The 72,089-nt window shown below is 38.3% G+C and overlaps 5 protein-coding genes across 6 annotated transcripts in view; 3 read left to right on the top strand and 2 right to left on the bottom strand.

Annotated features, from left to right (window-relative positions):
- Positions 1-10,273, top strand: part of LOC129263045 (protein FAM199X-like) — a 13,011-nt gene extending 2,738 nt beyond the window's left edge. Inside the window, exons 2-8 of one of the 2 annotated variants that reach the window (XM_064100723.1) lie at positions 1,684-1,761; positions 3,126-3,385; positions 4,912-5,101; positions 6,040-6,182; positions 7,156-7,373; positions 8,413-8,514; positions 10,025-10,273. In XM_064100723.1, coding sequence (XP_063956793.1) covers positions 1,684-1,761; positions 3,126-3,385; positions 4,912-5,101; positions 6,040-6,182; positions 7,156-7,373; positions 8,413-8,514; positions 10,025-10,093 — 1,060 coding nt within the window. In that variant the 3' untranslated portion in view covers positions 10,094-10,273. Of the gene's footprint in view, positions 1-1,683; positions 1,762-3,125; positions 3,386-4,911; positions 5,102-6,039; positions 6,183-7,155; positions 7,374-8,409; positions 8,515-10,024 lie in introns of both variants that reach the window. The other variant, XM_064100722.1, reaches the window with a different exon arrangement.
- A 3,418-nt stretch (positions 10,274-13,691) lies between these two features.
- LOC129263904 (2-amino-3-ketobutyrate coenzyme A ligase, mitochondrial-like) lies at positions 13,692-33,355 on the bottom strand. Its single transcript, XM_064100721.1, has 10 exons — positions 33,290-33,355; positions 29,758-30,002; positions 28,783-28,872; positions 26,966-27,185; positions 25,542-25,638; positions 24,508-24,677; positions 23,362-23,471; positions 19,748-19,849; positions 19,263-19,386; positions 13,692-18,394 (listed from the first exon to the last, which is right to left on the bottom strand). The coding sequence occupies exons 1-10, from the start codon at positions 33,294-33,296 to the stop codon at positions 18,288-18,290; spliced, it is 1,272 nt and encodes a 423-aa protein (XP_063956791.1). The 5' UTR covers positions 33,297-33,355; the 3' UTR covers positions 13,692-18,287.
- A 9,717-nt stretch (positions 33,356-43,072) lies between these two features.
- On the top strand, positions 43,073-48,175 carry LOC135154499 (alpha-(1,3)-fucosyltransferase C-like). Its single transcript, XM_064100720.1, has 2 exons — positions 43,073-43,303; positions 46,084-48,175. Exon 2 carries the CDS (start codon positions 46,093-46,095, stop codon positions 47,551-47,553), a length of 1,461 nt encoding a protein of 486 aa, XP_063956790.1. The 5' UTR covers positions 43,073-43,303; positions 46,084-46,092; the 3' UTR covers positions 47,554-48,175.
- Positions 48,176-50,102: 1,927 nt separating this feature from the next.
- Positions 50,103-55,280, top strand: LOC129263047 (alpha-(1,3)-fucosyltransferase C-like). Its single transcript, XM_054900981.2, has 2 exons — positions 50,103-50,339; positions 53,198-55,280. Exon 2 carries the CDS (start codon positions 53,207-53,209, stop codon positions 54,665-54,667), a length of 1,461 nt encoding a protein of 486 aa, XP_054756956.2. The 5' UTR covers positions 50,103-50,339; positions 53,198-53,206; the 3' UTR covers positions 54,668-55,280.
- Positions 55,281-57,293: 2,013 nt separating this feature from the next.
- LOC135154472 (uncharacterized) lies at positions 57,294-59,105 on the bottom strand. The gene has a single exon (XM_064100633.1). The coding sequence runs from the start codon at positions 59,103-59,105 to the stop codon at positions 57,294-57,296; it is 1,812 nt and encodes a 603-aa protein (XP_063956703.1).
- Between the last annotated feature and the right edge of the window lie 12,984 nt (positions 59,106-72,089).

Genomic DNA, 72,089 nt, shown 5'->3' with positions numbered 1-72,089 from the left:
ATTTTTAGAGCAGACGGTGAAAAGGGGTAATTTTTTATGAGGAATCTGCTATCACATTTCCATTTGCCGCCAAGGTAATCCTTATGCAGCAAATGTAACCAAAGGAAATTGGTCTCCCAAACTGGAAACTGTCTCTGAAATTGGATACCCAAATTCTTTACAAAAGTCTCTGATCATGCTGATATTGGACTCTTTGTCAATCTCTCTCATGGGAGACAGTCTCCCATATTGGCTGTGCGTGCCTCTAAAAGTTACTGCCAAACTTGATGTGATGCAAAAGCACGACTGCCCCACTGATCCTTAACAGTATTTTGTGTATTTTCGAATTTTTTACACCCCAAAAAATGTTTGATTTTGATTTTTTTTTTATGATCACTTTTAAGGTTCATTTTGTGAAAGCGTTCATCTGCAAAAGTGGTTTCATTGGAAGTCAACGTCTCTCATGTCTGTTGAGAACATTGATAATACTAGAGGTCTATAGGGATTTATATAGCGCACATATCCACTGTGTCGATGTCAGGTGGTCAGCCTCAGGGCACTCCTATATTACCCTGGCCAATTACTGAACTAGGCTACCAATTCTGGGGTGGTATTCTGAAAATTGTCTTAACTTTTCTTGTAAGTCAGCAAAATAACAGCTCGCTAAAATTCTCTTAAATTGGTATTCTGAAAATTGTCTTATCTCTGTAAGGACGTCCCCTATTTTATCTCTGACACGCCTAATATTTCATCATCAACCAATCATTCAGCTTGTTATATGATAAGGTGAACCAATAGAATCGTCTCTTCTGAAAAATAATGAAGCGCATTGATGATATGAGGCGTAATTTCCTTGCGCCCCCGACGCTTATGCTAGTGCGCTTCTGTGCTGAAAATACACGTGGCTCTTTTCAAAGACACATTTTCTCTGAAAAGATTCATCGTCTCGAACACCAATTTTTTATTGCTGAAAAGTCTACCAATCCGTTGTTGTAATGTCTTTGGAATGTCTCCTTTTGTAAAACATGATGTGCTTGCGGGATGCAGCAAGAAATAATTATTGCAGACGGACAAATATCGCATGCAAAAGTTACAATAGCCCCGTACATGTACCTCTTGTAAATTTTCTTGCATTTTGCAAGGAAGTTAACAGAACGCAAAGATAAGAGAATTTTCAGAATACCTTTTATTTCGATATCTTATCTTGCGCAAAGGGATATTTATGCGCCGTTTTTATTTTTTTTTACGCATAATTCTAGCTCTGACATCATACGCGCTCAGCGAAAGTTACAAGAAAATCTACAAGAATTGATACAAGAATTTTCGGAATACGGATTATTTTGTAACTCTAAAGATACAAGAATATTTCTCTTTTAAAAGACAATTTTCAGAATACGGCCCCTGGTGCTCACAGCTTTTTGAGGAATGACTTCCTGCTGGCACTGGTACCCATACATGTAAATCATTAATCATCAGGCCAAGGTTCATGGGTTGGGTGCAGCAACTTGTTCAGAATATAAATTATAATATTGAACATGTTGCATAAAATTGATGAATAATCACCCTATTTTTCTTTTACTTCTGAGAGTTTTTTTTCTTTTTTAGAGAGAGAGAGAGAGAGATACTGTATGTATGTATGTGTGTATGTATGTACAGTATGTATGTATGTCTTATTAATCTTTAATCCAATTTTAATCCAAACAGCCCCCTCTTTGGCAAGGATGATAGTTTCCTCCCGTGTTACCATGGTGAAATTGAGAAGGAAGTGCCACTCAGCCATGGGTGAGTTATACGTGTAGATACTTGTACAGTAATGGTAATGCTATAATGACAGCAACAAAAATTGTTTTGATATAATTCCTAATGATAATAACAAGGATATTTACTTTAATTTGATAGTCTGGGAGTAATTTTCCTGTTTTATGCAATTTGCTCCACATTTTTCTAAAGACTGCTACATGTACCTAAAAGGTGTTTTGTGTAGCAGATTGATTACAGAGGACTGTTCAGATCTTTACTAGCTGAGAACTTTTCCATTGTGACCACAAATAAAGCAAATTTGGTCAGCAAATTTATTACCTGATACTGGTACATGTAATAAAGAACAAGGATAATTATGATGAAGAAATGAAAGGAGAAGGAAGTTAAAGGTCAAGTCCACCCCATTAAAATGTTGATTTGAATAAATAGAGAAAAAAATCAAACAAGCCTAACGCTGAAAATTTCGTCAAAATGGGATGTAAAATAAGAAAGTTATGACATTTCAAAGTTTCGCTTATTTTCACTCAATAGTGATATGCACTACTCAGTGACATGCAAATGAGACAGTCGATGATGTCCATCACTCACTATTTCTTTTGCTGTCTTTTGTTTGAATTATACAATATTTAATTTCTTGCAGATTTGACAATAAGGACCAACTTGACTGAACCATATAGTATTAAACAATGCTAATTCCATATGTTCATGGAGGAAATGCCCGTTGTTTCACTTGACGATGAGAATATTTTATATTGATATTTTATATAATAAAATACAAAAGAAATAGTGAGTGGATGACATCATCAGTCTCCTCATTTGCTTACCGACCAGGATGTGATAATGACTGTTTTGTTTAAATCAAGCGAAACTTTAAAATGTCGTAACTTTCTTATTTCACATCCGATTTTGATGAAATTTTCAGTGTTATGCTTGTTGGATTTTTCTCTTTTTATTCAATTCAAATTTTGTTGGGGTGAACTTGTCATTTAAGAAGGAAGGAAGGAAGGGGGGGTAGGATAGGGGGACAGGAGGAGGGTTAGGTCTTAGGAAAGGAAGGGGCAGGAGGTTAGGGAGGGGTCAAGGCCAGGGGAAGAGAAAGGGGTGAGGAGGGATGAAGAGGAGTACTAAGATTTGAAAGAAAGTGATTTTGCAAGATGAAGAGTTTTGTTATTATTTTTTGGGTAGTTTCTACTACTTACAATACGTCCACGTATATGTTCAGATGTGAAACATGAATTTTCAGATATTTTTTTTTGTCTCTTGACTTCCATACCATCAAGTGGCTGTTGATACATAGCAAACATGTATACCTTCAAGAATTGTTTGAATGTCGGCTAATTGTTTGCTGCAAATGCATTCTTTTTACTTTAAATTCGCCATGCTAGGTTGGATCCAACTTTTCTAAACGAGGATGAGGACGATGTGAGCTCCATCTCGGCCAGCATTCAATGCTCAGATACCCTGGAAGAAAATGAGGATCTCCCCTACCATCTCGTGGACTCTTCCTATCCAGACACTGTGATTGGGCCATCAACCAGCCAGGACTCTCCCATTCACGGCCAAGGGGTGGATGTAGATGATGAAATCGAGGGACTCTTTGGGAGTGTTGACTTTCTTAACAGCAGCTATCTGGATCTAGTGCAAGGTAAAGAAAAGAAAGTGATACGAGAGAGGCAGATTGGCAAAAGTTGGAACAAATTTAAACAATAAGAATTTCAAAGATTATATGGAAATTTGAATAAATTATGAAACACTCCCCTTTGTGTGTTCATACATTTCCGTGGGATTGACAGTGGATCAATATGTTCTTTTTTCTTCCATTGTTTTTGTCAGTACTTGTCAGTATCTTTATTGTATTTAGTGATTTGTGATGAGATATGAATGATAATCTGATTGGTTTATTTCTTAACCCTAATAGACTGGACTATTTCAACGCCTAAGAAGAGGGGGGGGGCTGATTCAGCCCCCCTCCCCCCTTTTGATCTCGGCCGTCGATTGCGCGATCGCGACTAAGATTGGCACGCGCATTACCCATTGCATTAAGTACAAAACTATAACATCAAATTCTGCCAAAAAACTTATCGCTATTAATTAATTAAGCTAATTTATGCGTAAAATCAGAACTTTACTCTTATTAACTAAATAATGCCCCTAAAATGCTTATTTTTGGTTCACAGACTCTTTATAGGAATCTGATCAAATGTACCGGTACCTTGAAAAATTTTAACATCACATTAATATTTTCTTGCATATTTTATTGTTTTCTAAATTGTTTATGTATTTCTTTGTTTTTTCCTTTCTATTTTTTATGATTTTTTCAATGGAAATTGTCCGGGACTTTATCTTGACCATAATCAAGAAAAAAATTAATTGATTTTAATTAGTAAAAGCAAATAAAAATAATGATACATTTATGAATTTTGGCTAAAAACAATATTTGCACATTGGATTTGTACATGAATTTGTGTTTTTGAGCCATTTTTTTAGGTCTGCATGCACTTACAAAATATAATGTAGTTTTGGAACCGCGAACTGGGGGGTAACAATTTTGCTCTCAAAAGTTGTGCGAGACTCAGTAAAAAGTCAGTGAGCAATGCGATAAAAAGAATTTGCCCGGCGGATTCATCGCGAAAAATATAGAGGGGGGTGAATCAATCCCCCATCCCCAGTCTTTTTAGGGTTAATACACTGTCCCACTTATGCTTTTCTGCATGAGTAATCATCAGAATTATAGGTTTTGAGCTAAGATTTTATGATTTCACAAAGATAAGTTAACATTAATGTACCAGATCTAGATAACCGGTGTGTTGGCTCAGTTGGTAGAGCGTCCGTCTCACAACTGGGAGGTCGGGGGTTCAAACCCCGGCCGCGTCAGACCAAAAGACGTTAAAAGATGGGAGTTGCTGCTACCCTCTTTGGCGTTCAACGATTGAAGGGATAGAGCCTCGTCGATCTGGCGCTGCACAGCGGCTGCCGGGCCCACGATCAATTGGGCAAAGCAAATTTTCGGACTATTTAATTTCATGTCTATTTCGAACAATAAATTATGGATTTTCATTTTTTTTCTTTTTTTTCATGTATGATGATATGGTGGCATTTAACCTTGATTTTAAAGACTTTTTCATGAAATGATTGTTTGCTGCTACACCTATGTTTTACCTTTAATCTCAGAACCTGTATCTTTGGATGTCCCTAATGTCCTTCAACCGGTTGAAGAGGATTTTGATCTCGGTTGCTTGGAAGAGGTACACGAAGAAAATTGCAATATTGACGGGTCAAAGGTCGCAGATCAGAGTATCCCCTCTACATCATCAACATCCGGGAAACGGAAGCGGAAGAAGAAGATGGAGGATAAGGGTTGGTCAGTATCGCAATATAGTAATGGCCTAGGCCCGTATTCTGAAGTCAAGTTTAACTTAGGCCATGGTCTATCTCTGTGCTAAAATTATGCGAAGCCAAAGGTGTCAAAATTTGTATTAAGTTGTATGTTTCTTATGTTTACTGTGCTCTTTCCTGATTCATCGATGGTGAAGACTATCATTTATTTATACTTCCTAGACAATTATGAATGATTTGAGAGCCAAATGAGCTGAAATATGATATCTCTACCGTTAGTGATTTATGTAACAATTGGCTATCCATACTTAAACCTCAACTTTAAACCTGAGTTTAAGTTAAACCTGATGTCAGAATATGGGCCTTAGTTTCTATACCCTTGCCAAATAAAGTTTGAAGGGGATATATGGGAATCAGTGTACGGTTTGGCAGGCAAGTTGGTCCATTGCAAATGTTGCAGATCGAACTACTTCCTCAGTTTTTAACCAATGATCATATCATTTGGCGGCTTGGCGCACACGTTGGTCTCGAGGTAAAGATGTGTAAGGCACGTTTTTGCACATGTGTCGCTTTGATACAAATTCCCAAATCAGTAGGGAAATCTTTTAGGTCTTTTCTACAGCTAATTTCCAGAAACTGACTTGCTTCAAAGCATTTCATCAAATTTTATTTGTTTCCATATCATTTCCAATCATTACAAAAAGTATAAAAATACATTTATAGTATTTTTGTTTGTAATAGAAATACTCTGAAAATTCATTTTGCCAAATTGATTGTGGGCCTGGTAGCCACTGTGCAGCGCTAGATCGATGTTGCTCTATCCCTTCTTAAATTGTTGAACGCCAAACAGGGCAGCAGCAGCTCCCATCTTTCAAGGTCTTGTGTGATGCAGCTAAACTTAGCCAAAATCATTTTCATGGTGTGTCTATTTAAAGATTGCTATCCTTTCTTTCTTTCATGAAGGGGTGAGATGGATGGAGAAGAGAAGGAAGAAGTGGCAGAACACCTGTCTTCTGTGCTCAGATCACTGCTTGGCCCCAGAGAGCGGTTAGAAGTCATGTCTCTGATCTCACAGGACTTGGTCAATGAGAGGAATCTAGTTATAGGTAGGAGAAATGATATCATTCTGAAAAAAGTATAGTTGTCGGTGTGGGACTTGGTCAGTTTATGAATCTAGTAGAAGGTAGGAAAACATTGTAACATTATGAAAGGACTCTAGTTATAGGTATGAGAAATGATAACATTCTCTAATCTCAAAGGACTTGGTCAATGAGAGGAATTTAGTTACAGGTAGGAGACATGATAGAAATTATAGGGTCAAAGATCACAGAAGTCATTATTTACCAGAAAGTATGTTTTAGGTGAGAACTAAAGAAACGTTCAAGGGATAAGCTTTTAACTTGGCCTATACTGGTAGGGGCAATGATCTGAGTAGTTTTTGGGGTCATGGGGTCAGAGGTCATAACATACCCAAATACTATGTTCTTGCGACAACTAACCATTTAAGGGTTTCATACATGTATATATGATGAGGATCCGATTTTGGGACCACATTGTAGAAGGTCACAGACGTCATAATTGATCAAGTTTTGAGGTTTGAGAAGTTACATAAAAGTTGGAAACTGTTACAGACCTGCCAACCAGTACGTTTTAGCCGTATTTAGTACGTTTTTGCAACCAAAATACGGCAGTACGTTTTTTCTTTGAAAAATACGTTTTTTGTTAAAAAAAAAAATAATAATAATCTCTATATGTCTCTATTTCATAAAACGTGCACAAATATGGTTATTAGATCAATGTAATTTCAGGTAACTTTTTTTTTTTTCAATCATTTTGTTCAAACCAGGGTGAAGATATACACATGTTTTAATAGTTTTTTTTTCATCTGCAAGAGCAGTGCACATTTTAGCTTGCACGCAGCTTGAGCGCCGCGATGAGCGAGTGCGCCAAGCATTTTATTATGAAATACACTTTATTTGGGAAAAATACAGTTTTTTTATCACAGAATACAGTTTTTCATTCCCAGAGGTTGGCAGGTCTGCTCTTAGAGATCAATGATCTTTTTCTTACTTTCAATAGAACCGCACATGCTGAGTGAATCGACCCTGGCGAAGCTAGAAACTTACCTGGAGGAACAGGAGATTACGGGAGAAGCCAGCGATTCCGAACTCATCTCGGAGCCGGAGAGGATGCGTAGCTATGGCAACGCCACCAAGAGGAAGTGCTCCAGTCTCCCCGCATCACCTCAGCATAGGGGGAGCTTCTCGGAGAGGTCGCCCTCGCTAGGGGTAAAAAAGGTTAGTGTTATTGGACGTTGTTACCATCGTTATCCATAAGCTGGATGAAGCTTGTTGTGTGCTGCCACATGTTTGACCTGAGTACACAACACTATATCGGGCCATACCAATGCGTTAAGTACTCCCCCTACGCACACAATTTTTGTAACTTTGTCTGCGCTTGACCTTTTGACCCTAGGAGTACCTTTTTTTTTGTTGTGGCATGCCCCCGTAAACCAAGGCACATAGGGGAGTTACAAATTGATGCAGAGGTTCAAGTCCTTGGTCATGTCTTTGGATGGCGTTGTAATTGATCGGCCCTAGACGTAAATTATCATTTCTGATCGATACCCAGTTATACAAAATGCTATAATAATTACAAACACATACTTTCAGACTTGTTTTGAGGTTTCATAATTCACTTAAGCCAATATTAATAGAAACAGAACTGCTGCTAAAAACAACAGTATCGTTTAGGAACTGGTACATGTGTGGTTTAAATTGATTTATGATTAGTAGGGACCCACAATATGTTTTTGTTAGATAATGAAAATCAGATTGACAGGAAAGAGAAAAATGTGCATTCATGCCAAATTTCCACATGCAATGAAAGGGACGGTTTTATAACAAAACATATTTCCTGTCTTTCACAGTTTACAATTGTCCTCATTCCACGGAATTGTGGTTTAGAAGATATAAGTCAAATGGAGTGTTGAATGGAGTGTGATCAATTGCAAGTCTTTTTCGGTCCCTAAATCAATCATAAATCTTTATATTAATTGCAAATTCGTGATTAATAGCTAATCTGCTTCTTACAATATAAGGAGTGTAATCTGATTGAATTCGGCTAATATTGATCTATCAGTTGTAATATTGGAACAGAACGTTTGCAGGTTATTGCAAATATTGTCTTGCAACACACCCTAAGTATGATTTAGACCTTCAATTTCATTATTCCTAGGGCAAGTCCTCTTTCAATTCTGAGGAATATTGTTTCATTTATTTTATGGTGATTAAAACAACTCAAATTAATCTTTGAATGAATTGGTTTGTTCAGCAGTCCGGTCAGCAGAAGTCTCTGAGAGGTTGGAAACGAAGAACTCGTAAAGATTACAGACAAGCATCCAAGGAAAGGAGAAGCGGACTATTCCATAAGGAAGAGGTGGGTTAATATCACACAATATGTGAAGGCAGTCGAGACGAATTATTAAGTAGTTTGTAGGAAGATAATAATAGGAAAGGATATGTGGACTATTCCAATTAAGGAAGAGGAGGGGTAATGTCAGAATATGTGAGAGAAGACAAGAGGGATTAAATAAGTATTTATGTGGTAAACTAATAAGAAATGAAAAGTAGACTATTCCATTGGGAAGAGGTGGGTTAATATCAGAATATGTGATAGGAGAAAGGAGGGATTAAAAAGTATTTTGTAGGAAGACGGTAATAGGAAAAGAAAAGTGGATTATTCCACTAGGAAGAAGTAAGATAATACCAGAATATGTGAGGGGAGACAAGAGGGATTAGAAGTAATTTGTGGTAAGATAATAATAAGAAAGGAGAAGTGGATTATTACATGAAAGGAAGAGGTGGAATAACATCATGTGTTAGGAAAGGCAAGAAGGATTAAAAGGTATTTTGTGGTAAGATAATACGTAAGGAGAAGTGGACTATTCTATGAACAAGAGTTGGTGAGATAATACCAGAATAGGCCTAAGTGAAGGGAGGCGAGAGGAACATTAAAGTATTTTGTAGGAAGATATTTGGAAAAGAGAACTGGAATATTCCAATTCTGGAAGAGGTGGGATAGTGTTCAGAATATGTAAGGGACGCGAAGAGGGATCAAAAAGTATTTTGTGGTAAGATGATAATAGGAAAGGAGAAGTGGACTATTCCATTATGAAGAGGTTGGTTAGTACCAGAACATGTGAGGGGAGACGAGAGCTTACAGTTATTTTGTGGTAAGATAATAGGAAAGGAGAAGTGGACTATTCCATTATGAAGAGGTTGGTTAGTACCAGAACATGTGAGGGGAGACGAGAGATTACAAGTATTTTGTGGTAAGATAATAATAGGAAAAGAGAAGTGGACTATTCCATTATGAAGAGGTTGGTTAGTACCAGAACATGTGAGGGGAGACGAGAGATTACAAGTATTTTGTGGTAAGATAATAATAGGAAAAGAGAAGTGGACTATTCCATTATGAAGAGGTTGGTTAGTACCAGAACATGTGAGGGGAGACGAGAGATTACAAGTATTTTGTGGTAAGATAATAATAGGAAAAGAGAAGTGGACTATTCCATTATGAAGAGGTTGGTTAGTACCAGAACATGTGAGGGGAGACGAGAGATTACAAGTATTTTGTGGTAAGATAATAATAGGAAAGGAGAAGTTGACTATTCCATTAGGAAGAGGTGCACTAATATCTGAATATGTGAGGGATTAAAAAGTATTTTGTAGCAAGATAACAATAGGAATGGAGAAGTGGACTATTCCATTTGGGGAAGAGGGGGGATAATGTAATATTTTTTTCTTATTCACTCATCTCATTTTATTAATCCTCTCCCCATTCTCCATTTTATCTTTCACCATATCTTCTTCTTCTCTTTTTCATTCTTCCCTTCGCCTCTTCTTTACTATCCTTGTAATTATTCTCTTTTTGTTCTTTTATGCAGGTCATCTCATTATCAACGAGTATAGGGGAAGAGGAAGAATGTGGCGACGAAATTGATATATTAGCATAGCCCTTGTATTGGAAAACAGTAGATAAAAATGATAAAAAAGGTAGATTGTAGACAGAAAACAGTACACGAGTCGCAATGAGAGTTTTGCTCTTCGTTTATTTTTCACTTCTTCTTTGCATCAGTTTGAGATAAAACTTTAGATCAGGGTCCTGTTTTACAAGAGTTACGATCGATCTAATCAACCGGGGGGGGGGGGGGGGGGTGGGGCAGTCAAAATATATTGCTGTACACACGCGTGACAAAAAAAACGTGTTTAAAGGGGTGTTTTTTCAGTTTTGGACGCGGGCCGCGCGGGTACTCGTTAAGGGTATAAAAAACACTGATTTAAAAAAAAGGGGTAGATTTGAAAGACTGGTCTATGGTCAATCGCAGGTTCAAACGTATTTAGGGTATTTTTTTTCGAAAGCTTTTTTTAAGACTTAGCAAACGTGTTTAGGGTATGTTTTTCCCCCCAAGCTTTTTCCCCGGGGTCATATTCTGGCGACAACTTGTTTGGGGGCCAAAATGTGTAAATAAAGCCCGCTAAATCTTGTTTAGGGGGTTATTTTGCACACAGAGAAAAACTCGTTTAGGGGGTGTTTGGAAATAATTTGGCCACACGTGTGTACAGCAATACATTTGACTGCCCCCTTCCCCCCCTGGCTAATCAACCACAACTATTGAAAGCCAGCAACATCTACATCTGAAATACATGTTTCTTCAAAATATTTAAGAGGTGATGGTGTATACTCATGCATTCATTGTTTTCTTGACAATTTAGTATGTTCATCTTTGTCAACAATGGACATTGTGTAAGAAAAACTGTGACGATGATGGATTTCCATATAGTTGATCCGATCAGTCACAACCCTATGTAAGACGGGACCCTCGTGTTCATTATGAATAATTGAGAAAACTAAGGCTGTTTGAAACGACATAAGACCTGAGCCCCGTCCAATCCATCTCAACTGTATGGAAATGTATCAAATTCATAATTTTCTCTTCAGGAAATTTGCACAATGTCCTTCGTAAACAAAGATAAGCACACTGAATTTTCAAGAAAACTATGAATTTACGAATGGACATCACATCTAGAAAATATGTTGAAGAAACATGCTTTTTAGATGTTGACGTTGCTGGCTTTCCATAGTTGTGGTTGATCGGATAAATCGTAACTCTTTGTATGACAGGGCCCTGGTGTTTGAAGATTATGGAATCATCAAAATAATAATAACACATACGGGGATTTCAAGTTCGGTGTTAGTGTTGGTGTTGAGAGCGTGAAAATGCTGCTGAACTGAGCTGTGCTCTTTATGCGAGAACTTCTCGACGTCGAAAGTGAAATCGGGGAGAATTACAGTAGAATCTCATTGTATAACATGCAAAGGCTAAAATCACTTCAAGAATCCTAAAGAGTGGTTACATGTATTATTGTCCATTAAAATGTTTAAGGCTCTAGTGATTTGCATTTTTCTTACCTCCAAAGAGCTTTATTTTATGGGGATGTTTCATCCTATTCTACGGCCTCAAATCGCCAACACCGAACTTGAAATCACAATTTTTCCCAATCTCTAGGGGTTGGTGTTGGTAAATGGGGTAATTACACGTAGATCGTCAACACCAGCTGTGAAGCTATGTTCAGCAGACGACATTCAACACCAGCGCTCGACATGAACTGCCGGAAATATGTCATATAAGGTGTTGTCACAACACCAACACAAGATTTCAACACCGTACTTGAAATCATCCATTAAGTCCATTCCTATGAAGATTGCATCCAAAGCACACTGATAGGCATGTATGGGACTACATCCAAATTGTCAGCTCGACAGAGTCAACTCTACTTCTTTTGTTTTAATGTCAGGGTATTTAAAGAGCAATCCTTTCCCTTCATCCATGATTTCTCAAATTGTGTTATGTTTCAATTGAAATGAATTCGATGTCATGATGAACTTTGCCTTTACAATAAAAGTTCAATGAAGATATACCAAAAGAATTTTAAAGTCCATAGAAAAACATTGTATGTTTGTTCAGAATCCTACAAGTAAAATTAAGGAAGAAAAGCTTATACTATGAAATAAATCATAATTATGAATTTATACATAATTTAGCCAAATTATTGAAATTGATTTTTGTTTGAAAATGCGTCAATAATTATGGTTGGTCCGTGACACAGTTATGGTTAAATGTTACCAGAAAATGGAATCAAGTAAAATGGTTCTTACAATTCAAAGTTTTGCATTATTATTTGGGTGAAACAGTCCTGTGCTTAACTTGACTTTTTTTTCTTACGAGAGAGACACATTTTACAACCATGTATTAAAATTATATGAAACTAATTATTATTTATTAATATAATATGAATACAATGAAGGAAACAAGAGTGGGCACGATATCATCAGTCCACCAATTATGTATGAAGTCATGTATTAAATTGTTTTCACAGGACATTGCCAAACTTTAAAATTTAATAACTTCATTATTTTTCATCAACTGTTGATGAAATGCTTGGCATTATTCAGATTGAATTTCACTATTTATTTAAAGGTTATTATTTTCAGAGGGAAGCATCCCTTTAATGCAAATAGTATGCTGAATATTGCCAATAGGGATAAGCACATATGGATAGAACACTTAACACTATTTTTTGTTACTACGGAGCAATGACTTAGACCCTGTTCTCATTATATTTTCTAAACTAGTTTACTGGAAACCAGTTTGGAAGATCGCTTTGTTGGCATTCCCATTTGATCACCCGAAATTGGTTTTCAAAACCAATTCACGTAAAGCGATCTTGTTGCTATGGGATGCACTCAGTGGGGCGACACGTTTCATGCGAAATTTGAAGACACAGCGTAGGCAGTAGATTATTTTCTGAAGAATGGTTGTGTCCTCAAGCTCAAAGCAGTTTAACGAGGCAAAGTGATCTTCAAAACTACATCGCGAGGTGGTTTTCCGAACCAGTTTCCAATAAACTAGTTTTAGGACAGTAAAGAGAATGGTGGCTTATTTCTTAGAAGTATCATTGGGCAAATATCTCTTCATTCTTACAAATACTTGGTCATTTCATATCATGTGAGAATTGATTTGTTTTTCTCAATTTTTATGTTGATTTTTCAATTTTTTCCATTATTTTTGTTCAAAGGGTGAAATAATGAGATTTCATGCTGAGCAAGAATTAAAGATAATTTTATAACTAAGGAGATGACTTGCAGTTTATTAGTCTTCTGTGTTGAGAGCATTGAAAAAGAAAGTCATGTATCGGTGTGTGATATTGATGATGAAGGTGGTGAAGATGATGAAGATGGTGGTGATTGATGATGGTGGTGGTGGTGGCGATGATGATTTTGATGACGGTGGTGATAATGATGGTGGTGATGGTGATGATGGTAACTGATAATGATATTTATTAGGAGACCTATGCTCCGGCAACAGATTGTAATAGAATTTTGGTTCAGAATAATGTAAAGCATTAGGTTTTATGTTGTTTTGCCGGAGGTTAGGTTTTATGTTTGGCATAACATGCAGGTTTTCCTTTGGAGCGATAATCGCCAGAGCAAATGTCATGAAACCCATCATTATATACATTACACTACAAATAACAGCAACAACAAAATCCTTGTTTTTAAACCAACACATGGTTTATTGACAAATTGATTGAATATTACAAGTTTTTAACTGTATCACTACTCTTTAATTCAAACAATCCCGTATTTCAATCACCACAAATGTCAAATGAACAATTCAGAAATGCTGACTTATTTATGCCTTTTTAAAACAAAAAAATATATATATTTAAGTTTTTTAATGGAAATGTGATATAAACAATTTTGATACATGATTACATCTTAAAAACCAACGAATCCTTTTGCATTGGCTGATTGCCGCCAACGGCCGTTAAAAATCCAAATTAAAAAAAGTAAAATCCCTTAAAGCCCCTTAATTTCTCCCTGATAATGTACATCAAGATATTTCCCTGATCATACACATTCTTAAGTATACACCCCTCTGTATACACGTACAAACATCTAATAATCATATTTTCCTTTCACATGATAAACATGCCTCAATCCACATTCTGAATATTTCTTACAGACGTGCCATAGAAACTTGTCTTTATAACTAAACAGCTTTGGCCAAATAATAATAATCATTTTTTTTGGTAAAATCCCAACATAAAATGCATGTACTTAAGTACAAAACATACTCTTTGGAGTTACTATTAAAAAAATAAGCCTCTTTAAAAAAAACACTTTTTAAATATAATATAGAAATAAGGTGACATGTAACTTTGAATACATGTACCTTTTCGAGATCTCAAGAGAAAAGGTATACTATCAAAAGAAAAAGAATAATCAGGAAATGCCTATAAAAAATAGCCTCTGAAGAATAATAGAACATGGTTGGATAAAGTTCAGCATTATTTGAGGTACTTTGAGTAAAACACAATAATCAATGAACCAAGATAAGCTGCTTGCCTTGTTCTAAGAAACTAGTCTCATAGATCTACAAAAAGATGCAATGAATTTGTAACCCTGTGACTTCTAAAATTATGCTGCATCTTTCAGCAGAAATCTCCTCTAAAGGCACTAAACATCTTTCACAGCAACATTCCATTGTTCTATGATGAAATTTAATGATTACTTTAGAGATGCTTGTAACAGGATCTGAGTGAAAGACACTCTTTGGCAAGGTGCCCTTGTATAAATTCTGCTATAAATGAAATAAACGCTTTTTCTACAGTCCACACTGTTCATTCTATGATAGAATATGAGAATTAGCAATTTAAAAACACTTGTAGGATTCTACAAGACGTTGCTCTAGGATTTGGTGGGGTACCTTAGGGAAGCATCTTTCAGCCATTTGTCTTTGTTCTCTTACTTTCAATAAATAGTGTAGCCTATAACAGCTGCAGCCTTGGCCTGAATTATAGCTATAAATAATAAAAATACTTTGAATAAAACCACAATAGTGATAACGAATGAAAGCATTTCTACATGAAACAAAGTATATGTATATTGCATTAAATAACAGTATGGATTAAATACACCAGAAGAAAAGCTCTTACTTCGACACCTGCTTGAGTAAAGCATGAATACAGACACAAGGTTGGTTATGACGGGAATACTACTGGGGACAAAAAACAGGCTTCTATGGTAGTTAGCACTGGATAGAGAAACCCATATTAGTTACATTGTGATTTTTATAAGGAAATGAATGATTTTAACTGTGACTTAAATAATACAAACACCCTGAATTATGGTATTGATAATAAATAATGTTGGTGCACACTGTATATACAGACCTGCCAACCTTCTACAACAAAAAAGTATTCTTAGAAGGGAAAAAAAGTATTTTTTGACAAAAAAGTGTATTCTAAAAAATTTGTCTCAACATAACAATCGCCAGCCTGTTGTAGTGAGATCTGTGAAAAAACATGTGAAAAAATATGTGAAATGACTCTATTTGAAAACTTGATAATTCACTCTTTTAAACATGTGCTCCCAGGCAAGAATTAATTTGTTCTTTTCATGCAACAAGTTACTGGCCCGACAGTGATTTTTACCGGACTGGGACTGTTGGACCGGTGCTAGTGTCACGCGCTGTGTAAATTCATACTCCATGATCGGAAAATTTAAAAAAAAGTAACAAATCATACAAAAAAAGTATTGGTGTATTCATAGCAAAAAAGAGGAACAAATACTCTAAAAAGGGAACGGTTGGCATGTCTGTATATATGCTTGATGATAGAAAGACAAAGAAACAAGAAAATAAATACCATCTTGTGCATGCATAATACATGTACATAGTAATAGCACACTATCTACCCCACTGGTGTCGATCCGTAACGTCCTACATGTACTATTCCAGTGGGGGGGTGAACAATAGATCATCCCCCCCCCCTTGAACAACAGATTCACACACAAATTGACACCCATGATCTACCTTGTGAAATATTGCATGGAGCCTTCGATGAATAAACAATATGTAGCCTTTTGTTTGGGTCCTGTTTCAGTCCTTTAACCCTATCTTAACTGGGCTATTTCGTATTTCTTTGTTTTTTTCAAACCTTTTTTTTTATTGTTTTTTCCGATGAACTTTGTCGGGGACCCTTTTGTGATCATAAATAGCATAAAATAAATCTATTTAAACCAACAAAAGTAAAAGTAATCATACATTTATGATTTTTGGTTGAAAAACACAATTTGCATTGACTTTGTCCATGGAATCACGTTTTTGAGCCATTTCGGGTCTGACATGCACTTACAAAATGTTGCGTAATTTCGGTACCGCGTACCCGGGCGTCGCAAATTTGGTCTCAAAAGATGCGCAAGGCTTGAAAGTAAAAATTCAGCGAGCGGCGCGGTCAAAAAATTTCGCGCGACGGCGTAGTGACAAAATTTGTCGAGGGGGGTCAAATTGATCCCCCCTGTTTATTCAGGGTTAACAGGTTAACCATATAAATGGCAAGGCGAGACTGCTCCACAGACATGTGCATGACCCAGACAATTGTCAGCAAATTCCAAAGATTATGTTTGTACACTGAATATAAATATATGTGGAATAAGATTTCAGGAAGATATACATGTATGTTCAAATATGTTAAAGAGAAAAAACATCCCTTTCATCTTCTCCATTTTTTATGATTTACGGCTTTTAACACGACACATTCAATGCAAAACCTAACAAATGAAAATATTCTTATTGACATATGATCTCCCAATGAACAAATATAACACAACCATGCATCAAACTGATGAGCTTCTGGGGGTTGCAGGGAAAATGGGTAAGATTCTGTAGACTCCTCTGACTTTTTCCTCGATAAATTTGACAGGAGTGGGCCACATATTGCGCTTGTTAATGCTCCTGGAACCAATTATTTTTTCTGTACTCTGTTTGAGGCACCTTGTCAAAAGTCTGCACCTGGTTCTTTCGGCAAGAATCCTGCTCTAAAGATGCTATGGCCTGAATTCACATTAAAAGTAGTTTTTGAAACCATCGGTTCAACCCATGGTTTATTCAGATTACCTGTATAAATTACACATTATTAATGTGGCAGATATGCCTATTGTTACAATGTATTGCCCAACATTGAATGTTTTGACTTCACAATCCGAAAGGTGTACTGAGCTTACTGTTAGTGCTCTGTTAGGCTATCAACATTTCTGTGTGGCCGGCACAGGTCGATATTTGATTTTAATGTTAGTTGATTATCGCCAGCAAAATAACGCTGATAGCGTGATACCTCACCGAGTCTGAAAATTCATTATATACATGCAGTATGAGCAATGATTCCGTGAGAGCAGGAAAGGGGGAAATGAATGTAAGTCTGTAATCGGTGCTTGTCCACAAGCAAAAACAATTGGGTACCAACTTACAAAGTTGTGAGTTGGTTTAAAGCAAAATAGAGCAGCATTCATTGTCAATAAATAGTGACTAACTTTCATAATCAACAATATATTGGTTATGTTGAATATTTAAAGGTCAAGTCCACCCCAGAAAAATGTCGATTTGAATAAATAGAGAAAAATAAAACCAGCAAAACGCTGAAAATTTCATCAAAATCGGATGTAAAATAAGAAAGTTATGACGTTTTAAATATTTGCTTATTTTTCACAAAAGAGTGATATGCACAACTCAAATGAGACAGTCGATGATGTCCCTCACTCACTATTTCTTTTGTTTTTTATTGTTTAAATTATACATTTCATTTTTTATAGATATGACAATAAGGACCAACTTGACTGAATCATATAGTATTAAACAATGCTCATTCCACATGTTCAGGGAGGAATTAATCATTGTCTCACTTGACAATGAGAAAAATAGAACATTCCCTATTTCATATAATAAATTACAAAAAAAATAGTGAGTGGATGATGTCATCAGTCTCCTCATTTGCATACACACCAGGATGTGCATATAACTGTTTTGTGAAATTAAGCAAAACTTTAAAATGTCATAACTTTCTTATTTTAGATCCGATTTTGATGAAATTTTCAGTGTTATGCTTGTTAGATTTTTCTCTTTTTATTCACATCAACTTTTAGTTGGGGTGGACTTGTCCTTTAATATTTTTTCAATATCGCATAATTTCAATAATATCGAAATATGGCCCAGCGCTCGTTCCTAGTGAGAAAGATGCTGCTCTTGACTGACTTTTGACAAGGTTCCTTATGGTTTCCACCTTCTTGATGCCATACTGGTGATTAGATTAGATAACTCCAAGTTTCTTGCCAACATCGTAGAACGTCTGGGCGCACTGGTCGATCTCGGCCTCAGTGTGAGCTGCAGAGATCTGAACCCTGATGCGAGCCAGACCTGTAGAGATTGATACAATGCAAATCAAACAATTAACTATATTTTAATTTTCTCAACAAAGATGTTGGCTAAGCCTACAGAAGATGAAATACCACATAAATAAAGCAACCAATCCTATTCATACTGGCCCTTTCAGACAATTTTTTTTACAGGGGTAGGGGTCAATATCACCACACCCCCACACCCTTTAAAGGGATGCTCCAAGCTGAAGATATTTATATTTTAATAATAGAATAAAATTCACAGAGGAAAATGCTGAAAATTTGATCAAAATGGAATAACAAAGTTGAAATTGCATTTCAAAGATTTGCATTATTGCGGTGAAACAGTTCTAGGCATGTCTTCAGGAATATTCATTAGGTGGGATGATGATGTCATATCCCCAATTCTTATTTTGTAATTTATTATATGAAATTAGGTTTATTCAAAATTGTCCTACCAAGAACTAAAACAATTGATTGACAACTTGTGCATTAGTTATTAATTGCTGCAACTTATTTTATCAGATATTTACGTAGTCTTTACACCAGGGATGAAATTAGGGAGATGTTAATTTTGGCAATTTGCAAACATTGTCTTTAGTAATACTCTATGTATTGAAGTGGTAATTTTATGAGTGACGAGGTGGGGGCTTGTTCAAATTCCTGAAAATAAAACGCTCGTGCAAATTCGGCTTTAAAGTTCCCAAACTGTTGCCCAAAATTGGTTTAGGATAAGAACCAGATACTTCTCTAAAGTGTGATATATTTTCATTACAAGATAGATCTTGTGAAGGTGAACGAGAAGTGCATCTTCTCCGCGTTATATTATAATTGAGCTTGACATGGTAAGAGTTGATAAATATGGAATGAACAAACACGATTCTAACCTTTAGGGACTACAGGAAAGCTGAAGCCGATCACATAGATCCCTCGCTCCAACATTTCTTCTGCGAATCTTCCAGCTAAGCTAGCTTCTCCCAGCATAATGGGGCATATTGGATGCGTCGTACCCTATTAAAGACATAAGATTACACTGAGAAATGAGACACAATGCGTGCCCTTCATTGGGTTAACAATTAACCCCACTGACTGTAGCTGGGTATGAAATAATTTTTTTGGTTTTCAGGGGCTCTTTTGTTCCACAATTGGACAATTTTCGAGTTTTAGGGGCTATTTCTCTCATTTCAAGTTCTTTTTTGTGTACATGTATGTAGAAAATTATCATTTAAACTTATTTTAAAATTGTTTGGGGTAGATCTCGGGGCAACTTTAGAAAAGGTTGTCGCCCGAAGCATTTAATTTTGGAAATTCTAGGGACAATTTTGTCTGTCTTGAGGAAAAAAATGTATGTCGCCCTCATGTGTTCACTTACCCATACTTTGAATCCAGCATCGTTCATGTGCTTTCTGAATCTCTGTGTGTTGCTATCCACTTTGGAGACCAGCGAATTATCTCTCATTATCATATCAAATACCTGCAATGGAACAAAGAAAGATTCCAATATGTGAGCATCTGCTGAAATCTGCTGAACACAGAAACAGTCTTTATTTTACTCTTTGGCCTCCTTCTCTTTTGGAATGATCTTCCTCTGGTTATCCGACAATGCTCATTCGTTGACACAATTAAATATTAACTAACCTGAAGATGTGTCTATTTAATAATGCTTCCTAATTTTAGTCAATAGTTAATTGCTCCTTTAATCTATCCTTGCTTTTTATATGTGTACCCTCTTTTTTCTCTCCCCCCCTCTCTCTCTCTCTCTCCTATATTAACTGCACCAGAGTGGAATCTGCACATTATGAAACTTATCTTTACATTTCAATTATAATTATCCTTGCCATCGCTGCTATAATTTCAACCATAATAGTCCAGGATAGAAGAGGCATAACCTTGTTTTTTTATATATACAATATTTTTTTATGGTTTCTTGTCAATTCGAATTTGCTGATTACGAATCTGGATGATGCCACTCGTGTAACCTTGAGCATTTTCCGCAAATTGGCAAAATCCAATATGGCCGCCAAAATATGCAAATTACCCATGAAAATCATAAAATTGTCCACACATTGGCTATGAAATGCATGAAATTGTGTGGCAGGAGTTAAATACTCTCTGAAAAAATAATTTTTTTACAAAATATTCATTTTCCTGATATACAAAATGGCCGCCAAAGGCCCTTGTATACTCTATTATGTACAATATGAATAGGGAAAACTAATTTTCACATAAATGAGCACTAAAGTGCAAAAAATCGCAATGTATGAACGAAGTAATATATGCAAATCATCATTACTAACGAGATATATCATTTATTATGTCATATATGGGAACATTTCTGTATTTTGATATCTAAAATAGCCGCCACTAGCCCAAACAGTATTGCGTATATGGCAATGGGGGCCAAAAAATTCACAAGAGTGATCACTAAAATGCATATTATTAAGATTAAACGAGTGGAATACTGACTAAAAACATAATTGTTAACGAAATATATTATTAATATGCCATGTATGTGATGAATGTTTTATTTTGATATTCAAAATGGCTGCCAAAGGCCCTAAACGTATTATGCACAATGAGAAAGAGGAGCAAAGAAATCACAAGAGAGAGCACTAAAATGCATATATATGTGATAAATTAATGGGATACTGTCTTAAACATATTTTCTAATGAAATATATCATTCAGGTTTCAAGTTTGTGTTAAATACTGTATTTTGACTTTCAAAATGGCCGCCATAGACATTAACAGTATCATTTACAATGCAAAGTGGGAAACCAATATTCACATAAGTAAGCACCATAAATGCATGTAATAGTGATCTATGAGTAAGATATTGTCTGAAAGCATAATTTCTATTAAGATATATCATTTATTCTGTCAGTTAGGTGATAAATACTGTTATTGGAAAGTCAAAATGGCCGCTACAGGCCCTTATGGTATTATGCACAATGTGAATGGAAACAAATTATTTCAACAGAATTTGGCTTTGCTTGTCCAAATGGTGATGTATGAGTGAAATATTGTCTGAAAACATGATTTATATCAAAAGATATCATATCCTATGTAATTTAGGTGATAAATACTGTATTTCAACATTCAAAATGGCTGCCATATGCCCTTTTTGTGAACATTATTTGTCTCCACTCAAATTGTATATTATACGATAAGGGCCTATGGTGGCCATTTTCAATTTAAAAATGCAGCATTTATCAACTTAATTACACATGATATGATATATTTCGGTAGAAACCATGGTTTTAGACAATATTTCACCCTTTCACAATTCACAATTATATGCAATATTTAAAGTCAAGCAAAGCCAAATTCTGTCAAAATTATATGTCCCATGTTACAATGTACAAAATACTTTTAGGACCTATCACAGCCATTTTGGATTTCAAAGTACAGCATTTATTACCTCCACGACCAATATGTGATGTATTCACTTAGAAATCATGTTTAAGACAATATTGTTACTAGTATATCACAGTTATATGCAATTTATGATTCTCACTCTTGTGAAAATTAGTTTCTCTATTCGCATTGTACATGATAAATATAGGGCCTATGGCGGCCATTTTGAATGTCAAAATACAGCATTTATCACATAAATGGTATATTGATGGCAAAGATGTTTTTAGTATTCCACTCGTTTATCTTAATAATATGCATTTTAGTGCTCAGTCTTGTCATTTTTGGGCCCAGGCCATTGCCATTGAACATAATACTCTTTGGGCCAGTGGTGGCTTTTAGATATCAAAATACAGTGTACACAATACTTTTAGGACCTATGGCAGCCATTTTGGATTTCAAAGTACAGCATTTATTACCTCCACGACCAATATGTGATGTATTCACTTAGAAATCATGTTTAAGACAATATTTGTACTCGTATATCACAGTTATATGCATTTTATGATTCTCACTCTTGTGCAAATTAGTTTCTCCATTCGCATTGTGCATGGCCTATGGCGGTCATTTTGAATGTCAAAATACAGCATTTATTACATAAATGGTATATTATTGGCAATGATGTTTTTAGCCAGTATTCCACTCGTTTATCTTAATAATATGCATTTTAGTGCTCACTCTTGTCATTTTTTGGGCCCAGGCCACTGCCATTGTACATAATACTCTTTGGGCCAGTCGGGCGGCTTTTAGATATCAAAATACAGCAAGGTCCCCATATATGACATAATAAATGATATATCTTGTTAGTAATGATGATTTGCATGTATTACTTCGTTCGTACATCGCGATTTTTTTGCGGTTTAGTGCTAATTTTTGTGAAAATTAGTTTTCCCTATTCATATTGTACATAATAGAGTATACAAGGGCCTATGGCGGCCATTTTGAATATCAGGAAAATGAATATTTTGTCAAAAATTATTTTTTCAGAGAGTATTTCACTCCTGCCACACGATTTCATGCATTTCATAGCCAATGTGTGGACAATTTTATGATTTTCATGGGTAATTTGCATATTTTGGCGGCCATATTGGATTTTGCCAATTTGCGGAAAATGCTCAAGGTTACACGAGTGGCATCATCCAGATTCGTAATCAGCACCCTCGAATTGACAAGAAACCATCAAAAAATATTGTATATATAAAAAAACAAGGTTTGGTCAAGTTTCTATGGAGCCTATCCTGGACTATAATCTTTGCCACAATCATCCTCAGTCTATTTCAGCTACAATGCCCCATTTCCGTTCTATTACTATATACTATTAGAACCATCAACACCGCTCCCACCCTTGAGACCGTGAGACCATCGCCTGAGGTAGGCAATAACAAACGATCTCATTGGTCGATTTAACAACCATTTTGCAATGGATTATGTAAGGATAAGAAGCAGTCATAACGAATGAATGGCAACTTATATAATTATTAGAATGGCTGATGCGTACGTTGCATGAATATTTTTTTACTTTTTTCCCTCAACCCGATGAAATGACCCTTTATGAATCTGCATAGTGACTTACCTTAGAAGCACAGGCAACAACAGGAGGAGGGAGAGAGTTTGAGAAGAGATACGGTCTTGATTTCTGTCTCAGCATATCTGTCAATGACTTCGGTCCACATGTATAGCCACCTACATAGAATAGATTATAAATGAAAGGTTAAGTATAATAATGAATAAGATTATTTTAATCATTGAAAAGACCAAAACAGAAAAGAAACACTAAGAATTCCATTAAAATTTGACTTAAATTGAGAAAATTACATTTCATCACAGATGGCATGCAAATGAGTGACGGTGTCGCATGCTCACTATTACTTAAATGTATTTATAGAGGTACCCATTTTGGTTGAGTGCAGCAAAATGCGGATCAATTTCTTGCTGAAGGAAAGTACTCCATGGCTGGATTTGAACCCACGACCCTCTGTTTCAAAGTCTGGAGACTAATCCACTGGGCCACAACACTCCACATAGTACTAGACTATCTGAGAAGTGAACCCCTACTGCTGGCAGACTAAGTGAATATAATAACCAAAATAATCACCGTTCGTGAAGGTGATAGGCAAACTATCACGAGGCAAGCTGGATGGAGCTACATTTCTGAAGCAGAGCTGAGGAAAGATAGCGAGTACATCCAGCTTGCCAAAACAAACAAACCGATATCAATGCATCTCTATAATAAGATTTTTTTTTTTTTATCAAATTTTTCTTAGCAAAAAATCCATCTAGACGATTATGCTTGTCGCGTATGTAAACTGTGCACAAGTATCCGATATATTGCTCCAGGAAGTTTTATTGTGACCTCTCAAAGGAATTTTACCGTCACAACAAAACAGTGCACTTTTATTTTGCGCAAAGCTTTACTGCTAGCGCATATGTATACTGCATGCACATATCTACATTTTTCGCGACCGTCACTGCTAATGAAGGAGAAATGGACCAAAAAATCTAGTGGCAATGACCTCTTCATTTCGCGCGTACTCAAACTAATTCATAACATGGTATAACCTATGGGCTGAAAAAGATCAGCGAAACAAAAAAGGTCCATCACTGCGAGTGATGATTGATGGGGAATCTACCCTTTATCACATGACCGACTTCTGACCAATCCTATAGCAAGATTGTTAGTATGCGGAACATGAATAAAATTACTCCCTCCGAATCTTACCAGCTGCACCTCCGAGAGCCTTCCCTAAAGTGGAGTTGATGATGTGGCTTGCGCCGTCGATACCAAGATGTTCCTCTGTGCCCCTCCCCGTGGCACCGAGGAAACCGGTAGCGTGGCATTCATCGATAAAGACAAGGGCATCGTACTTCTTGGATAGTGTAACGATCTCCCTGTATGAAAAATGAACAGCATATGACAAATGAGATTATACTATATTAGACCAGATTAGATTAATAGATTAGAATGTTCTTCTGTGCCCCCCCCCCCTGTAGGACCATGGAAACTGGTAGCCTGACATTCATCATACATCCTACTTCATAGACAGTGCAACTCCCTGGCCTGTATGATGTAGGAACAAAATATGACAAAAATTAGATTAAAAGATTAGACTAGATTAGATTAATACATGAGATGATCTTAAAATATTCAGCTTGTGCTTTGCGCTTGCGTTATTATCATATGATATATCTGATCTCATTTGTAAAAAAAAATTAAGGTGCCTTTAGGACTACCCCCTTAAAAACAACAATTAACATTGGCTTCAAGCAATCGGGGAAAGTATGGATGAACATATCTTTTCCGTCCCCCCCTCCCCCCCCCCCCCCCCCCCCCCCCCCCGTTGGCGAAAGATAGACCCACCCTACGTTATATGAATCAAGGAACTTTTGGGGAATAAATGACTATATTTCATGAAATACCAGAAAAATTCCACTCCTTCATGCTATGTTGGGCCTTCAGGCTCTGTTACGCCGTCCTGCGCAGGACTTGCATATGGGACTTACGGGTGGCTATTTTTGCTACACCCAGGTCATCCCTTTGGCAGCATCTTGCAGGTATCTCGCATGCAGGAGCGCAAGCTAGTCTCATTTGGCCGCAGAAAAGTTTTGAACATGCTCAAAAAAAATTTGCAGGTGAGTTGCGGGTGATTGTCACGATTCGCCCGCAAGGTTTTCATAGGACGATGTGACAGGGCCCGAACTCTTAGAATAAATATATCTCTGGTTTCCCATTCTTAGACTGTTTGTGAACCTTACCTGAGGGGTGATATATCGCCATCCATACTAAACACACCATCGGTGACAATCAACCTCATTCTGCAATCCATAGACTCACTAAGCTGCGATTCCAAATCTAAGGATAGAAATTCACAAATCAAAGAAATCAACCTGGTGAACTAGTCTAATCCTCATAGAGAAAAAATATTATTCTAAGATCTAAATTAATCTACTTTAACCCCTTTTAGACCCCAACCTCTAATTCGATTTAATGTATTCATTACAGAAGCCAAGACGCACCGGTACAAACCCCACAGGATTTTAAAAATTCAAATCATTCAATGGGTGAATGTATTAATCAATAAAAAATAAATTCATAGAATTATCAAAATAATAAAAGTTCTCCTTTTTCCTTTAGAATAAATTCAGCATGCAACGAGTTAATTCAGTAATCCAATGTTTTATATTCATCTTGCATGAATTAACCCTAATTCTCCCGGGGAGGGGCCATTATGGCCCCCCCCTTGACAATTTTCGCGATATATCTGCTGCGCAAAATTTTTTGACCTCGCCGCTCACTGACTTTTTACTTTCAAGTCTCGCGCAAATTTTGAGACCAAATTTGTGACGCCCGGGTACGCGGTTACGACATTACGCAACATTATGTAAGTGCATGTCAGACCCAAAATTGCTCATAAACGTGATTTCATGTACAAATCCAATGCAAATTGTGTATTTGGCCAAAATTCATAAATGCATCATTATTTCTACTTGTAATGATTAAACTTAATTACTTTTGCCTTGTTTATGATTAGAATTAAGTCTGGAACGATTTCCATCGAAAAAACAATAAAAAACAAAAAGTAAAAAAACAATGAAATACATAAGAAATTAAAAAAACAATAAAATACATAAGAAATCGGTCTTGGTACCAGAATTTTTTTCATTCACAATTGTTAGGAATGCTATAAAGAATATTTTCACCAAAAAATAGCATTCTAGGAGCTTTATTTAGTGAATCAGAGCAAAAAGTATGATTTCATGAATAAATTAGCATAATTAATTCATATAAAATAAAAATATATGAATTCAGTGAAATTTACCAATGCAACTGCGTAGATTACGTCATTCTCTACCATCATGCAAATTTTTGTTGTGATCGCGCAATCCACGGCTGAGATCTTAAGGGGGGGCCATAATGGCCCCCCCCCCCCCCCCCCCGGGAATGACAAGAATCAAAATACCCCGGGAGATTGAGGGTTAAAACAGTGTATCCTTTATATTATGTTTTGTAAGACTTGTAGCTATTTCATCAACATATATTTTGTTTTACTTCAAAGAGTATAGAGCGACATTGTTGTTACCATGCAATCATAAATCATTCTATATTTATTATCATTTATTTTATCATAGTTATCACAAAAGGAGTAATTTCATAATCAACAGGCAACATATCTTCTTACCTTCCATATTCATATGTTTATAACGATATCTCTTCGCCTTGCACAACCTGATCCCATCAATGATCGAGGCATGGTTGAGTTCATCCGAGAGTACAGCATCCTCGGGCGTCAACATGGCTTCAAACAACCCAGCGTTGGCATCAAAACAGCTGGCGTACAAAATGGAGTCCTCGCGGCCATGAAAGAGTGCAATTTTCTGCTCTAGATCCTTATGAATATCCTAGAAATGAATTAAAATGATTAAAATCAATAAAAAAGTCAAGGTCAAACCAATTTCAATTAAATTCTGGATTTCCAATATACAACAGCATTTTCTGGCGTCAACATTAGCACAAAGCAGAGCTCTGGCATACAAGATGGAGTCCTCACGGCCATGAAAGACAGCAATTTTCTGCTCAAGATCCTTATGAATTTGGGCTGTTATCGTTAAGAAAATTCTCTGTCCATATATCGCTAAAAATATCTTACCGATATCGATAACTATCGACAAAAGAACATAATCAATACGCATTTTTTTATGCATTATAGCGATGTCACATACTCGCGTTGGTCAAAATTTGTATCTGCCACTGTACCAAGAACGCTTTAAAATCCGGGCTCATCAGATGAAAATGATTACATAACATCTTTTAACAAACATATTTAGCATAAATATATCCTCACCTTTCATGTTATTAGCATTATTTTAGGGTTGGATGAAGTTTTATTGATAATTTTGGGGCTTTTTGGACATCGTTCTGAGCTGTCAACGTCTTTCATCTATCCGCCATTTTGATATCGTGCTGTACATTTTCGAACGTACTGAGCAGCAACACACGGCCGTGTGCTGCCTTCTACGTTAGTTGGTACTTTGTTAACATTGAAATCGATTCGATCGAATGGAGTAGAGTGCAGTCGCGATGTTTGGCTTGTCATAATTATAGCAAAGTGAGGGTAAGATCGGTTTTATGGCTAGTAAGTATTTGTATTTTGTTGAGAGTTTGGAGTAATTTCTGTTGCTGTTCTGTGCAGGTTGAGGAAAAATTCATTTTCCGTGATTTTCCGTCTGAAAAGCCACTTTAAATAGGCAGTTTCCGTGAAATCATGGAAAATGACTGTGTCCCTACATAATAGCGGGTATTATCGACAATGAGAGAAAGGTTATCGATATCGCTAAGTGGCAAAAAACAAGCGATTATCTACAAGGCTAGTGATAAAGACGTTATCAATAACAGCTCTGTTATGAATATCCTAGAAACGATTTGAAATTATTAAACCAATTCATTATAAAAATCTGCGTCATTCGAGTCACACGTCACTCGAAGGTTACTTTCACGACGGAAAATGTGAGCATGTGAGACCCCTGTATTAAAGTACATCTCCATTTTCATTCACTTTATTGCCTTGTAGAGCTCAGCCCTAGTGCCCATTTAATGATAACAAATTTGCAATAACAGTTCAAAGCTTCTGCAATCTTTCAATCTGATTGGCCGATGGTGAACTTGTTATAGAAATGGTGCATTTGTTATTATAGTAAGTATTTAGGAAACAGGAACCCTGATAAATGATAGGGGAATTTCAGAATTCAGTAACAGGGTAAGCTCCATATTCATTTTTTTTTTTTTTGTAATGCAAAGATAAACATCATTGATGCTACATGTAGGTATATAGAGTACCTCATTTGCTTGCAACAGGAAAGTAACTAAATTTTGCTTAATTTCGGAGCAAAATTTTACAAATAAGAAATCACACACTAGCTAGTTTCAATCAGAGATCAGATTAGTTTAGTTTTTTTTAAGTGGAATAATTTTTAGTGTCTAACTTCAGAGGCGTATTACCTGTGTTCCGCAGATGAACCTGGCTGAACTTAGCCCAGCACCATATTCATCTAATGCTTGTTTTGCAGCATCTATCACTTCAGGGTGGCTCTAAAGTGAAAAGGAAAGTGAACAAAAAATGATGTGATAAGTACAAGTGATGGTTGTTAATATTCATAAAGGACAAATTAACCGTTTTTATACTTTATACATGATTCACATTCATAAACTGATTGTTGTTATTTTCATCACATGCAAAGAATGTTTGACTTTTTATTGGAGTAGCCTTTACTCCATCACTTCCACTATTCAAATAACCAGTTCTAACCACAGATGGTAAAAAAGGGGGAAAAGAGCTGCTTTAAGCCTCTAATGTTCATTCCCTATGTCTTTTTTTTTCTTATCCTCTATGCAGTCAGCTTTTTGTGAAAAAGTTTAGAATAATCCCAACAATGTGATCATTTCTCAATCCACACATTTGCCCCCCAAAAAATTATTCACAAGTTATTTGAGCAAAAGTCGAGAAGATTCCAACCTTAAACTAAAATGGGATGTGATTAGTTTTTCAATTAACACAAGTTTACAAGGAAAAGCTGGGTAGCTGTTTGCACAAAAGTGTGAATGTTCTTTGGTCACTATTTGATAATCTCACTATGATCTTGTGCAAAATATGAGAATAATCTCAACTTTCAAAGAATGTGACCATTTCTTGATGCATACATGTACTTACAGAGACGCCTAGGTACATGTAGTTGTTTGCCCAAAATTTGAGAATATGCTTTTATAATCCAGCCATGATTTTTGTGTAAAATATGAGAACAATCTCAACTTTCAAAGAATGTGACTATTTCTCCATGCGTACTTACAGAGAGACCTAGGTAGTTGTTTGCACAAAAGTTGTAAATGTTCTTTGATAATCCAGCCATGATTTTTGTGCAAAATAAGAGAACAATCTCAACTTTCAAAGAATGTGACCATTTCTCAATGCGTACTTACAGAGAGGCCTAGGTAGTTGTTTGCACAAAAGTTGAGAATATTCTTCGACATTCCGGCCACCTTGATGTCAGCCGCTTGCCTGGTGGTGATCACCCTTTCTGGTTTGTATGTCCCAGCCTCGTGAATGGAGTCCATCACTTCTTGCATGGTGTTGTCCAGCACTGCTGCAGGGACTGTACTCCGAGAACGGGCGCCAGTCTTCTGCAGGAGTGCCCTGGCAAGCATCCATCTTCCTAAGCGTTGAGCTACAGAGTGAAATGAAGGGGAAATAATAAATACATGTTCAATTATCCAAGGATAGATTTCTTTCAGGGCAAGTCCAGCTGTAAAAATATATCTGAAGGAAGAGACAAATCATATCAGCACAGTACTGAAAACTTCATCAATATAGGATTTAGATCAACTAGATCTAGATCTATATGTGCAAGATGACATTAAGTCCACAGTAGCAGCAATGGTCATCACATGAAGCTGTAAGCAACTCAGTGCTAAGGAAAAACAGTTTTAGTCAGAGTGATTGACTCCTGGATCAGTCCCTCTTCTTCTGTAATCTCGGCATCCACGTTGAATTCTTTCAAAACTACACTGGACCATTTTATCATAACCTTGTTCATTGAATGAGTGGACTGGACAAATACTGGTCCTCAATATACACCAAATTCTTCCAGAGAGACCATGCACCCTCCACACATGTTAATTAGTTTATGGACTAGTAAATGATATCTCGAAGGAAAGATCGGAAGAATTACAGAATCATCTACTTCTTCCGTACAATGATGATGATGATGAATGATGATATATTAATTTAGACTACTACAGTATTAAGTGCTACGCTTTATTTTCACAAAAATGGTTAGATATGCACATTCAATTCATTTCTGGTCGGTTCGCTTGGAGTTATTTAATATGCAAATTAATGCATGAGTGATCCTACAAAAAAAGTACTGTCTGTCACCCACTCCACCCCATATACATTTTATGAAACATCTTGATTTTTCCTCATTGAATTAAGACATAAAGTGAAACAAAGTTTGAATGCTCCACTAAAAAGGTGATATTGATTATGATTATCTAATTCTTCAGTAATTACTTCACCACCATTCTTCACCACCTATAATATTCATTGTCTATCGTAGATGATCTAGATCTACTTTCTAACGTTAGACAGATGGTAGCCATCTCTTCTGTTTAAATTTGAGTTCTTAAACAATTTTTTTTTTTGAATTTCTCCTCTGGCTCTGATTTTGATTGGTGAGTGGAGCAATATTCAATAGCACTAACAGAGTTCAGAACAGCCAAGGAATTGGCATTATAATAATGTTCAAATTCAACATAAAGCCTAAAGGATCTCAAAGTTTTCTTTTGGCAGTAGAGGCGCACGGCCAATAGGGGAGACAATCTCCCACATTGGAGACTTGCTTTGCAAAAGGACAAAAGAAACAACACCAACAAAAGCATGATTTTTTCCACCCAAAATTTTGTCTCACTGAGGTCAGAAGCCCATTTGTTTTGTGTGTGATTGACAACAAAAATCCTTATCAAAACAAAAGTAGACGGTGAATTTTTAAAGTAGACGGTGAAAAGGGGTAATTTTTCATGAGGAATCTGCTTATCACATTTTTATTTGCCGCCAAGTTAATCCTTTTGCAGCAAATGTAAACAAAGGAAATTGGACTCCAAAACTGGAGACTGTCTCTGAAATTGGATACCCAAATTCTTTACAAAAGTCTCTGATATTGGAAATAATCTCCCACATTGGAGACAGTCTCCAATATTGGCCGTGCGCCTCTACTGTTTGGGCCTTTGGCTTTGGTCTTATTTTTTATAAGTTATATTTGACACACAAATCATTAGATATGTCGTCTTCAACTTCAAGTGGACTTGAAGACGGCAAACGCCAGAACACAAATATATCAAAAAAACATTCTTTCCTGATGCTATCAGAATATGGAACTCACTCCCAGCAAAGATAGTTCACAGCACCTCCCTCGCGTCTTTCAAGCAGGAGGTGCAGCAAAGGAGGCTTCGTTAAGGCCTCTTCTGTTTTTAGCCACACATAGGCCTACATAGTTTTGTAGAGATTTTTACTCGCACTATTCATCTGGGGCCCGTTTCTCAACACCGTCATAAGTCTAACTTCTTGACTAAATCAGAGATAGTGAGCTACTTGTCCGCTATCCGTTTCACGAAGCCCTCTTTACCAAGATCGGGTACAACGACCTCACTAAATATTTATGACACCTCCGAACCTGTCATAACTTCTTTCTTAATGACGTAGTGGTATCACGTGGGTAGACTATGACATGCAAAAGTGCCTAGAAATTTTAAAATTACAATCTTACGTAATCAATCATAGAGGTTGAAATTACATCACAAAACAAGTGGGTTAATGCATTCAATGATAATTGTAATACAAAGAAACTATAAAAACTGTTGGTAAAACGCCACAAAACGATTCATTTTGAAATAGTAAAAAGATTTAATCGATAAAGATTCTACACGTCAGGCCATCCATAACTGAACTCGTATTTGTTGTTTTCAGACCCCTATACATTTGGATAAATTCTATCTCTAATTTATGCATATAATTTGTCAAATATCGTATGTTTCGGTATAAATGATTGAAAATGTTTCGTTAAACTATATTTTGATGACGTTTGGAATCGTAAAAGACCGTATAATTATCATCATTTTAAAAAGAAAACCGTTATGGTTTACTTTCGTAAACTATCAAAATTGGATATCCCGGGGGTACCCATCTCAACGTCCACAAGTGATTTTTTAGTCATGAAATGAATTATTCATAATTTAATTTTCTGTGCAATTGAATGCTCCAGTCTTCATGGTCTAAGTATGTATGATGCATAATTCACCTGTGCTATTATTTTAAAAAGATTTATTTCCCAATTCATCACAATATTTGCAATTTTGTCATAATTTTTCTTTTTGAAAATTATGCTATATTGTGACTAAGGCTACGTCTCGTCTGCTCTTTTTACCGATAGTATCGATATCAATGTATTCTAGTTAGGAAGCCTTTCGAGAAACAGGTTTAGTAAGATTGGAACTAACTCCGTGGTTGGTGGATAAAGATATGACTAACTTGTCCATGTGTTGAGAAACGGGCCCCTGGGCACTTGACAAGCACGAGTACGATAATATGCCAACGGCAGTCTGTACTTTACAGGAAGAAGAAGAAGAAGAACGCAGCTGCAGAACTGCCAGGAGAAAATGACGGTCACGCATAATACCACCGCCGCGGCGGTGGTATTATGCGTGACCGTCCCCGTCACGTTACCGTCCTGTCTGGGCAGCACGTCAGGCAGTGGGGCCGCAGGCTGCGACCTTCCAGAGTGCGTAGTAGTACCGGTAGTACGAATACGATTAAATAACGTTCTACGTGAAGAGGAAAAAGGTCACAAATCACTAAAATCATTCTTTCCTACATGCTTCAATCTTTTCTATGGTATAATGGTCATCGTGTATTAATCTATTAGTCTTTAAAACTGTAAATAACAAGGAAATAACTTACGAAACATTTTGACCAATCAATGTTGTGAAATTGGGCAAGCCTCTGAAACACCCATCTGTAAAGTCGCTTTAATGAAGCAAATGCTCATTGAAAAATTACTTTTGTTGTTTATGTTTATCGTTTCCACAGTCCACGCCCACACCTAAATGATCTCCAACGTAACACTCTCAATGGGTCTGTCCCAAAGTTGAATATTATCATTCAAGAAAACAAAAGAAGAGGAAGAAGAAAAAAGAACTAATAGCGGTCTTTTTTTTTCTGACGAAGGCTTACAAAATGCTCAACAGACAATGAAAGAAATGGTTGATGATGATCTAAAACAGGTGAAAAAATCCTATGCAGAAGCATGCGAGCAAGGGCTAACCAATGCTGGTTCAGGTCAAGCAAGGCAAAGAGTAACTATACTCCAGAAGTCAGAACTAGAAACTGATAAAAGATCTACAAGATATGACAAAAACAGTGAAAATATTGGCCATGTTGACACAAATAGTGGCATTGAGAGTGTTGTAAGCATGATCACGATGGAAGAACTAGTTGACAGAGAGCGAAGGAAAAATAATATTGTATTCTACAATGTACCAGAATCAAAACAAGTTCAGATCCAAGATAGGGTAGCTGAAGACAAGAAACTCATTACAGACCTTGTCACAAATAGCCTCAAAGTTAAAGATGTCATCATTAATAAGGCTATCCGTCTTGGAGGTCAAAGGCAAGTTAAGGATAAAGCAAGAGTTCTGCTTGTACACTTGGAGAACGAGAGCATGAAGAGGGACATTCTAGCAGCATCAAGGAACTTGCGTGAGAATGAAAGATGGAGAAACACGTACATTGCTCCTGACATGACGAAGCAGCAGCGTGAAGAGAGCTGGAAGCTACGCCAAGAGCTGAGGGCAAGGAGGGATCAAGGCGAACATAACCTGATGATACGACATGGTAAGATAGTATCACGATGGAGAAAGAAGGACTTTACAAAAGATGATAGAGCAAAACCAGCCCATCAAGAAGAAAATCTCAGGGAAAATGTGAGTAATACATCTCCTCCAACATCTAGCGATGAAGTTAGTGATAGTGATATTGAGATAGATGGCACATTTGGAGCAGTTGGTGGGGCTCCTAAAACAGTATGACTCGAGGGAGCTACTGGAGAACAAGTGAATAATGGCATACAACTCAACCGAAACAATTTGAAAGTGCTATACACAAATTCTGACTCGTTACTAAACAAAATGGAAAATCTACTCATTGTGATTGGGGTGCAAAAACCAGATTTGATTATGATATGTGAAGTAGCACCAAAATCAAGTTTGTTCAAAGCAACCCCGGAAGTGTTAAGACTAGAGGGATTTCAGACATTTACAAACATTGATCGGGAATCCAGTCTTCGTGGAGTGGTAGTATATATTAGTAATAGACTAAATGCCCATGAAGTTTTCTTTTCTGTAGACTTTACCGAATCCATATGGTGTTCAATCCAGCTAACTGGAAAAGATAGAATGTTGGTAGGATGTATCTACAGGAGTCCATCAAGTTCAAAAGAAAATAACAGGAAACTGTGTGATCTTATTAAAGCAGCCAGTGAGAATGGAGAAAAGTACTTATTGATCACTGGAGATTTCAATTATCCCGAAGTAGACTGGGAGAAGTCATATGTGAAAGCATCGCCCAATCATCCTTCGAACATGTTCCTAACTGCTACTCAAGAATCATTTCTTATACAACATGTATTGGAACCAACACGACATAGAAGCGGACAGAAGTCCAACACTTTGGACTTAATGCTTGCTAACTCTGACACCATAGTTACTGCACTGCAATATCTTCCACCTTTAGGACTTAGTGATCATGTATGCTTATTTGCCCATTTGAATATAGATAATGACCTGAGAATGTTGGAAACAAAAGAAACTCGTATGATATTTCAGAAAGGAGATTATGAATCTATGAAACTCTCTCTTGAACCTATCAATTGGGAGGATGAACTTGAATTACTTGATTGTGATCGAGCATGGAATTTGCTGCGAGAGAAAGTGGAAGTTCTTGTCAAAAAGTATGTTCCAATGAGACAATGTAGTAAAGACAAAAGACGGAACATCTATATTACTAAACCAATCCTGAAACTTTCTAAGAAAAAAGCACGAAAATGGAAACGCTATACCAAAAGTGTTTATAGAAATGAAGACGAGAAACAAGCAGACTTAAATTCATATAAGAAGGCAAGAAATGAGCTAAGAAAGGCAACAAGAGCAGCCAGTCGTAACTTTGAAGATGACCTAGTGGAAAGTATCAACTTTAATCCTAAGGCTTTTTGGAGGTACGCAAATAGCAAGATTAAAGGTAGAAGTCAGATAGGAAGTCTTAGAAGAGATGATGGATCTCTAGTAGAAACTGATAAGGAAAAGGCAGATGTCCTTAACAAATACTTTTGTGAAGTATTTACTGTTGAAGACTTACAAAACTTTCCAGATTATGTGACCGGAGTAGACGCTGATATACCTTGTATGGAAAAGTTAGGATTTGAAACATCAGATGTGACAAAAATGATCAAAACCTTAAATGTGAATAAATCAGCTGGCCCAGACGGGATCCATCCTAAAGTGCTGAAGGAGTTGGGTGAAGTTATTGCAGAACCACTATCTATCATATTCAACAAGTCAATGCATGAAGGTAAAATTCCAGCTGACTGGAAAAAGGGAATTGTAATTCCTCTTCCCAAGAAAGGAACTAGAACACAGATTTCTAACTACAGACCGGTGAGTCTTACATCGATAGCAGGAAAACTAATGGAAAAGATTGTGAGGAATGCTGTAGTGGATCATTTGCAAGATAATCAATTGTTGTATTATAACCAACATGGATTCATCCCAGGACGGTCATGTTCCACACAACTTCTGTATGTGCTTGAAGAATGGACGCAGATGCTTGATGAAGGGAAGCCAATCGATGTTTTGTACTTAGATTTTCGCAAAGCATTTGACAGTGTTCCCCATGAAAGGCTACTACGTAAACTAGAGAGACACGGAATTACGGGCCAACTTCTTATCTGGATGCGAGAATTTTTGACAGGAAGAGTTCAGCGTGTACGAGTAAACAGGGAACTATCTCCATGGTCTCCAGTATCAAGCGGAATACCGCAAGGGAGTGTTCTCGGACCTATTCTCTTCCTAGTCTTTATCAATGACCTATCATCTGCTGTCAACAAGAGTAATGTTGCTTTATTTGCCGACGACACCAAACTTTACAATATAGTGAGTGACTTATCAAAGATCAAAGATCTTCAAGAAGACCTGGATAGACTACAATTATGGTCAGCGAAATGGCAGTTACCTTTCAATAGCAGTAAATGTAAAGTTCTACACATCGGAAGGAATAATCCAGAAGCAAAATTTTATATGTTGGAACAAGAAGTGAAGTCAGTAGCTACCGAAAAGGATCTTGGGGTAACAGTTGATAATCAATTGAAATTTCATCAGCATGTGTCTCTAGCTGTTAATAAGGCATACCAACTGCTTGGAATCGTAAAGAGAACTTTCACTCAACTAAACAAATCTACCTTGCCCATTCTCTTCAAGACATTAATTAGACCACATCTGGAATATGGGAGCGTCATCTGGAACGGTAGATTTACAGAACATGCCAAGAAGGTTGAGAGAGTACAGAGGCGAGCAACAAAACTAGTGAAGGACTTGAGAAACGTACCGTATGAAAGGAGACTCAGGGAACTTAACATGTACTCACTCTATTATAGAAGGAGGAGAGGAGATATGATAATGGTCCACCAGATTATGCATGGATTGGTCAACATTTCTCCAGACCATTTCTTCTCCAAGTCTGGTAGTAACTCTACAAGAGGTCACTCCATGAAATTATTGAAATCCCATAGCAAACTGGATGTGAGAAATAAGTCTTTCAGTAGAAGAGTCATCAGTGACTGGAATAGTCTTCCTGAAAACCTAATACAAATGCCAACAACAGACAAATTTAAAAGAAATATTGATATTTTTTGGCAAAAAAAACACTTTGAGCTTCCATGACTCCTCACGCAAGCTCATGAAGTAGTAGTTTTCAGTGACCAATCATACAAGAAACGACCGGGAATTACAGGCTTGCGCCTTCATCCCGTACCAGATGATGATGATGATGATGCCAATAATGATGTGAAGTGGATGATCCCTTTCATTTCAATTTGTTTATACTTTTTTTAGGGGGGTATTAATGACTTTTGGGGGTTTGGGGTTGATATTGCCGGTCCTATAAATTGCCCAACCCCGCTAATTGTAGTCTGTATGTGCCGTACGTCCCCAAACTGAATTAATATGAATATTATACCAATTCCCCATGAAAAATAACATACCAAACACCATATACTTCATCACCTTGAAGCAGCACTTACTCTGGAAGAAGAAGAATGGCGCATAGATTTAGGGAACAGGACCCCACCCTTCCCCCCACCCCAAAAAAAAGAAATAATAAATAGAAAATAAGAAAATCCAGGACCAAGAACAAAAAACAAAGAACATTAAAATAGAATAAGGGGAAAATAAATTATGTTTTTAATACAATGTCAAAATCATCACAACAAATCAGGAAAAGGGGACATGGCTTATTCGAATGGGGGTATCAATCATCTTAAGAACCATTAAAAACTTGTCTTTTATTTTAAAATTTACAGAAAATCATAATTGAAACTTTATATTGACGTCCCACCAAAATAATAGTAATTAAAAAAAATCCTCACTCGATCGTCCGGATTTTCAGGTCAAATTATAATACCAAAAATATTAATTCGTTCTTCGCATTCCGTTCTGATCATGAGTACAAAACTTCTTTAAATGTTCATTCTTCAGGTCTGAATTAAAATCTAGCACCCGTATTTTATTGCGCTCTCATAAGGCATATTATCAATTATAAAACAAGTCTTGGCTACTAAAAGAAACAGTCCTAAAATTTGCATTTTTTGGGGTAAGAAAGCTTGTAGGCCTTATAAAAAAATCAAACTCGAGCTCCGCACTTACATTTTGTTTTTATAACCTATCATACGAACAGTCCTCAAAATATATTTCTTTTCATGAGGCACAAATTCAGCTGCAGCAGCTCTCTTCGCGCTCGTTTTTGTGAGATATGTATTAGTGATAAAGCTAGTCCTATAAATGTATGTTATAGACCTATATTTCCTGTTACCAGGTCAACAAAACACACTTGCCTACGCTTCTCGCTTATAAATATGCTTGAAGAATAATGTGGTTTAAGGTCAGTTAGGCGTATGTCAACTAATTTCAGCTCTCGCATTCTGCTCGCATAGTAGGCCCCTTGCCAAAATTTTAAGAGTGGGAGACAAAGTAGGCCATGTCCACCGAATGTTTCTAAGTCGATCTGGTACTAAGGTTGGTTTATCTCATGACAAAATTATCCGCCCAATAGGCCTAGTTTCATAAATGGCTAACAATGATGAAAACGTTCCTTTTCAGCTCTGGATACTGAAATTACCGCTCGCACTTCGTGCTCGTATCATTTAATTCGTGAGACGTGTTTCCCTTTGATGAATTCCTACTAATAGTCAGATAAACATTCCTTTTGCATGTCACTTTACCCCCCCCCCCAAAAAAAAAAAAAACAACAACAACAACATATATCTATATATATATATATTATTATTATTATTATTAATTATTTAGTAAGGTAAGCATTCATTTCATAAATACAAATTAGTGCCAAAAATGCGCTCATGCAGTCTAGCTCACATCTTTATCTAAAAACAAAAATTCTCGATTTCCATAATTATAAGTCAAACAGTGTTTAGAACGTTCATTTTCAGGTCAATAAAGCCTCTAAGCCTGTTTGTACAAAGATTTCTGCTCGCGTTTCCCCCTCGAACTATGTGATCGGTAAGATGTAGGACCTTTTCCTAAATAACTGCTATCAGTCTTTTCCAGGTCCCCTTTAAAAGGTTCAGCTTGCGCTTCACATTCGCATTTATTGATTAGGTATATACTGTACCTACCCTGTTCATGATTACAAAAAAGGGCTTAGAAATCCCTGTTTTAAGTTCTGAATATAAAAAAATATCGGCTCGCGCTTCGCGCTCGCATTATTTGATCAGTGAGATATTGATGTTAAAAAAATCAGCTCGCGCTTCCCGCTCGCAAGTATTGTTTAGTTAGGTACTCCTCTTGTTGATCATTACAGAAACGGTTCAGAATGTTTGATTTTTAGGTATAACTTTATGAAAATCAAATACATTGAGCTCGCCACGTTCGCATTATTATACACCTTTAATATCATGTTTGTAACAAAAGATCTAAGATATGCCTTTACTAAGAATAACCCAGTCAAATATAACCAAAATCAGCTTTTAGCGACAGATCAGGGAAAATATGGATGGAAATATTTTTCCGCCTCCAATTGGCGAAAGCTCCCACCTAGACACAATTCATTAATACCCATTGAATTTTCAAATGGTTTTAATTGGTTTCAATTTGGATTCAATATTGATATCAATGTGTTTCAAAGGGTCCTATTGTAGGGTTAGTTGCGTGGCCCTGGGAACAATTTTTTTTTACTGGGGGTGCTGATGTAAATTTTAAAAGCCCCCCAAAAAAGTTTTCTCTACAAAACAGAGATCAAATTTTTCCCGAGAAATTTGAAATAAGAAGGAAAAAAAGGTTTCACTCCAAAACGAAAAATGAAGGTCATTTTGGTTACATTTTTCCATTATTCCACATCTTCCAGAATGGGGGTGCCGCAGCCTATGGAGAATAATACATGAAGCACGCCCAAGGAAATTGTTGGGGTGCTAGCTGAAGCACGCCCAGCACTCCCGCTTCCCAGGGTCATGGTCAGTTGGTCTTGGCTATTGGCTATTGGTCCCAAATAAAACCAATTCGGGGACCAAGTGGCCCAGTGTGATGAATTGAATCGAATCAAAAGCAAATTGGGCAGTTGGTCTCATTAGAATTCAATGGGGGACCAATTGAAAAAAACAATTGATGATGATGATGATGAGTTCTTGATGTCTAATGATGTCTAACACCCAACCTTTTGTAGAGTGAACTGCTACATGTACAGTATGTTCCCAAGAACCATCCGTATTTGGAATACTCTCCCAAACGCTGCTGTAACTTCGACCTCTATAGCTGGCTTCCGGGGAGCAACATTGCCTATCATTCAGCAAATGTTGCCTCCCCCTCCTTAAGATGCTGTAAGAGGGACACACACGCACCACCCGCACACTGCACCTAGCACACTGTATATAGTGCACCAAGAATACCACCACAGGATCACCACATCACCTGAAGCACTGGCAGCACCTGACACAGCACAACCCTCTCCAGGACAGCGTGTACGCTTTTGGGAGAGTACTTCTTCAAGATTCAAGATTCAAGAATGGGACCAATTGGTCCAAATATGTCTTCCATGGGTCTTCAATTGGTCCCCAATTAAATTATAATGGGACCAACTGCCCAATTTGCTTTTGATTCGATTCAATTAATCACACTGGGCCACTTGGTCCCCGAATTGGTTTTATTTGGGACCAATAGCCAATTGGCTTCCAATTGATCATGTGATCAGCTTATTTGCATATCACTTGTATATGACAGCACTGTGCTTGATGCCATTCCATTGCCTTTGCAATGTAGGCCTACTTTTCAATCATTTGCCTTTTTGAAGTGATATAGGCTACATTAGTTTTAAGAAACAAGTAAATAATGAGTAACAAAGAATAAAAACCCCCCATTAATGATTATATTTGAATTGTAATAGATTAAAAGTTTATTAGTAGATCCCACTAGCGTACCTACGGGGGGGGGGGGGGCCAGGGGGGCACTCTGCCCCCCCTGACGAGCCACAACCCATACAAAATACATATACCTGCCCCCCCTGACGAGCTTAAAAGACCTTCTTTGCCCCCCCCCTGACGAGCTTGACGACGACCTTTATTGCCCCCTGATGAGCTTGAATACCTTTTTTTTTTTTTTTTTTTTTTTTTTGCATGTCAAATTTTTTTTTGTTACGAGAACCTTTATATTTTTATTGAAGACTTTTTTTTTTTTTTTTTTTTTTTTTTTTTTTGCTTGTCAAATTTTTGGGCGGCCGATTTTGCCTCCCCTGTGGAAAATCCTAGGTACGCCACTGGTAGATCCCTAACCACAACCAAACCGCACCAAATACATGAAATAAGAATATACTTTTATTTACACGCTTGTAGCAGCTGCTCTTCACCAGATGGAATAAATGGTTTGCGTATATAGTACTTTTTTGTCCTTTACATGGATGTTTATGCAGACAGACAGCTAGCTAGTATATGCTTCTGCATTAGCATGAACAGATATTGCTGAAATTTCCTAGTATCCTACTACGATACCATTGTTCAACTGATGTTGGCTGTGTCAATTAGAAGTTCCAATTGCTTACAACTGAGACCACTTGGCTGCAATTAGTTTTATTTGGATCCTAACCAACTGATTACCTATAGCCTACACCATAAAAAAAATATTGGGTAAAATTTTCACCAGCACGGGGTAATTATGTGTCCAACCAATTGTGGGCAGTATCTTACCCAATGCGGAAAGCATATTGTCCAGTATTAGGTTAAAAATACACTGGATAAATAAAAGTGGCCTTAAGAAATGCCCAATATTGATTGGACACATAATTACCCTCATAAAGCATTTTTACCCAATATTTTTTTAGTGTATTGAGACAAATTGGCTATTAGTTCCAGTTGAAGTCACTTGACTATTGGTTCCAATTGGGACCAAAAGTCGATTGGTTTCAATGGGGACCAAGTTCCAATATTGGTTCCAATGCAATTGGGGCAAATGGCCTATTGGTTCAAATGTGTACCCATTGTTTCACTTTCCATGTGCTCCAAATTGAAACCAAGAATTGTCAATTGGTATTTAATGAAATTCATTGGGTATTCAATCGAAATTTCGTCCTGGGCTGGATCCGCCCCTGATGGCATTTTGATTTGCATTATTCCAGTGAAACAGGTCTCGGCATGTCTTCATGAATATTCAACGAGCAAACTGGTGATGTCATGTTCTTTAATTGTATTTTATTATATGAAATAAGGTTTATTCAAATATTTCTACCTTAAACTTAAAAAAATGGATTGACAATATCATTTAGTACAATAGATATTCATTGATTCATTATAAGGAATTCATATCGTTCTCACATATATGAAAAATAAAACAATTATGATTTCATGTAATAACGTAATAAAGGAAAGCGGGGATGTGACAGCATCAGCCTACTTGATGAATATTCATGACAAAGTATTAAAGATTGTTTTCACAAAATATTGCTTAACTTTGAAATTCAATAACTTCGTTATATAATTTGTTATCCGAATTTGATTTAAAAAAAAAGTGTTTATTTATGAATTTTAGCCATGAACCTTACAGCAGCTCAAAAACTAAACTGTAAAAACTGTGGTGTTAAAACTGACACCAGTTGGTGTTAATAGAGGTCCATACCCCGAGGTGTTAAAATTACACCCTAGAGATTGAACATAACACCAAAGAGTGTAAATGTAACAACCAAAGGTGTTAAACTATCACCATCAATTTAACACCGGAGTAAAATAACTGGTGTGGTCCTCTATGTACACCGGTTAACACCACAGTTTTTGCTGTGATACATATCCCGGAATGACCACGATGACCGACCGGGATAATCAATCGATATTCAAACCTTCTCCAGCGCTTTGAAGAATTAGTTCTGCCTTTTTTAATCAATAGTCGCTTAAAAACATTTCTCCCCACCCCTAAGCACAGTGACGTGATGTGATGGGGATACATAGACTATCGATCGATCTGGTCCCCCATTTCTCCGTTCTCTCTCTCTTACACTATAGCCTACAACATTGAGGTCAATTCTCCTATCGTGTCAAGAACCTTAAACCTTAAGAGCTGCTGACTCGCGGACTCTGGATCCCCACAATTTTTCCTGTCAATGTTAGAAGCAGGATATGTTTTTGATAATAAGTGGACACGCTAACGTCAACAAAAGGTGAGTACTTTAATATGTTGTTTACTTGCTGTATTAATTCATTTGGCTGAACAGTATTTCATGTTATATTTTATTTGACTGTACAGTGGCGAGAGTGACAGGCAATCTACTTCAAAATGCACTTTGCGAATATTCAATATGAGCAATGCATGAAATTAATTACATGGCATATGATTTTTTAACACTCTCAGGAGATTTGTTAATCCTGCCAAAAGCTGCGCAAGATACTAACAGACCAACTGTCGACCTCATTTTGCATGCATTTTTATTTAAAAAACAACGGTTGGTAGGTTCATATCACTTCAATGTCGGTTAAACATTTCTGAGGGTGAAAGCATGTTCAATAGCATATCTCAACCCTTTTAATTAAAGAATGTCGATCACTCTATTAAATAAGTAAAACGTGTTTGTTATGATTTAGTTTCGACTGTTGTTGGCTTGGTTCTGTCATTTCATTGAACAAAGAGTGGGAATAGGGAGTTTTTGCAGTCGCGAGGGGGACAGATTTCAATTTCAATTTATTTACCATCTTTAAAAATAAGTGTACATAAAAATCTGACATGAAATACAAATACATATTGTTTAAAAATGGAGGGATACCCTTAATAAGCACAGTGCTTGTAAGCAGGGTCCCAACATACACTAAACATTTGAGGTTAACATTATAATACAAATTATACATTATAACATTATTATACAAATTATACATTAAAAATACATATGTAACAATGAGCACACACACACATATGTATACACATAAATTAGAGAGAGAGAAAACAGAAAGAGAGGGGAGACAGTGAAGATGGAAGAGGTAGAAAGGAAACAGTCATGATAAATACCATTCGCAATTAAAGAAAAGAGAATGAGAACTTAACATCGTATAGATAATACATTGTAACTCAGCATTGAATTCATTTAAAAAAAGTACAGTCTTTTTAAAGAGAGTTTGAATTCTGCAACATAGCAAAAATATAATCAAAAGCCCTTCGAGACAAATCAGTCTTAGTCAAAAATCGGTTAATCCAAAACAGCAGTTTCGTCCTGGACTCTGGACAAACGACATATTTGCAATTTTTCGTCCGCTCATAATCTTACGACGATCATGAGCTCTGCCGGTTCATCAATTTTCGACAAAGACCCCTCAGCCGCTCCTTGTGATTTGACTGGCATTTTCAATAGATTTTCTATGTTGTAAAGTCAGCAGTCTCCCTTGCGATTGCAAAAAACTCGCTAATATTTCATAATAAAACTCACAGCTGGTCACGTGCATAGTACAGGCATATTGGCTCATTATGCCATCACCACGGCTAGCATAGCTAGATTCATGACCAAAAGTATTAATATTTTTTTCTTTAATGATCGCAATAGCATTAATTGTCATTTTGGCTCAGATTGTTCTTACCTGTTGGAAAAGAAATTTGAGAGGATCTATATATATTACGCCTAAGCCCTCAGGAATTATCATAAACTATACCCCAATATTTTCCATTGTTTACTCTCCATTGGAAAATATCGTGTATTTTGAGTCCTCGTTTAGCCTTAGATTCCATTTTCCATAGTTTATTTTGGCAACAAGGGTTTATAATATACATTTTGTTTCTAAAAAAAGGTAACCGAAGTTCAAAGGTCAGCTATATATCAATAATACATAATTTATTTTATTCTATCCATCAACTTTAATTTGAAACTTTGCTTGCGTCACAATTGTCACGGGTCTCAGAGTTATGCTCCTTCAAAGGCGAAGAGTACAAAACCTACTTTTTCCAAGTTTTTTGTTTGTTGTTGTTGTTGTAACGTACGTGCAAGATACCCACTCAGTGGCGTACCTAGGATTTTTCACAGGGGGGGGGCAAAACCAGAAAAAAAATTGACAAGCAAAAAAAAAAAAAAAAAAAAAAAAAAGGTCTTCAAGCTCGTTAGGGGGGTCAATAAAGGTCTTCAAGTTCGTCAGGGGGGGCAAAAAAGGTCTTTCAAGCTCGTCAGGGGGGAGGGCAGGGATACGTCCTTTGCATGGGTTGTGGCTCGTCAGGTGGGGCAGACTGCACCCTCTGCTCCCCCCGTAGGTACGCTAGTGTACCCACTGTGTTGTAATGTTTTGGTTTCATCAAGAGTTTTCCTCTGCAAATTTCAGTATAATGTTATCGCTTCTGCCGATTTGTTTGCGAGTGAATGAAACATAACTGGGTTCTAGCTGCAAGTTTGGTTGAGCACATCCTTGGTGACTTGCAGGCACATTTAGTACGAAATACACGTTCTCCGTCACCTTCCGACAATGATTAAAAGAGCAATGCAAGACATGACAGCGTCGATCCAGGGGAGGTACTGTGAAAACGTTGAATGTGTTGGTGCAAAAGGAAGGGATGAATAACGTTTTGGAGCTAGGCAGTTGATATGTAAATGCTAGTCACTCACAAAAAGTTAACAGTGGGCATAGCATTTCATGGAACTTTGAAGGGAAAAACTCTGAGGAAACAAAAACTTCACAAAAAAAAGTTTGTTTCGTGCATGTACATTAAAACAAAAAACTTGGGGGGGGATAGGTTTTGTACCCTTCGCCTCTGAAGGATAACGTTGTGACCAGTGACGATTAATGTGACAAATTAAAGTTGATGAGTTACCTATAGTTATATAGAATACAAATCACAAGAAGTTAGGCCTATGTAATCTTGATATAGCTGACGTCTCTGAACTTCGGCTCCCCTTTTTTAGAAACTCCCTGTATAGAGTGTTGAAATTAAGAGGAAACAGTATTATATGAGTCTGTGTTTGTTCTCCTGCAGGTACAGAGCATGGACATCGTAAACCTTGGCACTTTAAAGAATCGTTTAATCGTGATCGGGGGCAGCCTCTTGATGATCGTGGTCTTCAAGACTTACGTTGAACTGCGGAACCACCTGGTGTCTCTTAGCTACTCCGAACGCAAACTTGTAGAGAACGTAAACAGATTGGTATACCGAAATGGCAAAGCCCTTCCTCGGTCGAAGATATCAAAAAGTAGGTACTACGATCATGTCCCAGAGCTAGATGATCTCCGACTAAGCCAAGAGATCATAAAGACTGCCGCTGTCAACAGGGAGTTTAAGATTGACAGTAACGTGGATGCATCATGGATGAGGAAAGTATTAGCCGATGACAGCGTTGGATCAGCGTCCGGTCCTAACAGGTTGTTGAAGAAGTTCCAGGACGCAGCGGCAGCAGCCAACGACTCCCAAACAGATTGTGTAATCAGGGTCTTCCAAATGTGCAGGGAACTTGATGAACGGGTTATCCAAGTTTTGACTTTAAACTGGAAGCGTCTGAAGTGTAAGTTCTCCGACTGTTGGATTGAAACCAAGGTTGGAAAAGACTTTCAGGACTTCTTAGAAAGTGACGTGGTGGTCTTTCACATCGATAACCGTGATTGGGCACCTTATGTCCAAAACCGGCCGCCTGGCCAGTTCTGGGTGTTCCATTCCAAGGAAGCCTCTATCCATGGCCCACCTGCGAGTCCACCTAGAGAGTATGGTAATCCTTTTAACCTCTCGCTAACTTACCTCCTCGAGTCAGATATTGCTCCAGGTTATTACTTCGTGGACACAGAACTCGCAGAACCAGATCCGAAGATTCTCCAGAAGGACAAACTGATGATATGGGTCGCAACTAACTGCAACAGTACCAGTTGGGCGAGGACAAGGTTTGTTAAAGAACTCCAGAACTACCTGAGCGTCGATACCTACGGCAGGTGCGGACGGCTAGAATGCCCTCTCTCGGAGGACGCATGCTGGGATATGCGTGCAGAGTATAAATTCACCCTGGCGTTGGAGAATACTCAATGCCCTGAGTACATTACAGAAAAGATCTGGGACAACGCTCTCGCAGTTGGAAGCGTCCCGATCGTCTTCGGCGCGCCGAAAGCCGACTACGAACGTCTGATTCCACCGCACTCATTCATATATCTCGACGACTTCAAGACTGTTCGAGAGTTCGTGGAATACATCAACCTCCTGGATCGCGACCAGCAGAAATATCTAGAGTACTTTTCCTGGAGGAGGTTAGGTGGGGTAGAGAAGGGGGATAGTCTTTTGACCAGTCGCGCAAAGACAAACAGCCACAGCATGTGCATCATCATCAAAGGACTGGTTATGAAATCATTGTTTCCAGAAAGATATCCCTGGCAGGGTCGCCACCCTGTGTTCTACGACTGGTGGTATGGGAAATGCAATCTTGAAAGCCAGAGAACACGAGTAATGGATATCGATGTCACTATGTAGGTCTATATATAAAAATTGATGATTTCAAGTCCGGTGCTGGTGTTGGTGTTGGAAGCACAATTGGGATTGTGCTTTCTAGCTCTACAACCTATTCTGAGTTTTAAAAAGGATGCAGATCTCAATATTAACGGCTCAATACCTAGTGAGCGTTTTTTCAGGACCAATTATATAATATGTTATATTTACTCCAAAAAAAAAAATGTATACCCAATATTGGGTAAAATGGGAACATGCGTGTTGGTTGGGTGAACAAATTTACGCAATATTGCGTTGAAATAGCCCAATATGGGGTAAAAAAAGAAATACCCAGAACACATGCACGTTCCCTTTCTACCATATAATGGGTAAAATTTTACTCAGTGTTTTTAGAGTGTTCGGTGCTAATAAGCTCGTGTTATAATTGACCTAATCCAACACCAACAGGTCAACTCTGAACTTAAAATCACCCAATGTGACCTTAGATACTGACTTCTGAGGTCTAATTGAGCTTTCTTATAATAAATACAAGAGCACCTGTTCCATGTAGGAAACTGTAGGGGCAAATTGCCACACACACCCCACTTCGTTACTTCTGAATTAAAACATTGATTGTTCGAATAAAATCAATATCTGATCTATATAACACGCTTCTTTTTTTACATTTTTAGTAGTGTGCTATTTTTGTGTGTTATTTCATTCATTTATTTATTCTTTTTTTCGGGGGATGGGTTGTTATGCCTTATACTGGAGTAGGCAGACAGATTGTCAAAAAACAAAAATACAACCAAAGAGTAAAAAGACGAAGGAGAAGATAAAGACATCTTAGATATATATGAATAAAAGCTTCTGATGTTTCTATTTCCAAAACTCTTGTATTTTCAATGCTTATATTGATTTAATACAGTTATACAAATTGTATGACTTGTATCTGATTGTTCGGCGGTAAAAAAAAAAAAAAATTAAAACATAAACTTGAAAGAGATATTGCTATTTTTTTATTTTACATAGATATTGTATCTATATTTACGGCAATTTTTATTTATAATCCGAAAAAAATTGGTTTGTCCCTACATCTGGTTGAATAGAATTGAAGAAAATATATACGAAATGGAAGACGGAACAACAAAAATCCTTATTTCAAGTTTAATTACAAATGGTCTGTTTTATGGATAGAATCAATCATACCTAGACTTTAATCTTGCACACATGCATCATTTTATCAAGTCACATTTGACAAATATTTTGGAAATATGGAGCTAAAAGAAATATCTCCGTGGAAATATATTTCGGGGATTCACTAGCACTATCACTGCTATTTACCCCATCCCCTTTATTCTCCATTTTGCACGTGCCCTCTGTTTCCCAAGAGAAACATGTATTTATTTACTAAACTTAAGGTTCTATATGGTGCTATATTTCAAAGGTTTCTTTTATTCCCTAGATTTTTTTATTCTCAACTTTTGTTCCTTTCATTATTTTTTTCATTATCAATTTAATATCATTTCACACATTATCAATTAAACTTTATACTAGTTAGAGACATGTTTAGGGCCTCTTTAGTTGAAAAGTTCAGGCAAATCGAAGCCCCCCCCCCTGGAAACTAACCAACCCCCTTTTCGGATGTCATTCCCCACCAGTCATAATAAATACGGTCGTTTTGGGTTCTAGTAAATTAGGGGAAATTGAAACAAGGGAAAACAAACATTAACGGACAGACGGCGGCAGGGATAAATGCTAAAAAACACGCCTTTTTCAAAGAGTTTGATATATATATTTATATTTGTGAGGGTTTGCTGTGTGTGTGTATGTCTACATATACTACACTTAGTAACACACAACCAGTCAAAATAAAGCATGATGGCATTAAAAGGATTCTCCAGGCTGAAAATAATACGATTTTAACAGATAAAGAAAATTCAGACAAACAAAGCACTGAAAATTTCATCCAAATCAAGGATTAACAAATCTATGGCATTTTTATTTGAATTATTCCAGTGAAACAGTTCAAAGCATTTCATGAATATTCAACGAGCAAACTGATGATGTCATATCCCCACTTGTTTCTTTGTATTTTATTATATGAAATTAGGTTTTTTCAAATATTTTCTACCTTGAAATTAAAAAAGTGGATTGACAATATGATTTTATAGTGCATTAGATATTCATTGATTTATTATAAGGAATTCATATCGTTTTTCGTTCTCATGTATGAATTGTGATTTCATGTAATAAAAAATGAAAGCGGGGATGTGACATCATCAGCCTACCTGATGAATATTCATGACAAAGTTCATAAAATTGTTTTCACAAAATATTGCTTAACTCTAAAATTAAATAACTTCGTTATAAAATTTGTTATCCGATTTTGATTTAAAAAAAATTGACAGTGTTTTATTTATGAATTTTAGCCATGAACCTTACAGCAGCTCAAAAACTACATATCCCGGAATGACCACGATGACCGACCGGGATAATCAATCGATATTCAAACCTTCTCCAGCGCTTTGAAGAATTAGTTCTGCCTTTTTTAATCAATAGTCGCTTAAGAACATTTCTACGCACCCCTAAGCACAGTGACGTGATGTGATGGGGATACATAGACTATCGATCGATCTGGTCCCCCATTTCTCAGTTCTCTCTCTTACACCATAGCCTACAACATTGAGGTAAATTCTCCTATCGTGTCAAGAACCTTAAACCTTAAGAGTTGCTGACTCGCGGACTCTGGATCCCCACAATTTTTCCTGTCAATGTTAGAAGCATGATATGTTTTTAATAATAAGTGGATACGCTAACGTCAACAAAAGGTGAGTACTTTAATATGTTGTTTACTTGCTGTATTAATTCATTTGGCTGAACAGTATTTCATGTTATATTTTATTTGACTGTACAGTGGCGAGAGTGACAGGCAATCTACTTCAAAATGCACTTTGCGAATATTCAATATGAGCAATGCATGAAATTAATTACATGGCATATGATTTTTTAACACTCTCAGGAGATTTGTTAATCCTGCCAAAAGCTGCCCAAGATATTAACAGACCAACTGTCGACCTCATTTTGCATGCATTTTTATTTTAAAAACAACGGTTGGTAGGTTCATATCACTTCAATGTCGGTTAAACATTTCTGAGGGTGAAAGCATATTCAATAGCATATCTCAACCCTTTTAATTAAAGAATGTCGATCACTCTATTAAATAAGTAAAACGTGTTTGTTATGATTTAGTTTCGACTGTTGTTGGCTTGGTTCTGTCATTTCATTGAACAAAGAGTGGGAATAGGGAGTTTTTGCAGTCGCGAGGGGGACAGATTTCAATTTCAATTTATTTACCATCTTTAAAAATAAGTGTACATAAAAATCTGACATGAAATACAAATACATATTGTTTAAAAATGGAGGGATACCCTTAATAAGCACAGTGCTTGTAAGCAGGGTCCCAACATACACTAAACATTTGAGGTTAACATTATAATACAAATTATACATTATAACATTATAATACAAATTATACATTAAAAATACATATGTAACAATGAGCACACACACACATATGTATACACATAAATTAGATAGAGAGAAAACAGAAAGAGAGGGGAGACAGTGAAGATGGAAGAGGTAGAAAGGAAACAGTCATGATAAATACCATTCGCAATTAAAGAAAAGAGAATGAGAACTTAACATCGTATAGATAATACATTGTAACTCAGCATTGAATTCATTTAAAACAAGTACAGTCTTTTTAAAGAGAGTTTGAATTCTGCAACATAGCAAAAATATAATCAAAAGCCCTTCGAGACAAATCAGTCTTAGTCAAAAATCGGTTAATCCAAAACAGCAGTTTCGTCCTGGACTCTGGACAAACGACATATTTGCAATTTTTCGTCCGCTCATAATCTTACGACGATCATGAGCTCTGCCGGTTCATCAATTTTCGACAAAGACCCCTCAGCCGCTCCTTGTGATTTGACTGGCATTTTCAATAGATTTTCTATGTTGTAAAGTCAGCAGTCTCCCTTGCGATTGCAAAAAACTCGCTAATATTTCATAATAAAACTCACAGCTGGTCACGTGCATAGTACAGGCATATTGGCTCATTATGCCATCACCACGGCTAGCATAGCTAGATTCATGACCAAAAGTATTAATATTTTTTTCTTTAATGATCGCAATAGCATTAATTGTCATTTTGGCTCAGATTGTTCTTACCTGTTGGAAAAGAAATTTGAGAGGATCTATATATATTACGCCTAAGCCCTCAGGAATTATCATAAACTATACCCCAATATTTTCCATTGTTTACTCTCCATTGGAAAATATCGTGTATTTTGAGTCCTCGTTTAGCCTTAGATTCCATTTTCCATAGTTTATTTTGGCAACAAGGGTTTATAATATACATTTTGTTTCTAAAAAAAGGTAACCGAAGTTCAAAGGTCAGCTATATATCAATAATACATAATTTATTTTATTCTATCCATCAACTTTAATTTGAAACTTTGCTTGCGTCACAATTGTCACGGGTCTCAGAGTTATGCTCCTTCAAAGGCGAAGGGTACAAAACCTACTTTTTCCAAGTTTGTTGTTGTTGTTGTTGTTGTAACGTACGTGCAAGATACCCACTCAGTGGCGTACCTGGGATTTTTCACAGGGGGGCAAAACCGTCCGCCAAAAAATTTGACAAGCAAAAAAAAAAAAAAGAAAAAAAATGGTCTTCAATCACAAATGAAGGATTTCGTACCAGAAAAAAATTTGACAAGCAAAAAAAAAAAAAAAAAAAAAAAAAAAAAAAAGGTCTTCAAGCTCGTTAGGGGGGTCAATAAAGGTCTTCAAGTTCGTCAGGGGGGAGGGGGGGGGCAAAAAAGGTCTTTCAAGCTCGTCAGGGGGGCAGGGATATGTCCTTTGCATGGGTTGTGGCTCGTCAGGGGGGGCAGCCCCCTCTGCTCCCCCCGTAGGTACGCTAGTGTACCCACTGTGTTGTAATGTTTTGGTTTCATCAAGAGTTTTCTCTGCAAATTTCAGTATAATGATATCGCTTCTGCCGATTTGTTTGCGAATGAATGAAACATAACTGGGTTCTAGCTGCAAGTTTGGTTGAGCACATCCTTGGTGACTTGCAGGCACATTTAGTACGAAATACACGTTCTCCGTCACCTTCCGACAATGATTAAAAGAGCAATGCAAGACATGACAGCGTCGATCCAGGGGAGGTACTGTGAAAACGTTGAATGTGTTGGTGCAAAAGGAAGGGATGAATAACGTTTTGGAGCTAGGCAGTTGATATGTAAATGCTAGTCACTCACAAAAAGTTAACAGTGGGCATAGCATTTCATGGAACTTTGAAGGGAAAAACTCTGAGGAAACAAAAACTTCACAAACAAAAGTTTGTTTCGTGCATGTACATTAAAACAAAAAACTTGGGGGGATAGGTTTTGTACCCTTCGCCTCTGAAGGATAACGTTGTGACCAGTGACGATTAATGTGACAAATTAAAGTTGATGAGTTACCTATAGTTATATAGAATACAAATCACAAGAAGTTAGGCCTATGTAATCTTGACATAGCTGACGTCTCTGAACTTCGGCTCCCCTTTTTTAGAAACCCCTGTATAGAGTGTTGAAATTAAGAGGAAACAGTATTATAGGAGTCTGTGTTTGTTCTCCTGCAGGTACAGAGCATGGACATCGTAAACCTTGGCACTGTAAAGAATCGTTTAATCGTGATCGGGGGCAGCCTCTTGATGATCGTGGTCTTCAAGACTTACGTTGAACTGCGGAACCACCTGGTGTCTCTTAGCTACTCCGAACGCAAACTTGTAGAGAACGTAAACAGATTGGTATACCGAAATGGCGAAGCCCTTCCTCGGTCGAAGATATCAAAAAGTAGGTACTACGATCATATCCCAGAGCTAGATGATCTCCGACTAAGCCAAGAGATCATAAAGACTGCCGCTGTCAACAGGGAGTTTAAGATTGACAGTGACGTGGATGCATCATGGATGAGGAAAGTATTAGCCGATGACAGCGTTGGATCAGCGTCCGGTCCTAACAGGTTGTTGAAGAAGTTCCAGGACGCAGCGGCAGCAGCCAACGACTCCCAAACAGATTGTGTAATCAGGGTCTTCCAAATGTGCAGGGAACTTGATGAACGGGTTATCCAAGTTTTTACTTTAAACTGGAAGCGTCTGAAGTGTAAGTTCTCCGACTGTTGGATTGAAACCAAGGTTGGAAACGACTTTCAGGACTTCTTAGAAAGTGACGTGGTGGTCTTTCACATCGATAACCGTGATTGGGCACCTTATGTCCAAAACCGGCCGCCTGGCCAGTTGTGGGTGTTCCATTCCAAGGAAGCCTCTATCCATGGCCCACCTGCGAGTCCACCTAGAGAGTATGGTAATCCTTTTAACCTCTCGCTAACTTACCTCCTCGAGTCAGATATTGCTCCAGGTTATTACTTCGTGGACCCAGAACTCGCAGAACCAGATCCGAAGATTCTCCAGAAGGACAAACTGATGATATGGGTCGCAACTAACTGCAACAGTACCAGTTGGGCGAGGACAAGGTTTGTTGAAGAACTCCAGAACTACCTGAGCGTCGATACCTACGGCAGGTGCGGACGGCTAGAATGCCCTCGCTCGGAGGACGCATGCTGGGATATGCGTGCAGAGTATAAATTCACCCTGGCGTTGGAGAACACTCAATGCCCTGAGTACATTACAGAAAAGATCTGGAACAACGCTCTCGCAGTTGGAAGCGTCCCGATCGTCTTCGGCGCGCCGAAAGCCGACTACGAACGTCTGATTCCACCGCACTCATTCATATATCTCGACGACTTCAAGACGGTTCGAGAGTTCGTGGAATACATCAACCTCCTGGATCGCGACCAGCAGAAATATCTAGAGTACTTTTCCTGGAGGAGGTTAGGTGGGGTAGAGAAGGGGGATAGTCTTTTGACCAGTCGCGCAAAGACAAACAGCCACAGCATGTGCATCATCATCAAAGGACTGGTTATGAAATCATTGTTTCCAGAAAGATATCCCTGGCAGGGTCGCCACCCTGTGTTCTACGACTGGTGGTATGGGAAATGCAATCTTGAAAGCCAGAGAACACGAGTAATGGATATCGATGTCACTATGTAGGTCTATATATAAAAATTGGTGATTTCAAGTCCGGTGCTGGTGTTGGTGTTGGAAGCACAATTGGGATTGTACTTTCTAGCTCTACAACCTATTCTGAGTTTTAAAAAGGATGCAGATCTCAATATTAACGGCTCAATACCGAGTGAGCGTTTTTTCAGGACCAATTGTATGTTATATTCACTCAAAAAAATGTATACCCAATATTGGGTAAAATGGGAACATGCGTGTTGGTTGGGTGAACAAATTTTACGCAATATTGCGTTGAAATAGCCCAATATGGGGTAAAAAAAGAAATACCCAGAACACATGCACGTTCCCTTTCTACCATATAATGGGTAAATTTTTACTCAGTGTTTTTAGAGTGTTCGGTGCTCATAAGCTCGTGTTATAATTGACCTAATCCAACACCAACAGGTCAACTCTGAACTTAAAATCACCCAATGTGACCTTAGATACTGACTTCTGAGGTCTAATTGAGCTTTATTATAATAAATACAAGAGCACCTGTTCCATGTAGGAAACTGTAGGGGCAAATTGCCACACACACCCCACTTCGTTACTTCTGAATTAAAACATTGATTGTTCGAATAAAATCAATATCTGATCTATATAACACGCTTCTTTTTTTACATTTTTAGTAGTGTGCTATTTTTGTGTGTTTTTTCATTCATTTATTTATTCTTTTTTTCGGGGGATGGGTTGTTATGCCTTATACTGGAGTAGGCAGACAGATTGTCAAAAAACAAAAATACAACCAAAGAGTAAAAAGACGAAGGAGAAGATAAAGACATCTTAGATATATATGAATAAAAGCTTCTGATGTTTCTATTTCCAAAACTCTTGTATTTTCAATGCTTATATTGATTTAATACAGTTATACAAATTGTATGACTTGTATCTGGTTGTTCGGCGGTAAAAAATAAAAAAAAATTAAAACATAAACTTGAAAGAGATATTGCTATTTTTTTATTCTACATAGATATTGTATCTATATTTACGGCAATTTTTATTTATAATCCGAAAAAAATTGGTTTGTCCCTACATCTGGTTGAATAGAATTGAAGAAAATATATACGAAATGGAAGACGGAACAACAAAAATCCTTATTTCAAGTTTAATTACAAATGGTCTGTTTTATGGATAGAATCAATCATACCTAGACTTTAATCTTGCACACATGCTTGTTCTTGTTCTTGTATATTTCCTTCCTCCGGTCTTCGGAGATCGGCAGCAAGCCGCAAAGTTCAGGTCCTTTCTTGTTGGTGCTGTCGACATAGGTGGATTTTTAAGATGTATCTTAGGCATTGATATGTCAGAGAGGAAGCAGAAGAGGAGGGCAGAGAGTGTGAGGGGAAAAGGATGGAGGATGCAAGGATGAGGGGGTCATTTCCAGTGAAATCATTTAGGATGTGTGCAGGCAAGTCAATGTTCTCAACATGCTGTAGTAGGTCCAGACGCTGCGTCAAAAGGACTGGACATGAGGCAAGAAAGTGGGTAGTGGTTTCTTCCTCTAGAGAGCAGAGATTGCAGGTTGGGTCTGTGCTCTTCCTGATGGTGACTAGGCGTCGTTGTGTGGGATAGGTGGACGTAAGTAGCTGAGCGCGTAATATCACAGCTGATCGAAGATGGGTCGGTAGTGAAGAGGGGTAAAGTGACGATATCTTGGGGAGCATTAAGAGGTTACTCCATAGGCTGAGGGATGAGAATTTCTCAATGCACACTCTGGCTTCTTCCATTTGGGCATCATACACTTTACTCCTGCACAGAGTTTTCCAGCGGTGGTATGAGAAATCTTCAGATAGGAGAGAGGTGAGTGAGGGAAGGTTGTACTTAGAGAGCAGTTTATTCCAGTAGATGATAGTAGGAGTCTTGATGGAGAGGGCATGAAGGAATGAGCGAAATTCAAATCTACTATGGTCGATGCTGAAGAGCTGTCCTATCAGAAGGAAAGTGTTCAGTTCAATCTCGCGGGAGAAGTGAAGTAGGTCAGTTAACAGGAAGATAGAGATATTGGGGGCAGATCTCGGTAGACCCAAGATTTTCTTGAAAAGGGAGTGTTGGGCAGAGTCAAGTTTGTTGAGTGAGGATTGAGTGAGACACAGGAGCTGTGAGCCATAGGTCATTCGGGGTACGCAGAAAGTTTTCCAGAGCTTCGCAAGGGTGTGGGGGAGGAAGAGGTTATTGCTGCTGTTGCTACCGATGATGGCGAAGAGGGTGTTGTATCCCTTGGTGATTATGTGTTGAGTGTGGTCATACGGGATGGTTGATTTGGTGATGCCAAGGTGGGGATGATGAGAGACCTCTCTGATTCTGTCACCGTCAATGAAGAATTGGCAGGATGGGTGGATGCTGCGCTTTGACTTGAAGATGAGGATGGCACTTTTTGAGGGATTGATAGAGTATTCCCAATGAGTGGCATATTCATCTGTGACATTCAGCATATGCTGAAGTTCAGTGGGAGAACTTGCAAGCGGAAGGGCAACATCATCAGCAAGGATAATTACACCTGCATATCTATTCTGGAAGGTGCAGCCAAGCCCCTTGTACCGGAGAGTCTTGATGAGGCCATCAACGAATACGTTGTACAGCGTGGGAGAGAGTATTCCTCCTTGTCTGACACCCTTGTTTAGAGGGATGAAGGAACTGACAGAACCTTTCCAGGTGACACGGCTGAAGCACCTTGGTAGAGGGCGTTCAAAGTAGATTGTACAGAGGATGGAATTGGTGTGTCTTGAAGTTTTGAGAAGAGGCCACTATGAGAAACAGAGTCGAAGGCTTTATTTGCATCCAGAAGGGTAAGATAGGTAGGGTTCATAGCAGATATGTTGAGTTCGATTGAGAGTTGGAGGGTTAGAGAAGTCAGAGTACACGACTTTCCTGCCTGGAACCCGAATTGAAGCTCGTCCGGAACATTGACAGAGGAGAGAGGCTTTTCAATATGGGGCTTCAGAACATTCTCCAGCAGTTTAGACATGCACGAGGTAAGGGAGATACCCCGGTAACTAGATGGATCATGTATGGGTTTACCTTTGCCTTTGTGCAAGGGAATAATGAGGGCATCTTTCAGAGAGGAGGGGATGTATCCAATTCTGATGCAAGATTGAATGAGAAGAAGAAGCAGTCTGCGGGTAATAGGTCCTGAATGCTTGACATGATTGGAGGTTATGTTATCCGATCCAGGGGCTTTCTTTGGTCTGAGTAAGGCTATTGCATTGTCTATATCTTCCAGGGTAAGAGTAACTTGTTGAGGAGTGGAGGCGGTACCTGAGTGGAGGGGTGGGTATGACAAGGAGGCTACCTTGGAGTGGCAGGAACTAGAGGGCTGAGAGGCGACGAAGGGGGAATGATTGATGTCCGGGTCTTCTACAGGGCTTTCAGCTGGGTTGAGAGAGCAGGCGGAGAGCATGGAGAAGTATCTCTGCCAACCTTCGATGACCTGCTCTCCTGTGAAGCGTGTGTTGTCATATTCTAAGTAGGCTAGATTTTGAGTTGGAGCATTACTTGATTTTCGCTTGTTGACTAACTTATAGAAAATAGGAGCATTACGAGCACCTTCAATCTCCAATCTTGTGTTGAGTTTAACCTTAGCAGAGGACTGCCTAAGGGATTTGCGGAAGTTCTTCTTGGCGGTAAGGTACTTGGATCTGAGTGAGTTGTTGTTTTCTGTAGGTTTGCCAGCATTCCTCCACGCTTTCCAGGTGGAGAGGGAGATGGCATATGCTTCGCTCACAGCGTGTGACCATTCTTGTTTACCAGACCTTTTCTTTGAATTAACTTTGTGGGGAAGTTCAAGAGAGAGAGTAAGCATATTCTTCTGGAGGATATTAAAGATGGAGTCAATGTCTATGGGGGAAAGCTCCAGAGAGTCTAAATTGAGAAAGATCTTGGCGGACATGGAATCAAGAGGGATGGTATATTTATCTCGGATGATAGCAGAGTCAGAGGGCCAAGAGATGGAAATGCGTTGAATTCCTTCAGCAATGGGAGCAGAGGATGATGAGGCGAAGACTATACCAGATTGGTGAGGAGGGTGAAGTGATACAAGAACTGGCCGATGGTCAGATGTGTTAAGTGGATGCTCTTTCAGGATTGCTGGTTTGCTGAAGAGGCTGGAAGAGTGAGCTGGTACTAAGAAACCATCAATCAATGAGGTGCGTGTACCATCATCTGACATGAAGGTATACAGCTCCTTTGAGCCCACATCTTGTAGGAGACTGGCTAGACCATTTTCACAAATGAACTCGTTGAGCAGAATAGCAGATTTCTTTTTTGGCGAAGGACTAGATATGTCAGCGTTGAAGTCCCCAGCTATGACAATAAGAGAGTTAGTGTGGGAAGAGATAATGGTGGAGATGGTGGATAGACATAGGCTATATTCGGCCAGGTCATCTTGAGAGGAGCTACATGGGAGGTAGCAGTTTATGAAGGTGAGATTCATGCCTGAGGGGAGGTGACATGTTGATAGAACTTGGATTCTTGATGAGGAACAGGGAATCTCATGTATACTGCCAAAGGCTGAGGTTCGGAGAAAGGCTGCCACGCCTCCTTTTCCCCTGCCTCTAGCAGGAAGGTTGTGAAGGGGAATATCTTCCTGGTACTTGCTGAAAGTTGAGAAGGAAGAGTCTATGCTGGAGAGTTTGCCACAGTTATATACATTCAGCCAGTGTTCCTGGATTGCCAAAAAATCCAAGTCATGAAGGAGGTAGGTGATGAAGTTAGCACTGGAAGAAAGGCCACGGGAATTGAGAGTTCCTAATTTGACTGGGGGTGAGCGGGGAGGAGGTTCAAACTGGCTTGCGTGGCTCCCAGGATCTGGTGGTGGATCATGTGAAGTTGGGAGATCATTACTTTGTCGTGGTACACAGATGGGATAGTCAGGTTGTTTAAGGCATGGGCTGCAGCATAGTACACTGTTTCCATGAGCTGTATATGAGTGCGCAGAGAGGCCCGGCCCTGACGAAAATCCAGGAGGGAGTCTTGGGAGACAAATTCTGCTGGCGGTACATGCTGATGAGTACTGGGAGCTTGTGAAGTAGAGGTACTATGAAGATGTTTGTAATGATTGGAATGTTTCGTAACATTTGGTGCCTTCACCTGGGCAGCATTGGTAAGAGGATTTTGTTTGCCAGAGGGAGGGTGGTGCGAGGAGTTGAGCGAGTTCCTGGAGTTGGGGGAGGGGATCAGCGTATCACTAGTTTGCTTTTGAGGACCAGTAGGAGGCGGTGAGTGCGAGCCTGATAAGTTAATAGCTACCGCTGTCTTTGGCGCAGAGATGGGGACAGATGTGCTAGCTGTCGAGGGACATGGGGAGGGGAGAGAGATGCCGCTAGCAGACCCCTGTGAAGGGTGCGAGGGACTGTGCTGTTCTTTGCCATCAGGAGATATTGCTGACTTCACGCTGGCGAGCAAGGGAGAATGTGACGGTAGAGAGGAACCCTCACTAACAGGAAGAGCTAAAGTTGGGGAGGATTTGCTGATATTTATCCTGACGCTGCGATTAAGAGTAGGAGGTGGTATGAAAGAAGCGTTGTTGGGAGAGACATCAAAAGCAGTGTGCAGCGAGTGGTCAGCGAGGGAGGCTCTAGAGGATGAGCCAGCAGCATCGTTCTGACCATGGGACGTATGCCCCGGGAGTGTAGACACTGGAGATGAAGTGAAGGAGTTCATATGTCTAGGGAACGGAGGGCACGGAGGTAAGTCACTTGGCGGTGCGTAAACAGGAGCAACATAGTTTGGAGAGACAGGATGGGGGGATGGACGTCTGCGGGGTGTGATATTGTTGGCTCTGAAGGTCGGGAGGCGTGGATCCACAGAGGCGCGGACATTGCTGACAGGCGGTGGGGAGCCACGGGGATTCCCAGTGGGGAGAGGGGTCTGTCTCTGTTCACGAGGTGGAGGAGGGGGTCTTCTTTGAGGGGATTTTCGGAGAGTAGGGCTGTAAACTGCATCGATTCGAGGGGCATATGTTGCATGAGACCTCTTGGAACGAGGAGAGTTAGATGTAGTTGGCGGTTTTTGTTTCTTCAAACGATGGGAGGTGACAGGGAAGGAGGTAGAGGGGCAGCCCTCAGTGGCTTCTGGCAAATCGCAGAGAACAGAAAACTGATTAGAGGTGGTAACTGGTTCTTTCAGGACCTGAGAGGTCCCTCTATTCAGAGTACTTGAGGCCTTAGGTGGACCACCCGCACTGCCCAGGGGGATAGAGTCAGGTGGTATGATACCATGGTGCAGACATAAAGCATGTAGATGATCATTTGAGGAGAGGATGGACGTGCATCTCAGTTCAAGGTCCGTTATTTTAACCTTCAGGTCAGCAGAGGTGTTCAGATTAGATTCGTATTGCCGCTTCAGAGTCTCAAGTTCTCGATTTACCTTGTGAAGCTTATAAGATACATTTTCATGCTCGGAGTTGAGAATAGCACAAGCTGTCTTTTTTGCATCGATGATCACTGAAGACTCTTTTAGTTTGCTTTCCAGAGAAGGACACTTCGAACATGGGAGAGAGTTTCCAGAAAATGAAGAGTCATCCACTGTTTGAGAGGACTTGCAAATGGTGCTGGGAGCAATTCTGATGCTGTTGTCAGAAGGGATAGCTATAAGGGGAGTCTGAGAGCCTACTGATGAAAGGACAGGGGATACAGTTTGACTATGAGATGTGGTCATAGATCTTGAGGAGACAGATGAGTTTGTTTCTGGCTGAGATGGGGTGAGGGAGTTTAGCGGAACACATGCTGGGCAGGCAGTAAGTGGATCAGATGTTGAAGAGATAGCAGACAATTTTGGAGGCAAGCACAGAGTGTGGAACCAGGAGGCACATGACATGCATTCGATGGAATCAGCTGAGGGAGAGCAAGTCAGATCACACATTGGACAGAGGCAAGCATCGACACTGTGGCAGTCCTGGGAAGACTGGGAGGACACGTTAGAGCACAGGGGGCAGGTGAACTGTTCATCTGCATTGGTAAGTCTGTTGACATCCTGCTTCGATAATGAGCAGCAGGAGAAGTGAAACACATTATCAATTAAACTTTATACTAGTTAGAGACATGTTTAGGGCCTCTTTAGTTGAAAAGTTCAGGCAAATCGAAGCCCCCCCCCCCCCCCGGAAACTAACCAACCCCCTTTTCGGATGCCATTCCCCACCAGTCATAATAAATACGGTCGTTTTGGGTTCTAGTAAATTAGGGGAAATTGAAACAAGGGAAAACAAACATTAACGGACAGACGGCGGCAGGGATAAATGCTAAAAAACACGCCTTTTTCAAAGAGTTTGATATATATATTTATATTTGTGAGGGTTTGCTGTGTGTGTGTGTATGCCTACATATACTACACTTAGTAACACACAACCAGTCAAAATAAAGCATGATATCAATGCCAGTGCGAATATTTTTCACTATTAAGACGTTCAAAATTAATATTTTAAGCACTTTTTGTCATTAACAAAATGCACATCTCAACAATTAATGTGGGCGCGAAGCGCGAGCCGAAAATCATTAATATTTGGACCTGAAGTCGGGATATTTCAAAGCAACCCAAAGATGGGTATCTGACTAAACAATGAATGCAAGCACGAGATGTGAATTTATACACTAACCAGAAAGGGGTAGGACTATTTTAAGTTAGGACGAATATTCATCCCTGGGTAAAGACATGCAAGATTTATTTTCTTGATTTGTTGGAAACTGCATTAGCATGGTAATAGCACGTTGATTTCTTTCTCTTTATTTGCGCCCCCTGAAAGTGGTATTTGGGGTACGCGCCCCCCACCCCCCCCCCCCCCCTCTCCTAGATACGTCACAGGCCCATTGCACTGAGAGGAGCTTAATTGATCGCTCATTAAAGCACCTCGGCCGAGTCATGACCTTGGTATTGATTGGGAGGAAAGTTTCATTGAATTTTCTCCTCTCTTTTTTTTTTCAATGAACTCCCCGGGTCTGCTGTAAGATGTATTGATTTTTTTAAATAAACATGGGACATACTTTCTTCTTCTTCTCCTCCTTCTTCTTCTTCTTCTTCTCTTAATTTCTTCTTCTTCTTCTTCTTTTTCTTCTTCTTCTTCTTCTTCTTCTTCTCCTTCCCCTTCTTCTTCTTCTTCCTGCGCTTGCTTATTAGATTAGCAAAAAGTTTATGCAGGTACTAGGGCCTGGAAGTGATCTTTTTAACAGGGGGTGCTGGTTTAAATTCGACAAGCACAAAATGGTTTTCACTACAAACTTTTGGTCATGAGAAATTTGACAAGCAAAAAATAAATACATTAATAAAAAAAAAGAATGGGAGGGGGTATTACAAGCATACCTACCATACACTGTAAAAACTGTGGTGTTAAAACTGACACCAGTTGGTGTTATATAGAGGACCACACCCTGAGGTGTTAAAATTACACCCTCGAGATTTACCATAACACCAAATAGAGTAAATGTAACAACCAATGGTGTTGCAATAACACCTATAGGTGTTAAAATAACACTGTCAAATTAACACCGGTGTGAAATAACTGGTGTGGTCCTCTATGTACACCGGTTAACACCACAGTTTTTGCTGTGTACTTACAGGTTCTCAAGTCATACCTATTCACAATACGGGACAACGATCAGAAATGGATAACTATCGACCAAGCTCAATCCTTCATGTAATCACAAAAATAATGGAGAAACAAAAGGCTTTTCGCCATCTACATAAATTATATATCGAATTGTATTACAAAATGTCGAACATCATATACGCATATGGTATATACATGATATATATTACCCTGGTAAGACAACGCAGACTATTGAAAATGTAATAAATTCTGATTTGATACGTCTTTCAAAATGGCTGAACTTAAACAAATTATTTCTCAATACTAATAATATGTGAGGTTATGTTGATTGGATAAAGAACAGAGGTTAAAGATAAAAGACTAAATATATACATATATGACGTTAAACTTAATCAGGTGTATAATTGCAAGTATTACGGCGTATAGGCTATTAGACAATGATATCGATTGAGATGAACAGGCACATTTTTTTGAAAATATTTTATTAAGAAACTATACCTTTTAAGATAACAAGAGGTTATATTCCTCAGAATATAGCACTGTTGATTTACAAAGCAATATTACAAAGTAAATTAGATTATTGTGACGTTGTTTGGAGAAACATGAAGAAAAAAATATGTACATAAGCTCCAAATTCTACAAAAAAAGCAATCCGAATTGTTTTGAAAGTTGAAGCCAGATATTACACTATATAATTCGCTATATCAACAGTTAAAGATAGATACCTTAGATATTAGAAGATATAAGCACACTCTTCACATGATGTATAAAGTAGTTAATCATAATTGCCCAAATTACTTGCCAGATTTATATGGCACTTTAATTACAACGTAAGAAACTCATTCAGCATATTTTTACTGCAGAAATTAAGTACAAATTTCAAGAAGAAGAGTTTTAGCTATACTGGAGCAAAATACTGGAACTCCAACGAGAGTTAAGTTACCAGAATTTGAAATGGAATTGTAGTATTTTCCAAATTTCATCCTTTTTCATTTCTCAACTTTGCCTTCTATTACTCATCATCTTCGAGAGGACATTACCCTTGGATACCAGTTACTTCCACTCCTTAGCAATAAACATGCCAACAAGTGGTCAATAATGACCCTCACACAGCACACTCACCTGTGACTCACTATAAATTCTCTGAATTGTACCTCTCTCTCCCCTCTCTCTTTGTTTACATCCTACATCACATTTGGGATGAAAACTACTACTTTCTTTTCTGAACACACTTCTCAAAGTTTTCTACTTTAGTAAACACGTGTTTTGAGAACGTCGTCAAATACTTAATACATTTGTGGATTCCATCATCTCACTTGGAGCAAATTCATCCATTGCATCTTCCACAGCATACCATTTCAAATTTGCGTACTACCCTTTTTTCTCCGTTATTTTCACTAAGAGAAAATCCAAATACCGCTTGTGCTAGCCAAGTTATTTTTTGTGATATAATCTTGTGTGATTTTGTGTCATTGGGATTGTGCAATAATTGGAACACTTTGTTATATTGGAGGATTGTCTGTCGGATCTCTACACGCATAAAGTCGGTAAGTGGAGATTGGCTTATTACCATTTCATCTTATAAACCAACCCCCGCTTCACTGGTGACCCCGACGTGATTAAAACCCGACCAACGTGATGAGAACAGTCATCCTTCGTCATATAATGTTCTAATTATTATCTCCCTTCTTCTCATTTCATTGTCGACTCACTTACATTCTTCAATATGTCGACTTGCAATCAAAAGCACCCTTTCTCGCAACCAACTACTAGTACTGGTACTTCTATTCAAGATTTAAGAGCAGAACTATCAAAACTCACAATTGCTATCGACGCTTATCGTCAACGTCAAGCTCGTCACAATAATCATTCTCCCTCACATCAACATGCCGGAGATTATTGTTATTATCATTGGCGCTTTGGTACAAAATCTCACAAATGTGTACCACCTTGCAAATTCAAAAAGGCTTCAAACAAACAGGACACCAACAAACCAAAGCTAGCAACAACTAACCAATCTTCCTCAAAATCAAAAAGTCGCCTTTTCTACATCACTGATAGGAAAACTGGAATTCGTTTTTTGGTCGACACAGGAGCTGAAGTTAGCGTTCTTCCTCCATCAAAAGCCGAAAAACATCATCCTTCATCAAAATTCTATCTACAAGCAGTTAATCGCTCAAGCATTACGACTTATGGAGAGCGAAGCCTGACTCTCGACGTCGGCCTGCGTCGAGCTTGCAGATGGATTTTCATCATTGCTGATATTCCTATTCCTATCATCGGGGCAGACTTCCTTCATCACTTTGGTTTTCTTGTTGATGTGCGCAATCTCAAGCTCATCGACTCTTCTACAAATCTATCTATTACTGGCATCCTTTCTTCATCTCCTTCTATCAGTCCTATGTTTCTAAAGCCAGAAAATCAAGCTGCCTACAAATCTATTCTCGACAAATTTCCTGACATTACACGCCCTGTGTATAAGGAGGCTGAGATCAAGCACTCCGTCACCCATCACATTGTGACGAAAGGCCCTCCTGTATCATCCCGTCCTCGTCGCCTAGCAACCGATAGATACAATATCGCGAAGGCGGAATTCGACCACATGCTGGAACTAGGCATCATTCAACCGTCTAGCAGCAACTGGGCATCCCCACTTCATATGGTGCCCAAGAAAACACCCGGAGACTGGAGACCGTGTGGAGACTATCGTGCACTAAATAGGAATACAGTGCCCGACAAATATCCCATTCCCCATCTTCAAGACTTTACATCTGCCCTAGCAGGCAAGCGAATTTTTTCAAAACTCGATCTCGTACGAGCATATCATCAGTTTCCTGTCGATCAAGCAGATGTACACAAAACTGCCATCACCACACCCTTTGGGTTATTTGAGTTTGTACGCATGCCTTTTGGGCTACGCAATGCCGCACAAACTTTTCAACGATTCATTGATGAAGTAACCCGTGGTCTTCCATTTGTGTACGCCTACATCGACGATCTGCTCATCGCTAGCGAAAATGAAGAGGAGCACAAGCAACATCTCCAGCTACTTTTCGCTCGACTCTCAAAATATGGCGTCGTCATCAACCCAGCCAAGTGTGAATTCGGCGCATCTTCTCTCACCTTTCTCGGACACATTGTTGATGAGAACGGCATCCGCCCTCTGCTCGAGAAAGTCAAAGTCATCAACGATTTCCCTGTTCCTGATTCTCTTCGCAAACTCAGAGAATTTCTAGGACTAGTCAATTTCTATCGTCGCTTCATTCCTGATTGTGCAACTCTCACTCAACCACTCACCGATCTATTGGCATGCAAGCAGAAAAACAAAGCAATCCATCTCGATGATACAGCTCTAAATGCATTCAACTCAGTGAAAACAGCTCTCGCTCAAGCTACTCTCCTTTCACACCCAAAACCTAATGCCTCACTCTGCATTATGGTGGATGCATCAGATGTTGCTGTTGGAGGTGTGTTGCAGCAACACATTGACGATGACTGGCAACCCATCGCCTTCTTCTCAAAACGCCTGCAGCCAGCTGAGACAAGATATAGCACATTCGGACGTGAACTTCTCTCTGTGTATCTCACTATTCGTCACTTCAGACATGCACTTGAAGGACGACAATTCTTCATCTATACGGATCACAAACCTCTCACTCATGCCTTTAATGCTAGACCTGACAGGTATTCACCACGCGAAGTCAGACACCTAGACTACATATCTCAATTCAGCACAGATATAAGGCATATTAGTGGAAAACACAATGTAGTGGCAGACGCTCTATCTCGCATGGAAATCAACTCCCTCACTTCAACTCCTACCATTGATTTCAATGCCATCGCCGCTGCCCAGGAGGTTGACGAGGAACTCAAACAACTCACTTCAACCTCGCTCAAACTCGAACCTCTACCTCTTCCTATCTCTGACTCTACTATCCTATGCGATACTTCAACTACCAATCCTCGACCTTACATCCCATCTAAATTCAGACGAGTTGTATTTGATGCTCTTCACAACCTATCTCACCCTGGCATCAATGCTACCCAAAAACTCATCACAGACAGATTTGTTTGGCCTGGAATTAACAAAGATGTTCGAAATTGGACCAAAACTTGCATACAGTGTCAACGTTGTAAAGTACACCGTCACACCAAGACACCGATAGGTACTTTTTCAACACCTGATGCTAGATTCGATCACATTCATATCGATCTCGTGGGACCACTTCCTCCTTCAAATGGCAATGCATATCTTCTCACATGTGTTGACCGTTTCACCCGATGGCCTGAGGCAATGCCTATTCCCGACATATCAGCTGAGACAGTTGCCCGAGCATTCATTTCACACTGGGTATCTCGTTTCGGTGCTCCCTCAACCATCACTACCGATAGAGGTCGACAATTCGAATCTTCACTCTTTCAAGCTCTAACTCATCTTCTTGGTAGCTCTAGAATTCGAACTACATCTTATCATCCTGCATCAAATGGACTGGTTGAGCGCTTTCATCGGCAACTTAAAGCGTCACTAAAAACTACACCTTCTTCACGATGGACTGAAACTCTCCCTCTCGTCATGCTTGGAATTCGAACTGCAGTCAAATCTGATTTGGGATGTTGCGCTGCTGAGCTGGTATATGGAACAACTTTAAGATTGCCAGGTCAGTTTGTAGCACCTAATCAGAAAGATTGTGATTTGGACCCTAGCAACTATATCCATCGACTGAGAAAACAAATGGAGAACCTCAAACCTCAGCCCACTCGTATTCAGCATCGCAAACCACAGGTCCACCCTGATCTCACATCATGCACCCATGTCTTTGTGCGTCATGATGCTGTCAAGAAACCCCTTCAACCACCCTATGATGGCCCATATCAAGTCATCAAGCGAGCTGATAAGTTTTTCACCATCCTACTCAAAGGAAAACATGAAACTATCAGTCTCGACCGTCTGAAAACAGCATATTTGGAACCACCCATTTCACCAACCGTTCCAACCACTGTTCAACCTAGCTTATCTACTCCTGAAAACCCTAAACCTTCTCAAGTGACTACTACACCAACCACTAAGCCTCCGCCTCCCTCCATCACTCCTTCTTCATCATCTACCGAGCCTGAAATCAGACAAACTCGTTCAGGTCGAAAAGTGCATTTTCCAAAGCGCTTTGTTCAAGTCCTTCATTTTAATTGAGAAATTATTTTCTTCATTTGGACTATTACTATTTTCTTTGTTATCGACCGTTTCATTTTATTCAACGATCTAGGAGGGGGCTGATGTAGTATTTTCCAAATTTCATCCTTTTTCATTTCTCAACTTTGCCTTCTATTACTCATCATCTTCGAGAGGACATTACCCTTGGATACCAGTTACTTCCACTCCTTAGCAATAAACATGCCAACAAGTGGTCAATAATGACCCTCACACAGCACACTCACCTGTGACTCACTATAAATTCTCTGAATTGTACCTCTCTCTCCCCTCTCTCTTTGTTTACATCCTACATCACATTTGGGATGAAAACTACTACTTTCTTTTCTGAACACACTTCTCAAAGTTTTCTACTTTAGTAAACACGTGTTTTGAGAACGTCGTCAAATACTTAATACATTTGTGGATTCCATCATCTCACTTGGAGCAAATTCATCCATTGCATCTTCCACAGCATACCATTTCAAATTTGCGTACTACCCTTTTTTCTCCGTTATTTTCACTAAGAGAAAATCCAAATACCGCTTGTGCTAGCCAAGTTATTTTTTGTGATATAATCTTGTGTGATTTTGTGTCATTGGGATTGTGCAATAATTGGAACACTTTGTTATATTGGAGGATTGTCTGTCGGATCTCTACACGCATAAAGTCGGTAAGTGGAGATTGGCTTATTACCATTTCATCTTATAAACCAACCCCCGCTTCAGAATCTTGACAAGTTCATGCTTGACAAATCACGAGCCATTCTTGACTACCCCCCCCCCCCCCGCCCATTATAGTACCTCTATAATTTTGTTTTCGTTCTTTGCCCTCCATGTTATTTTTAGTTTGTAGTTTTCTATTTTATTAAACGTTATTTTGATTATAGTATGTCTCTTGTTTTATGTTGTAGATATATTACATGTATTTTGTTTATATTTAATTTGTTCTTTAATTTGTATGTATATTACTTTTCGCCATCATGATGAATGTTTTTTTATGTTTTATATTATTTTTGCTATCATGATGAGTGTTGTTTTATGTTTTGATATATGTTACATTGAATTGTATATTTTTTATCTGCACGGCCCTGCGGAAGAACAGTCTGAGGGCTAAGGTAGGCCCCGTGCTTCAATGATTAAAATGAAAATTAAACGAAAAAAACAAACATGGGTGCTGCCTATGGTGAATATACACGCAAGACACCAGCAGCCCCGCTCCCCAGGGCCATGGCAGGTATAGTATGTATTTAATGTTTACAAAATCCCCCTTGTTGGTTTTGAAAGTGCAGGGGCGGCGAACCGGGGGGGGGGGTTCAGGGGTCAATTGCCCCTCCCCCCAAAAAAAAAAAAATAATAATAATAATAATAATAAATAAAAATAATAAAAATTACCTGAAATACATTTCCGGTTGGAAAATCACACCATTTTTGGCTCGCGCTCGCAACAATTATTAGATGATAATTATGTTCATGGAAACAAAAATGCTTTGAATGTCCAGTTTTTAGGTTGGAATATAAAAAACATTCGGCTCACTTTTTGCGCACGCATCATCATTGTGTTCGCGCGCGCATTATTCGATTGGTGTGATAAGTATCCAATTCATGAGTCACTAATGCACTCCTTAACAGATTCCTTTTTTTTGACATAGTAGGCTAAAAACATCAGCGCGCGCTTCGCGCTCGAGTTAATGGTAGATACACATCTTTTTCATGATAACAAAAACTGCTCATAATCTTTAATTTTCGTGTCTTCTTGCATGAAATGTCAAAAAGTATGAGCTCGCGCTTGCAACATTTCGCAAGGATTAGCGCCATAATTGACCAAAAAGCGAAATTCACAACTAAAGCCTATAGCTTATTAATCACAAATCACTTCAAAAACGATTTTCTCAACTTAATTACTACAAGACACACAACCATAGGCGGACCCAGGGGGGCCCGAGAGGCCCGGGCCCCCTCCTCCTATTGGCGGAGCAACAACAAAAAAGAAAAAAAGGAGAAAGAAAGAAAAAGAGAAAAAGAAGGGAAGACAAAGGAGAAAAAAAGGAAAACATAAGAGGAAGAAGACGAGTGAATAAAATAAGATGAGGGGAAGACTTGTAAATAATTACGAAATCTTTCATGTCACTATATAAAATTTTTGCTCGCGCTTCGCGCTTGCATTGCCTTTTAGATGATTTACATATCTTGTTCAATATGGAGTTGAAATATCAAGTTTGGAAGTCAATATACAAAACATATTTCATCTCGGAAATCGAACTTTCATTATTTTGTGTGAGTGCTCTGTAAAAATGTCATTTTTATGGTCTGCTTATTAACATTTTCTGCTCGCGCTGCGCGCTCGCAAATTTCGATTTATCGGGTACCTATATTATTTTCGTGTATTCCACCAAGTTTTCAAAATATCCCTTTTCAGGTCTGATTGTCAAAACGTATAATATTGATTACTTAAAATCCCCTTTTCATGACAGTGTATAAAAAATTTAGGCTCGCAATTTTCGCTCGCATTAATGGTTAATAATATATGGAATGATGCATCCTAGTTATGATTACAAAAGTGCTTGAAATTTCCAGTTTTCAGGCCATCATATCATCAGATTTCCCGCTCTCATTAGGCATTAATGAATAAGATATTAATTTGATAATTGAATTGTCCCCTTTGTTTCATCTTGCGCTTAGCAAGAGGAATAGGAAGACAGTCTTCATTTTCATATAATGACGTGTCCTAAGAATGTGCCGGTCCTATGTCAGAATTCAAAGTAATAATAATGAAAAATATCAGCTCTCTATTAGTGCGATCCATATCCACCTCACAATTTTTTTACAAAGTGTTTGAAATATAGAGCTGAAATTGACTCCTTTTTTCAGATCGGAATATCAAATAGTTTAAGCTCGCGCTTCGCGCTCGCTTTGATTTTTACGATAAAAGGTGTATTTAAAATGCCTATATTCTAGGTCTAAATCTATAAAACACACGCGCGCATGTTTTTTTTCTTCAGATACTCAACTTGTTCTCTATTTAAGTATCCAGTTTCAGATCACAATATCAAAAATTTTCCGCTCGCTCCTTGTGCTCTTAATATTAATGTAGAAAAATCCCCTATTATACTCATTCTTTTCATGATTTACAAAACATGAATAGAGTGTCCCGTTTTTAGGTCTAAATCTCGATTTTTTCCACTCGCGCTTCGCGCTCGCATCAATTGTTTAGTTTTATAGCTATCTTGTTCACGATTATAAAAATTGATTAAAATTTTTCATTCTTTATGTAGAAATGTCAAAAATTTTCAGCTCGCGCTTCGCGCTCGGATTATTTCATGTTGAAATATGTAAGGTCTTCATGGCTAAGTGGCAGTGCTTAGCAGGTACATTTTCGATCAGTTCAAAACGCATGTGAACATTTTCTGTTCGCGCTTTGCGCTCGCAGTATTGATGTAAGGAAGATCCCCAAGTACTCATCCTTCATCCTTTTCATGATTTACTAAACATGAATAGAGTGTCTCGTTCAGTAGGTCTTAATGTAGATATTTGCTGCTCGCGCTCGTATCAATCGTTTAGTTATATACCTATTAATCCTGTTTAAGTTACAAGTGCTTAGAATTTCCATTTTTTTGGTAAAAATGTCAAAAAATTTCAGCTCGCATTATTTGATTTTTAAAATATGTAACTTCTTCATGGCTAACTCGATGC

The sequence above is a fragment of the Lytechinus pictus genome, chromosome 6 (assembly GCF_037042905.1).
Source record: "Lytechinus pictus isolate F3 Inbred chromosome 6, Lp3.0, whole genome shotgun sequence".
NCBI classification, from domain to species: Eukaryota; Metazoa; Echinodermata; class Echinoidea; order Temnopleuroida; family Toxopneustidae; genus Lytechinus; species Lytechinus pictus.
This window is presented reverse-complemented; position numbering and strand designations above follow the sequence as displayed.

Excerpts from the sequence above, each read along its gene's own strand:
- LOC129263904 (XM_064100721.1), bottom strand. Across the intron at positions 25,639-26,965 it reads TAAACATATGAATATGGAAG|ATTTGGAATCGCAGCTTAGT; the intron begins GTAAGAAGATAT and ends TTCTATCCTTAG. Across the intron at positions 19,850-23,361 it reads TTGTTGCCTGTGCTTCTAAG|GTATTTGATATGATAATGAG; the intron begins GTAAGTCACTAT and ends GTTCCATTGCAG.
- LOC129263047 (XM_054900981.2), top strand. The coding sequence starts at position 53,207 with ATGGACATCGTAAACCTTGGCACTGTAAAGAATCGTTTAATCGTGATC.
- LOC135154499 (XM_064100720.1), top strand. The coding sequence starts at position 46,093 with ATGGACATCGTAAACCTTGGCACTTTAAAGAATCGTTTAATCGTGATC.
- LOC135154472 (XM_064100633.1), bottom strand. The coding sequence starts at position 59,105 with ATGAATCTCACCTTCATAAACTGCTACCTCCCATGTAGCTCCTCTCAA.